Source organism: Pyrus communis, chromosome 12, assembly GCF_041283825.1.
Source record: "Pyrus communis isolate YQ-2024b chromosome 12, ASM4128382v1, whole genome shotgun sequence".
Classification (NCBI taxonomy): Eukaryota; Viridiplantae; Streptophyta; class Magnoliopsida; order Rosales; family Rosaceae; genus Pyrus; species Pyrus communis.
In genome coordinates, this window is record NC_142576.1 from 8620219 (window position 1) to 8687193 (window position 66975).

A 66975-nucleotide genomic window follows, 5' to 3' on the forward strand; every position below is an offset into this window, starting at 1 on the left:
TTATGGTTAGAAAGTGAAGCTAAGGGATATGTAAAATACCCTTAGTGTGGTGGAGGCTGCAAAACGCTTTGGTCTTGATGAGGATCCGGCATGCCGGTTAGGGGAGGGGAAGTATGGGAGAGAAATGGATCTGATATCCAATTTCTGATCGAAGTCGCAAATCCGAGCACAAGATGGGGGTGGGGATGGAATTACAAAGGGGGAAGGAGGAAGAAAAAATAAATAACATAAAGTAATAAAAGGAGGCGAAAAACGCTGGGTAAGTGACATTAAGCCCAAATCTGAGACAAGATTAGAGGTAATTGAGACCAAACACAAAGAAAATTGAGATAAAACTCATAGGAGAACCGAAATAAAAGAAGAAGGAAGAAGACTGTAAAAGGGGAAGGAAGAGAGGGTGGGATGCTGTGAGGGGGAAGGGAAAAAGGAGATGAGAGGGGAGGAAAAAAGGGTAAGGGCAGAGAAGAAGCGTGGGAAGGAGGAAAAGAGCAAGGGAGCAGTGGGTTGCTGCCTACCCCGAGCAAGAGCAAAAGGTGGTAACTGAAATTTCAATCTAGGTTGGGTTTTTGCAACAGCACAGAAAGGGTTTAGGTTCTTGTTATTTGTTCAATGTAGTATTCTAGTTATACGTTAATAATTGTTGTATTTAGAGAGAGATGGAAGAAAGAGATAAGAAGTTTGTGTAGGATCCACAAAATACTTTTGTTCGAGGTTAGCCCACTGAGTGGTACAAGTAATAAGTCTTGTTTTATTAGGATAAGGAGTTTACCTGAAACAAATAAGTCACGAATTATAACAATTTGAAGAAAGCTAAGGTTTCAATTTAAAATTAATTGATACTCAATTCTCATATGCGGGGTTCTTCACACGTCGCCATAATTATTTAATCCCAACGCGTGAGGCATATTAAGTTATGTGGGAGGACATTACTTGGTTGGGCTCAACATAAGGACAATATGCACACACAAAAAAATAGGCTTCACCTTGAAAATAATCAATAAGAACATCTCCAACAATATTAGTTAGTTTTTTTTTGTTATTGTAGCTAGCCAAATGACCAGAATGTTAATTTGGTTAACCACCACTCCCAAAACTGCTCATTATTTTAGGTTAAGTTAAAATATTTTAATATTATTTTTTCTAAACTTAACAACCCAAGCTCTTTTTTCTCTTGAAGCCACAAACAGTGCATTTTTATACTTTTTTTGTGAGAATTATTATTGACACTCCAAAAATCTTATTCTACACTCCAAACTTTCTATATTTGAAAAGAAAAATACACTTGTGAGAAATGTAAAATGAGATTTTTGGAATAAAGCTAGATTTTTCGATCAAATAACCAAAATATCTCATTTAATTTTTCGATCAAATTTAGCTTAAGCTAGCTAGAGCTTTATTTTCTAAATTTTTCGATCAAATAACCAAAATATCTCATTTAATTAAGTGACTCGACTCTTTAATCTTTAAAGTAATCAAAAGTTTGTGTCTATATAAAATTCAAACTCTTAACAAAATTATGAAGAAGCAATACAGCAAACTAATGGGGTCAGAAATCATTTTGTTACGTGAAATAAGAAATCGAAGTGCTGGCAAAGGGCCCCACTCCAGGCACGACACGCTTACAGACACCCCAACCCAACGTTGATTGCTGTACTTGACGCAGCCGTTGACTGCCCTCTCCTAGTCCATTACCATATCTTGTTCCTAACTTTCTAGATAACACTCTCACGCCGTGACAAGACGGTTTAGAAAACTTTCTGGATTCGAGGATCCAAAAACTGTTTTCCGTTTTCAAAAACAGCAATCTTGTTACTAGAAAATACCTCAAAGATTAGGAAAATAAAGAGCGTTTTAGCCACAAACGAAAACTCCTTTAAAACTGGCTAAAAAATATAGTTTAGGCCCGGGTGCCTCTATATAAATTGAAATTTAAAAAAGGGCTTGATCTATAATTTCAAGGCCCAAATAAAAACATTAATAAAAAAAAAAAAGTGTCCAAAACACTCCCAATAAACGACATGAGAACCCTTGCAGCAGAAACTTAGTCGACCTCCTCGATCTTGGGGCCTGGGCCGCTGGCACTGGGAGGAGCATCGTCGTCAACTGGACCGGCACCGTCCCCTCCAGCTCCCTGGTACATCTTCGCAATGATTGGGTTGCAGATGCTCTCCAACTCCTTCATCTTGTCTTCGAACTCATCCGCCTCCGCCAGCTGGTTGCTGTCCAACCACTGGATGGCAGTCTCGATCGAGTCCTCTATCTTCTTCTTGTCGGCCGGCGGCAGCTTGGCGCCAATCTTCTCGTCCTTGATGGTGTTCCTCATGTTGTAGGCGTAATTCTCCAAGGCGTTCTTGGCCTCCACCTTCTTCTTGTGCTCTTCGTCCTCCGACTTGTACTTCTCCGCCTCCTGAACCATCTTCTCAATCTCCTCCTTGGACAGCCTGCCCTTGTCGTTTGTGATTGTGATCTTGTTCTTCTGTCCGGTGGTCTTGTCCTCCGCAGAGACATTCAAGATACCATTAGCGTCAATGTCGAAGCAGACGGTGATCTGGGGTACTCCTCTGGGTGCAGGTGGGATTCCGGAGAGCTCGAATTTTCCGAGCAAGTTGTTGTCCCTGGTTCTGGTTCTCTCTCCTTCGTACACCTGGATCAAGACTCCGGGCTGGTTGTCGGAGTAGGTTGAGAAGACCTGTTCCTTCTTGGTGGGGATGGTGGTGTTTCTCGGGATCAAAACAGTCATGACACCTCCGGCGGTTTCCAATCCTTGGGAAAGAGGGGTGACATCCAACAGCAGAAGGTCCTGAACCTTCTCGTTGCCCTCTCCGCTGAGAATGGCAGCCTGGACGGCAGCACCATAGGCGACGGCCTCATCAGGGTTGATGCTCTTGCAGAGCTCCTTGCCATTGAAGAAGTCCTGGAGAAGCTGCTGCACCTTGGGAATACGGGTGGATCCTCCGACAAGCACAACATCATGGACGCTGCTCTTGTCCATCTTGGCATCCCTCAAACACTTCTCGACTGGCTCCATACACTTCCTGAAGAGATCCATGTTCAACTCCTCGAATCTGGCACGGGTGATGGTGGAGTAGAAATCAATACCCTCATAAAGGGAGTCGATTTCGATGGTGGTCTGCGCGGTGGAAGAAAGGGTTCTCTTCGCCCTTTCACAGGATGTCCTCAACCTCCTGAGTGCTCTGGGGTTGCCACTGATATCCTTCTTGTTCTTCCTCTTGAACTCCTGAACGAAGTGGTTCACCATTCTGTTGTCAAAATCTTCACCTCCCAAATGGGTGTCACCGGCTGTGGCCTTGACCTCGAAGATACCCTCCTCAATGGTGAGAAGAGACACATCGAAGGTACCACCTCCAAGATCGAAGATCAAGACATTCTTCTCACCAACGCTGGTGGCCTTCTTGTCAAGACCATAAGCAATGGCGGCAGCAGTGGGCTCATTGATGATACGGAGGACATTGATTCCGGCAATAACTCCGGCATCCTTGGTGGCCTGACGCTGGGAGTCGTTAAAGTAGGCAGGGACTGTGACAACGGCGTTCTTGATGGTGCTGCCAAGGTAGGCCTCGGCGATCTCACGCATCTTGATGAGGACCATGGAGGAGATTTCCTCAGCGGCGAAGAGCTTGTCTTCTCCCTTGTAGGAGACTCCAATCATGGGCTTCTCACCGGGGCCAGAGGTAACCTTGAATGGCCACAACTTCATGTCGCTCTGGACAGAGGCATCGGTAACTCTACGACCAATCAACCGCTTAGCATCTGCAATTTTAACAAATCAAAGATTAGCAAATCATATCAACCACAGAATACTTATTTCACAATCAACATACACATGTTATTTAAAAACAAATCACTGTAATCATACTATTAAAGCAATTATTCAAAAAGTTAATCCATACAATACTAATCCATGTTTTAACAGATCAATCATAGTAAAATGAAAATATTTGCACATAAACCCAATTTACATTAATCAAAACTAGCTCGAGCATCACAAAGAACTACAATTTTCAAATAAAATTCAAATTTTCGAGAAAATAATCATTGTAATCATACTTATACAGAACTAAGATGCTGTTTTACAAGATCTAACATGCAAATTACAAAACTTCCAATACACAGATCCAAATCGTTAGCTACAGATCCAGTCTAAATCAGCAACCATAAACCTCTCCATCACAAATCAATCTATGCATTTTACAAAGCCAATGAACGAAAAGGAATCCGATGACATCCACAGATCTAAATACTAGAAAAAAAAAATACAATACAGATCTGTAATCTACTGAAAGAGACAGAACAAGGAGCTCAGATCTTACCGAAGACGGTGTTAATGGGGTTCATGGCGACTTGATTCTTGGCGGCATCTCCGATCAACCGCTCGGTATCAGTGAAAGCGACGTACGACGGGGTGGTTCTATTACCCTGGTCGTTGGCAATGATCTCAACACGGTCGTGTTGCCAGACACCGACGCATGAGTAAGTGGTACCAAGATCGATTCCGATGGCCGGACCTTCTCCTTTGCCGGCCATTGTAGCTATCTAGGGTTTGTTTGGGTTGAAAAATGAAGAGAGCTAGAATAATGCGGCCCTTACGGTTTTGCAGTGTGAATGAGAGGAAGAGGAGTATCCGCAAGGTTTATATAGAGTTGGGGGGTTCGAATTCCAGAATGTTCTATAACCCTAGAGTTTTGGAGCCGTGGGATGTGAGGACGATGGACGGCTGGGATTGTTTTCCCGTTGAGATTGAAGACTCGTGGTCAAGTTTGATTGTGCTTGCGCTCCCCAATCCGGGTGGCTGCGGTGGGTTAGTCGGTTGCCTCTTATTGGGCTATTTGTGTTCCCACACTGCTCCAAGCCTCCAACCTTCGCCTTCACGTTTACGCGTAGGAGGGTCCCACTCTGATTTTTCTTAATCTATAAACAAAAAAATCCCAATGAATGAAAAATACCCAATACAATAACATCAAACTAGCCCAATAGAGTGGGATAGACGAAGTTCATCCAATAAAAAGGTAGAAAATAAAAAAGAAACCCTAATCCTCAACTCGAAAAGGCCAACTATCGCCGCCATCACCCCGCCAACAACTACAAGGGTAGCTGCTCGAAGAAAACTAACTCGAATTCGACAAAAGTATCACAACATAAAGCAATTCAACAAGCAACAAGAAAAAAACTGCAATCAAATTTTACCACCAAAACTACCACACCAAAGAAAAAGCCAAAAGATCTAAAGCACCAGGCAGAGCTAAACACAAAAAACAAACGAGAAGGGGATGTACTAATGGGGCATCTAAAACTCTGTCGCTTTGGACAAGCCACAACACGCTTGGCCCTACTCCACATTTGAACCTGATTAGCGGTGGTGATTAATTGCAACGGCACCAAATAATCTTTTAACCCTTGAATTATCGATTCTCCAATCACTTTTCTTAATTAAATGGTGTTTCCTTCTTTTAAGTCTCCCGCATCTAAAATAACATCAAATTTGCCCTTCCGTTATTCACCTCTTGTTGGAAAGAAATCAACCTCGAGTTCTTTTCGAATAGAAGTTCATCTTAAACAAACATTTTATCTTGTGTGCTATGGGCATAAACGTCACCATGGATGGACAAAAATAACTTGGACTTGAATTCTCTATGAATAAAAATTGATCACCCATGAAAACCAAATCGTATACCTTTGTGCTATGGAACCAAGAATCCTTGTATTTTGGTGGTATAATCAAGAATATAACTCCATAAATAAGTTTGGCATGAGCATCCTGGTACCTGTTTTCTAACTTGGTTGAACCTTCATGCCTTTGGAACTCGCTTTCTTCAATTACTATAGGATGTTGGTCCGTTTGATCTAACGCAGGCTACACTACCCTTCAATTTCCAAGCCACTACCTTCACTTGACGGGCTTCAGCGATCTCTGTGTTGGCAAAGAACTTTTCACACTCAGCAAACCAATCCAAGAAATCTTGAATGGACAAATTCTCATTGAAGTTGGAAATTGCAATTTTCTTGGTCTCGTCTTGTTCGTTTACGGGTGGATGGGGAACTTCTTCATCTTCGGAATCTGAATCTCGCCCATTAGGATTAAGACGATCTTCAGAGGCTGCACACTCTTATCTTCGAACCAACCTACATACACCAAGTTGAATAACTCGTCGCTCGCCTTGTACAACAGGCCAACGATCATCTGCTTGATTTCATCAACGGAAATCCTTAGCTTATAATGTACTGCTCCAATGGGTTATAATGTACTGCAATCTTCAGCTTATGTGATAATTATGTTTTACATTACATGTTATGCCTTTTGCATGCAAAAAGCCGTTCTATTAATTGAGTTCATGTCCCAACATCATGACGACTAGGTACTCAGAGCGAGACACTCACAGAGGGTCTTTTGTAGAGGGGTTAAAAGGTAACCAACCCTTCTCACTACTTCATATTTTTGATGAATCAGGCTTCTTGTTGCAATATCTCGTCCTGGATATCTTTTTTAAATTGTTTAAAGAAAATTATCTCCATAAGTGATCTCTATCAACTGTTTACAATAACATATCTCTTGCATCTGCACAACCTGGAATGCCCTTCTTAAGTTGAATTAGCGGAAAATGGTGGTTGTAAACTGATGAGCAGTAGATGGATTTCACCTAGTGTATGATCCATTCCGTATGCATAGTTGGGTAAATGTACTCCCTCATTTTCCTCACCCCCTCCAGCTCTCATCATGAAAATGAGATTGACATCAATGTCAAGGCTGAAGGCTGATACATAGGAGTTATTCTTGCAAGATTTAACTGCTTGATACCCGAGTACGCTGGAGGTGACTCTATTTAAACTAAAAACTTTTCTTACTTAGTCCCCTACTCTATTTCTTTCCTGCAAGTTTTTAACTTCCATTTACTCTTAAAAGGCCGATACACAAAAATGAGGGGAAAATTCTCTTTGCAACGTCTCTTCCACCTTAGCCTACGCCGGTGTGTTGGCCATGGTGGTCATTTTGAATGTTTAGCCTGTTGAAGTTTCAAAAGAAATTATGAAAACAAGAAAAGAAAGAGAGAATGAGGAGATAGATAAGTGGTTTCAAACAGAGAACTTAGGGGGTGCAAGCTCAACAGTTTTCTTTTGGTTTTACATTCAAATCTCCTTTCAAAATTAAATACATAGTTACATATGCATTGCTACAAACATTTAAATTATTCCTGGCCCTACATGCAGCTGATAACAAGGGACATTTTTTACTCAACACTGTTGCTGCATCCGAAAAATGCATTTCAAATGCTCAAGTTTCTCATGAGCAAGATCAATCAAAAGTACTGCTCAGAGTTTTATTGAATATACAAAGTAAATATAGAAGATGAGGGTCCACAAGCCCCTCGCTCATCCATACAAGAAGAGCATTCAGAATACAAGTCCCGCCTTAGTCCTCTTGGCACTCGGGCAACACTAGCTTTACTAGTATCAAGTAGTCACAAGCATATTGCTATCGGTGGGACTGAACTTTTCAAATCTTGTGATAGTGACAATATGTCTATTAAAGATACTAATGCTCATACGAATGAAACAAGACTTCAGATGCTAGAAAAACTAGTTCAGCGGTTCCGAGAGGTTTTGAAATTCGAAATAGTGATACTTAAAGGATGATATCTTCATAATCTCTCATGATTGTTTCCTATTTCATCATGATTTCCAGATTTCCCTGTATTATTAAAACATTCCCTTTATGTATTACTTGTATATTAATTATATTTGTAAATCAAGTCATTGTACACTATTTAAATCAATGATAATGCACCATCCAGATTATCGAGGGATTGAGCCAAATTACCTTCTCTTACTTTTGCTGCTTTATCTGCAATTCCTACTTTGGATTATCTTTTATGGTATCTCAGAGCCAGTGACTAACGTCTTTTTTTTTTTTTTCAAATCCTCCATACCCTTCTTCATGGATGCCTCATCCAATTTGACCACTTCTTCTTCTGACGTCTTCCCCTCTGTTTCTCATGCGATCTTCATCAAACTTAACTCTTCGAATTATTCTCTTTGCTTGGCTCAGTTGCTTCCTGTTCTTTGTAGTCGCCAATTGCTGGCTTTTGTTGATGGTACTTCCATCTGCCCTTCGCAGTTCTTGTCCGACAATACCAGCAAAGCTTCTACCAAACCCAACCCTGCGTATGCAGAATGGGTTCAGAATGACCATCTTGTTCTTTCCTGGATCAATGGCTCTCTTGGTCACCAGGCCATCGCCACCACTGCTTGTCATTCCACTGCCCGTGCTGTTTGGGTTGCTCTTCAGTAGCTTTTTGCTTTTACGAACCAAAGTCGCATTCTTTAGCTTCGTACTATTTTCTTCCAGACCAAGCGAGGTGATTCTTCAATTTCTGATTTTCTTGATAAGATCAATTGGCCATTGACGACACAATTGTTTCTGTCGATGACATGATGTCGGTTGTCATGTCTAATGTCGCCCCCAAATTTGAAAACACTGTTGCCGCTGCTCAGGCCCGTGACAAACCCATCTCCCTTCCTGATCTTGAGGCTCTTTTTCTCACTGCTGAACTCCGCCTGATCCTCCTGCTCCGCCCGACTCTAGTGTTTCAGTCCTTGTCGCCTCCCGCGACTCCTCTGCCTCTCGTGGCCGCTCCTCTTCTTATTATGGCAGTGATCGCGGCTCTGGCCGTTTATCCCGTGGACTTGGTCATCATCTACATGATGGGCCTCGCAACAATGGTGGTGGTGATTATCGTGGCTATCGCGGTGTTGGTGGTTTCCGCGATCGTGGTGGTGGTCGTCCTCAGCAAGATGGCTTTTAATTCCGTGGATCCAACAATGCTTCTGGGCTTCTTGGCTCAGCCCCATCTCATGGTTCCTCCCGACCTCGCTGCCAGATTTGCAATACTTTTGGCTATGGTACTGTGCTCAACACCTCAATTTGGCTTATGAAGGTCGTCATCCTTCTTCCCGTCTCACTACCTTGACGGCTCAGCACTCCCAGCCTTGGCTACTTGATTACTAATGACCTTAATAATTTATCTCAATCCCGTGACTATCGTCGTGCTGATTCCGTCGGTGGTGTCGTTGGCGGTACAGGTTTGCCCATTAACCATATTGGCTCTTCCACTCTCTCCCATGATAATAATTCTTTTAAGCTTCATGATGTTCTTCATAGTCCGGATGCTTCTACTTCTGTGTTGTCTGCTAATCGATTTATGTTGGATAACAATTGTTATATTACATTGTTTCCTACTTGTTTCGATATTCAGGATATGGAGACAGGGACGATCTTTTTTTCAGGCAAGAGTAGCAATGGCTTTTATCCCATTTCCTCTTCATCATCGTCTGCTCATGGTCGTGCTGCTTTCCTTGGTGTTCGTGTTGGTAGTGATGTTTGGCACTCTTGTTTAGGCCATCCATCTTATTTCATTTTGAAGTTGCTTTTCTCTAGGCATTCCAATAAGTTGCCTGTCTTTGGCAACCACAATCTAAATACTTTTATGTGTCATTCTTGTCCATTAGGCAAAAGTGTTAAGTTACCTTTTTCTGCATCTTTGTCTGTTACTCATGCTCCTCTTGAGCTTATTCACTTAGATGTTTGGAGTGCCTCTAATAAATCAGTTAGTGGTTTTCAATATTATGTTCTCTTTGTTGATAATTTTTCTCGTTATTCTTGAATTTATCAAATGAAATTAAAATCTGAAGTCTTTCGTATTTTTACTCACTTTAAGGCCTTGGTTGAAAATCAATTCTCCACTAAAATTAAGATGTTTCAGTATGATGGTGGGGGCGAATACACTAGTCAACAATTCAAGGATTTTTTCCTTCACCATGGTATTCATCATCGTCTCTCTTGCCTTCAACATCCCGAGCAAAATGATTTGGCGGAACGCAAACACCGTCATATTGTCGACACTAGGCTTACTTTAATGGCTCATGCGTCGATGCCTCCTGCCTATTGGGCTGAGGCCATGCACACCACGGTTTATCTTATCAATCGGCTTCCCTTTAAAGTCCTTGGTTTTACGTCTCCTTATCAAAAGTTGTTTCATAAAGAACCTGATTATAGTTTTTTAAAGACCTTTGGGTGTGCATGTTTTCCCTACCTTAGGCCCTATCATAATCATAAACTGCAATTTCGTTCTACTAAATGTATTTTTCTTGGTTACTCTCTCAATCATCAAGGTTATCGGTGCTTAGACATCTCTACCAATCGCATCTTTTTATCACGCCATGTTGTGTTTGATGAAGGTAATTTTCCTTTCGAGGATATCTCTGGCTTTCTTGTCCCATCCCCCCTCCCCGGCCTCGTTTCCTCCTCCTGTTTTAGAGATCATTGGGCCTCTCCCGAGTGCTCCCCGATTGTCTAGTAGCCAACCGGTGGTTGTGTCCCCCTCTTTGGAGACTCCTCAATCCGGCCCATCATCAAGTCCACTACAACCGTCCCTCAGGTCTACTCTCGTGACCCTCATAGGCGGGTTCTTTCTTTTGCACAGGCAGCAGCCGAATCTGCCACTCCCAGTCCTATGTCTGCCGCTGCCTCTACAGCCCAATCTGATGCGCCTCCCGAGGCCTCTTCTGATGCTGCCATACTTGTCGTGCCTTCCAATTCCCATGGTATGCTCACCAGGTCCAAAACGGCTTCTCTTAAGCCTCCTATGTATGCTTTTTTCTGTTGTTTTTCCCTTTTCTAACGGCCCTGTTGAGCCTACATGTTTTAGCTTGGCAAATAAATTCCCTTAATGGCATACTGCGATGGCCGATGAATTTAATGCACTTCAACGTGTTGGTACTTGAACTCTTGTTCCTCGTACTGTTTCGATGAATATTTTGCCAAACAAATGGGTGTTTCGTATTAAACAGCATTAGGATGGGTCTATTCAACGGTATAAGGCTCGTTGGGTAGCCAATGGCTTTCATCAGCAACCCGGCCTTGATTATGATGAACTTTTAGCCCTGTTGTCAATCACTCCACTATTCAGTTAATTTTGGCTCTTTCAGTTCAGTTTAAATGGCATGTTCGTTAATTGGATGTTCAAAATGCTTTCCTCCATGTTTCATTGTCTGAGGAGGTCTATATGCACCAACCTCGTGGCTTTGTTGATCCACAATTTCCTCATCATGTGTGCCACCTCCATCGTTCTTTATATGGGCTCAAGCAGGCGCCCCGTGTATGGTTCCAGTGTTTTTCCACTCATTTGGAAGATTTGGGTTTTACTCCATCTACAGCGGATCACTCGCTTTTTACCTATATTCATGGCCTTGCTCGTATTTATCTCTTAATTTATGTTGATGATATTTTGGTCACTGGGAATAATCCCTCTCATATTGATACACTCATTAAGAATTTAGGTTTACGCTTTTCTATGAAGAACCTTGGGCCGGTTCATTATTTTTTAGGCATGGAGGTGGTTCGCACTTCATCCGGTCTCTTTCTTTCCCAACATAAGTATACTACTGACCTTCTTCACCGCACCAAGATGCATGGTGTCAAGTTAATTCCTACTCCTGCCGTCAGTGGGCAACGGCTCAGCCTTCAAGATGGTGACCCTCTGCCGGATCCTACTGAATACCGTAGTGTTGTTGGCGCTCTTCAATACTTGACTTTCACTCGTCCCGACATCAACTTCGCCGTCAATCAAGTCTGCCAGTTTCTTCACCAGCCAACTTCTACTCATTGGGCTGCCGTCAAACGCATTCTTCATTACCTTGTTGGCACTCCTACTCACAGTCTTACCTACAAGCCTGGTTCATTTCGCCTTACGGCCTTTTCCGATGCCGATTATGCCGGAGATCTGGATGATGGGCGTTCAACCGGGGGCTATTGTTTGTATCTAGGGTCCAATTTTGTCTCCTGGAGTGCCAAGAAACAAACTGGGGTCTCTTGGTCAAGCACTGAAGCTGAGTATTGTCAACTTGCAATTACTACTTCCACCATTTCCTAGTTTCGTATACTGTTCCGTGATCTCCAGTTTCCTCTACATTGTCCTACTTTATTTTGCGACAATATCAGTGCTATCTCCCTTACTTACAACCCGATGTTTCATGCTTGCAATCAGCACGTTGAGGTGGATTACCATTATGTTCGTGAGAAGGTTGTTCACAAGGAGATTGATGTGTGCTATCTGTCTACTCATGAACAGATTGCTGACATCTTCACCAAGGGTCTTTCTCGTCCTCGTTTTCGACTTCTGGTTTCCAAGCTTCAGGTACTCGATTGTATAGTCAGCTTGCGGGGACGTAAAGGATGAAATCTTCATAATCTCGCAGGATTGTTTCCTGTTTCATCATGATTTCCAGATTTCCCTGTATTATTAAAACATTCCCTTTATGTATCACTTGTATATTAATTATACTTGTAAGTCAAGTCATTGTACACTATTTAAATCAATGATAATGCACCCTCTAGATTATCGAGGGATTAAGCCAAATTACCTTCTCTTACTTTTGCTGCCTTATCTGCAATTCCTGCTTTGGATTATCTTTTAATACTCACGTAAGAAATTCTGCCGAAGAGATTAAGCCAAGGGCCTCAAGCAGTGTAAGAAGGTTGACACGCTCTGGAATCCAACAAGGAAAAGACAAATTAACTGTGACAGTTGAACAAGGGTTGGAGAGAGCAAATCAGCTCATGCTGCAGTATCATTTTCTTCGGTAGGAAACGTCACCGTTCAGGAAAGCAATGCATTGAAAGAGAAGCATGATGCATAAAAAATAGAAGAAAGTAGTATTTTCGCCACTTCATGCCGAGGGTAACATCCTTATGGAAGAAAATGATAAATAGCTGATGTCTGGTGATGCTGGAGCCATTCAAGATACATGTGTTCCAGTGAAGACTTATGGTAAAGAGTCTAAACTCTAAAGGCACTAAGTCAGCGGTTACAACCAACACGAGCGGGTCAACTCGTTCCACACATTCTTCTGAAGAGAATGTAACGGTTCCTGAAAACAATGGAAAGGAAGAGAAAAGTGGTGGATCAAGAAAGAAAATAGCCGTCTCTCCTTCAGCTGACAAGGACAATAATGTGCCTGGTGAAGAAAGCAATAAAAAGCACATGTCTGGTGCTGTCACAAGATCTGGAAACACTTGAAAGATTGAAGGTTATATATGTTTATATTCACATGTGCAGGTATATATTTTCTGTCTGGTTATAATCATGTGTTATGTTACTCAGGTAGACCGTAGAAAACATATCTGGTTTGCCGAACTCAAACATTTAACTCAGTTTTGCATTCTGGTTTTCGGCATTGGGCAGTGTGTTAGAACTGACTTAAAGTGTGTATTTGTCGTCCCTGATTGAATTTCCATTTATTTAAACTTAGGTCAAATCTATTTGATCACCTTGATTTAAGCAAATCATGTCTACTCTACGGTTTTCCTTTTTCTTTCTTGTTGCACGCCACAGTTACTGTCTAATCCCCTTTTAATTTCAGCATTCCAAGCTTAGAAGTATTTATTGTGCAGGAAATGTTTCAGGAAGTGATGGTAAAAGCCAAGGCCAGAAGAGGAAGTCTACTTCCTACTGCAAGCAAGAGCTGCGATTTTCTCCACCATTGAAGTTTCTCTCTCGGATTCGCTCACAAAAGAAGTCTTCAACTATCTTTCTTCATCGGAATTACACAATCAAGTGACGCAGCCCTTGGGGACTGGAAAGAGGTAAAACTGTTCTGCCACTCTTCTGCCTTCTTTGCACAAGTTTTAAAGAGAGAATTCCCAACCCCCGGTGGGCGCAAAGCGGGGAACCTTGTTAGTTGGTGTCGTCCTTTTAATTCCATTTGAGCCCAACGAACCATGCTACGCTACAGTTGGGCAGTGTGAATGGTAACAAAATATGAATAAGTTCAAGATAATACGACAAGTGCTTGGTGGATCCACAGACAGTCCAATAAAGTTAGGAATAGGTTATGACTAAGATTGTAGGTTCTTTTTGTGTTAAACTGACATTATGCGCAGCGTGGAACAGCTCGTATTAGCCAGTTACGGAGGTTTTGATTTGATCTGGCTTAGGAGCTAATTCGTTTAATTTTTGGGTACATTGGTAATATATTGGTCCATATTTCGAGGGCAATTAGGCATTTTACTTGTTATAAGTTTGTTTTCTTCTTAATCGTATGAAGTCGCACGAAAGGGGACGAGTCACATCGAGTCGAATTTACACCAAATTTGACTCAGGCCTTATTGCCTCAGACTACTACCCATCTCTGATATTAACCCCATTGGGAATTCCAAGTTAGGAAGGTAATTTGCATGCATTGCTGAAACATGAATTTGTTTTATTAGACAAGATAAATGGAGTTCATGTATGCTTGCAGTTTGTACACTTTGTGAAAACTAGTCAAAGGCTGTTGATTAAGTGAAATTTTATTTGAATGCTGGATTATGATTCACAGCCTAACAACATACTAGGAGCTCTCACACTAGAAAAAGATGTCCTCATGTTAGGCATTCGTGTTGTAAAGTTGTCAATTACTAGATTTATGCCCAACTGCAAGGTGATAGTAACATAATATGTTAGACTGTCTAATAAAAAAAAATACACAAACGTATAAATAGGCAGCTGTCGTTTCTTAGTAATCGTTGTTGTGGTGATTAGCTCATGAGTTGAATTTCCCTCTCAAATCTTTACTTATTTATTTTCTTTTCCCAACTCTTTGTTTTTTTTTATATTTTATTGTCAATGGCTCTTTCTTTTTCTTAATACCACAAAAGAAAAGGGATGATGCGATTGAAATGAAGATTTAGTAAAAGCTTAGAATATTTCGACCATATAAATCCAAACAGTCATTATTTTCATTGGTTATATATGAGAGCCAAACATAAAACCCACCCTTCCGGTATGAGGTGATTGTTTGCTATGGACGGACGGTTTGCTTTGTTATTTTTGTAAATGTAGTTGTGTAACCTAATCCTTTTGAGTTTGAACAAGGAGAAAATTTATCTTGTAATCGGTACACATGATGAGACAAAATATATAGAAGAAGATATATAGTCAGGGACAACTAAGAACGCTTCCTTGACAAGACATGTTAGCTTAGATATTGCCATATTGATATGGACTATATGGTAGGGAAAATACTAGTCACAGTCATTCACAAGCGTCTTGGTGTTTAATAGCCGTTAATGCTTCTAGATTGTTTGTTTAGCTATTCATATTTGCAGAATTTATGCTTTCACATACATCAACAATTGGCCACCGTCATACATGATAATATATTTATTGGGAAGTAATTTTCGCACATTCGGTGCTTCTTTTTGACCTTTAGATTGAAGAAATTAAAAAGGAACTAAGAGACAGAAATAAACAAGGAAAGGAGAAAACAAGGTGCAGAAAATCATTTCCCTATCTATTTTGTCCCAATAATGGATTCTAAGAATCAACAAAAACCCAATTAAGATATGATCACAAACCTCCAAACAGTTACTTGGGAATGAAGCAGAACATGATACACATGCCCAAAATTGCAAGTTTGGTTATGACCCTAATCAACTAACCATTTTCTGTTAATAGACCTGTCATTAATGACTATGATCAGTCACTTAGGCCCCGCCTAATACGGTGATTAGTCACTTAATGACTATGGTTAACTTATTATAATCTACTTGCTGGTTTGTGGTTCACCCATTCCTTTCCTTTTTTACACAAAGCAGCTTCAACAGTACTCAAATATTTAACTTGTCCAGAAAAGGTACACAAGAACTGATTCCAGAGGCATAAAATCTGGTATTCTGGAGCCGACTGGCACAATAATTAATGGGTTTGGTAACAGATTTACGGTTGTGATGAAAAGTATTCTCATTCCTGGTAAAATTACTTTACTGGTATCAAATGTTCAAGTCACTTGTACTTAGTCGATTACCTGGTAACAGATTTAGTGATTTCTTCATCAACTTTCTGTGTCTCGGGTTTAAATCTTTTCTTCACCTAAATGTAAATTAAAGTAGTAATAATTTTTTGTATCAAAAAAAAAAAAAATTTCAATGTCACTTTCTTGGGATACAATTTAGGGTTATGTGCAGATAACTACCAAACTTTTAGTGGTAATTTCAAATTGGTCCTAACCTTTAAAATGCTCCAAATAACTATCTAAAGTTTTGAAAAATTGACATCTATTAAGTGCTTAGAGAGGATCCTCGTCGGATCCTCTTTGTGAGGATCTCGGGGATTCTCCAATCACATCTGTTCATCATGCATCGTGCGGCCAGTTTTCGTCAAGTACTGTTTATATTCAATTTTAAATAAAAAAAATTACAATGATTTTTTACTGCACGATATACTATGAACGGATGTGATTTGAGGATCCGGCGATGATCCTCACTCTTAAGGGATGACATGAACGGATATTAAGCGTGGTTTGACTCTCAAGTCACCTATAGAGATTTGTATCTCCAAATTGACGCCATGTAGCTAAGCAAATTTATGGTTTAACTTGGATAAAATGGGTCAATTTGGAGGATTAGAACTCCAAAGATGTCAATTAGTGAAAGCCAACTTTAGTATTTGTCCACCTCATCATTTAATGTTATCGATGTCACCACTTAATGTTGATAAAGTTCCTGGTAACTTATTAGTTGTCTAATTTTCAAAATGTTAGGTAGTTAATGTTTTGAAAGGTTGAGATTAATTTGGGATCACCCCAAAATGTTGAGTAGTTTTTGTACTTAACCCTATAATGTATAAACATATATTCATAAATTATTCATAACTAAAAAAATTAAAAAGAGTAAATCAAATTATTAAATAAGTAGTTCCTCAAATGTTGAGTTGTAGGAAAGGAACGATCACAAAGTCTCCATGGTCGATGCTTACGAAAACTGTAGGACAAATGGGCAGAAAAAAAAAAAAAATCCGAATTGACATATAAGATACTAGTAGCTTAAATATAGATGGCAGATTTATGCTGCAATTAACCAAATATAAGCTTTAAAATGACAAACAAACTACTCAAAGATATCACAAACTTCAATTTTGATTAGGAGATTTTAGTAGCTAATGATCTAGATTAAGCAAAATTTTAATATTTCTCACATGAAGGTAGGTATGTGAAACTTTATCTTTCTAATAAAAACTAAAATCTGTTTTCTCACTTTTCTGTCTTTGGTCTTTCTCCATTTTTTTATGGAACATATATTTACATTAAAGGAACGAGGATTATTTTTATTATAAACGATATTCTACACTAATTTACTTTAAGTTTTTTTTTTAGGGCGGGAAAAGGGGGGGGGGAAAGATGGTTTCAACCCGTGACGTAATAGGTTGAATAGAAAGAGCCAAACCACCAAAGCAATGTTTTATTTTAAACTAATCTAAATTGAAGGGAGGGGGATTCAAACCCAGTACACATGGAAGGAACACATTCGGTCTAGTGAATGTGGCTACTCCCCCTTTGCACATGGAAGAAACACATTCAATCCAGCGAATGTAGCTACTCCCACAAATGCTTCCCCATAGTTTTTTTGGTAATTTTAAGTAGAAAAGAAGAAAACACAAATTTATAAAAAGAGCCTTAATTAAGTTTTAAATTACTTTTCCAAGATTTTAAGGGCCAAATAGTGTGTTTTACTCACTTGGTCCTTTTGCCAACCCATCAGTTGAAACATGATGTCACTCTAATGGCCTATTTCCTTTCTTTTAATTTATTTCAAAACTCTTATTTTCTCCAGTAGCAAAAAGATAAAAAACAAAAAAAAAATTAAAAATGTATATGTGCCTGTGATTAAATGTTGAGTTAGGTCAAGCTTCTAGTATAAATATAATATACAAGTTGCTCCATGAGAGCATCTATAATGTGTGTATTCCTTCTCCAAACCAGCCTTTCCCCTCGACCCTTCATGTATGCTCGTCAGTAGGTTGTAAGCAAAACCAACAAGCTTCCCAACACTTGAAGGGCAAAAACCCTTCCATCTGAATTCACACCATTAATTCCTTGTTTCACCAAGTGTCCGTGAGCATAAATTGTCTGTCTCCACGACAATGGGGAATTACCAAACCCAATCGCTGTGGCGGATGCGCCTAGGCTCCGCCCTTCGCACGGCTTTGGCATGCACCATTGTCGACTGCACCGTCCTCTATGGACCTCCGCAACTTAAAAAGTACATAACCTACCCGTCCTTTTCGTACATGACCACAATCCTAATAGCCCCGGACGCAACGCTTGGGGACGTCATGAGAAGCTGTTGGCATGTGATCTTTGCCACGGCACAGGTACTTTTGTCTTCTGTGCTGACCCTTTGGCTGGTGGAGCCTAAAAACTTCACGGTGGAGGTAGCGGTGGTGGCAGTTGCTCTGAGTGCTTTTGTGGTGGCATTGCCGGAGTCCACGCACTTGATGTCGAAGAGAATTGCGTTTGGGCAGTTTGTGAGTGTTTATGTTGGCACTGTGATTCATGGGGCACAAACTGGAGTTGTCATGCATCCACTTGGCGTTGCATCAAGCACTGTCCTTGGAGCTTTCGCTTCTATTGTTGCTATGTTGTTTCCTTATCCTCGGCTATCTTACTATGAGGTAACTATCCTCTTTTTTTTTTTTTTTTTTGGAACTCTTTACAAGTGTATTTTACTAAGTAATATTTTCTTGTCATACTTACATTGCTAGCTAAATAGAGAGGGCCGGAGGTTGGGCGCCTAATTAATCTACTATATAGCCATCATTGTCTAACAGCTTCTATATATACTTATCAGTTAAAAACTACTAATTATTTGCATTTTATATGTCTAAACTGTAATAGTTTAGAGCTTTGACAACTGAACCAATCAGAATGAAGGAAATTATATTACATGCGTCCCGCTAATTTTGGAAACACGAAGTTTACTACAAAACAGCGTCGTACGGCAGATGGCAGGTTGTTATATGTCGAGACTGCCGGAATGGAAACAACAATAAAAGCCCTTTGGTCTTGTCTAATTGTCTCTTAAACCCTAAAGAACAAGAAAACGATCCATGTAAGCCATTCTGGTTAGTTCAAGTGGTGAGAACGTGTAAGAAAACATATTAAAATTAGGTTACGTCAAAACTTTATTTTCCTTCCTTATTGATAAAGAAAAAGCAAATCTATGTAGTATCTAGCATTTGCATGCATGCAACGGATGATTAAAATAGCGTGTATGCTATCTCTTCTATAAGTTATAGTAGTTTAGAATATCGTACTGTTAACATTTTTGTCGTAATTGATCATATCTCCCGCTTGATATGCTAAAAGATTTGTTTGGCTAAAGATGTACAATCGAATAAAACACCACACTGAAACAACAAGAACTACTTATTCTAGCTAGATCACATTCTAGCCATACTGCAAATAGTAGGATTGTGCCTGCAAGGGAATAAGCACATTGTGCAAATTATGTAAACTGAAACGGAAATAATGCATTCACAGGTCAGTAAATCGTGGCGCATGTATGCCGGAAATGCTTCTCAGAGGTTAGCTCGCTTCGTTGAGGCCATCTCTTCCCGGGACAAGAGCGGAGCACTCGAACTCCTCTCTCGAGGACAATCTCTCTCTAAAGAAGCAGCTAAACTTCTTCAAAGCATCAGTAATAATCTGGTAAGCTACTAATAACTCATAAAAGGACATTACTTTGCTTTTTCCTGTAAATTACAGTTTGACACAAATACAAAAATAGCTCATAAAAAGCACGAAACAAAAAAAATTTCTGCACGTTTCAAACTGTGATAGGCAATTAAGTTTGAGATTTGTGAATTAGCTCCGTAAGCAAATTAAAGGTTTTCGTTTCTTTGTAAGCAGGAAACGATGGTGTGGGAGAGACCACATATCAAATTTCTGAAACCAAATTATCTGGACTCAGGTGAAAGGTTGCAAGAAATTGAGGTTCCACTGAGGGGAATGGAAATAGCTTTATCTAGTTGCTCTTCACATCCTGTAAACCTAATTGATGAAGAGCTAAGACGCAATTTACAAAGTTCAGAAGTACAGGTTAGGCTAAGGCTTCTGCAAGCTAAGTACTCTTTGCCTTCCGATGCAACATTGGCTCCGGAGTCATACAGAGAAATCTTCGACAAGCCACTTTGGGCCGGAAAACCCACCACCAATAACCGTGAGAATCTTCCGGCTTTCTTCTTCTTGTACTGCATGGAACTCCTCCTAGAAAACCAACCCATTGCCCGGAATCCTGGAAACACTAGGAAACCTAACCAAGAACCGAGTGATTCGCAAAATCAACAGCGGTGGCACTTCAAAAATGTTTGGAGAAACATAATCCCAAGTACCAGGAGTATAATTTTTGCTCTCAAGTGCTCACTTGCATTAGGCCTTGCTGTGTTATTCGGCTTGTTGTATAACAAGGAAAACGGGTACTGGTCAGGCCTCACCATTGCCATCAGCTTTGTAACAGGACGGCAAGCAACATTCACAGTTACAAATGCTCGAGTTCAAGGAACGGCACTGGGATCAATCTACGGAATCATATGGTTATTTATTTTCCAAAGACTTGAGAAATTCAAGCTCGTACCACTCATACCTTGGATCTTTTTTTGCCATTTTCTTAGGCATAGCAGGATGTATGGCCAAGCTGGTGGGATCTCGGCAGCCATTGGAGCATTACTTATCTTGGGTAGGGAAAACTATGGTCCTCCAAGTGAATTTGCATTTACAAGAATGATAGAGGCATCCATTGGACTGCTTTGTTTCCTTTTAGTAGAGATTGTCTTTTATCCGATGAGAGCAGCGACCCTAGCAAAAAATAAGCTCTCACAAAGCATGGAGGCGCTTCGAGATTGTATCGGAGGAAATCTTTGTGTACCAGCTTCCACAGGATGGAGGGAAAAGCGGAGGAAGCTCAAGTCCCATATGAAAGAACTAGAAACATTCATCCAAGAAGCTGAAACAGAGCCTAATTGCTGGTTCTTGCCCTTCCAGGGTGCCGGTTACAATCGGGTGCTAGGATCTTTATCAAAAATCGCTGATCTTTTACTATTTGTGGCCTATAAGACGGAGTTTTTCGCACAAGTAGAGCAGAGCTTTGGAGGTGTTTGGGAGGAACTACGGCAACAAATGAATGCTGATCTAGAGCTGCTAAAGGGTTGCCTTGAGGAGGCGTCTTCGATCAAGCCCATGCCGGTATCCAAGACAATGTCGGAAAGTGATTACCACGACAGTGAATTGGGCAAACCACCAAGGGGATTTGCGACTTTGGGTTGTACTGATGATAAAGAGGTTGAGACTATTGTGAGTAGTTTTCTCCAACATTTGCAGGAAGTAGCTGACAAGGTACATACTAGTGACAGTGAAGAGAAACAGAAGAGCCAAATGATTCTTTGCTTGACTAGCCTGGGATTCTGCATTTCAAGCGTGATGAGAGAAGCAATGGAGATGAAGAAAGAATTGAAAAAACTAGTCAAATTGAATGCGCCTACATAGTGTTTAAGATTTTGGCTCGTCAGAGACTCACAATTAGTGTCCTATTTTGTTTATGTTTATAGTAAGAAAATTAAAGGTGTACCGATTATTTTAATAAAAGGACTAGGAAAGAATCAAAGTTTTCTTGTACAATTAGATTGGGAATCCTATAAGATAATTTGGAAAAGGAAAGAAAGTGTTCTTTAGAGTAGGAAACTAATCATAAAATAGCCACCCTTTACTTAAAAATAGGGTGTGGCAAGGCTTTGGAAAGTGTGTGAAGCTGGAGACAGCCGCGTGAAAGAGAGGGATTAGTTTTAGGGTTGCAAAAATACTGTAACTCTATTGTTAATCAAAGAAGCCGTGGTTTCTCTACTCAAGGAAATCACAACTGGATTTAGGCAAAAGTTCCGCCTAACCAGTATAATTCTTGTGTGGTTCTAGTTATTCTCCAATTTGCTAAGTTTAGTCTTTTGCGGGATACATCAAAGAGCAAGATCTAAAAGAGAGTCAGAATTATAACACATAGCTCCTATGAGAGATGGTTAACTTTAACAATACATCTAACTAATTGGCAGATGCTATTAGATTTGCCAATCTTCAATTGACCTCAGTACACATTGTCATTTGGTTAGATCATATACATAACCATGAATCCTAATCTTCCTGAACAATGCACCAAAAAGAATTTTCTTTTCGGTGAACCCTAAAAATATGCTTTTCACACTTTCTACGAACAATCGATCACTTGATTCACTACCACGGCCGATGGGAACTTTCAAAACACAATCCGAACACGGACAACACCCTTCATAATGCAAAGGTGTGGAAAATTAAATATGAAGCACAGATAAAACAGAGAAGAAAGTAATGTGTATAACAGAACATAGTCATATTGTATAACGTAAATCAAGCTGCATCCGTTCTGAAATAGTTCACGCTACAAATTAATAGGATATCTCCATTAGTCGCAAGAAAATTGCATCTCTATTGCGAATACATAAAAAAGAAACAGATCATTAGTTGCCTTCATATTTTGGGTCGGCCATCACATAATGATACGCTATTACCAGTACAAATATGAAGATGCCGAGAAAATTGGCAAAGAAGCCCAGGTCCTGATCATCCATCATCTGTAACATCAAAACGAAAGAACTAGAAAGTTCAGCAGAACAATTCAGTGTTCCTCAATATCATGTGAAATACTTGTTAAAATAGGCTTCCTACACACACTTGTCAGATGACGGAATAAGGGTGAAGGAAGGATGACGGAATAAATGTGAAAGGAATGTGTAGGGAATGACACAACAAATGAAAACTAAAACCCAAAAACTGTAAAAAAAAATTAAGTTGTTTTCACTTTCAAGTTTTTGTTTTCAGATAATCTCCTTTATTTCTCCATCATCGCTCCCATCACCTCCCTTCATCCTTCTCGCGCCTCATTTCTCCCACGTACTTTCCCTCTATCTAAAGCACAAAAAATGAAAACTAGAAGACCAAAAATGAAATGGTTATCAAAACGTGCACTAGTTGACCCTACAAAAAGATCACATCTAAATGAAGTTCAAACTCAAAAACTATCAACCAGAAAACAAGCAACATCGCAGAAACGATTGAAATCAACAAATAAAGCATACAGAGGAAATCGGGTTGTGTTTATAACTTGTATATTAATCGGAAACGTTAAGTGTTCTAATAAAACAGAAAATCATACCCAACTAAACCTTTCATGTATCCAACTCATATTACTACATCTATTCGTTCCCAACTGTTTTCCTTTGGCAACATTTCGTAGATCATAAAACACCCATTACACTTAAATTCTCGACGCAAATGTATACGTAGTGATTAAAAATTCTTATGCTTCCTTTGAGTTACCCTTCATTCCTCGCAATTACACTAGCAAAACAATGCTTGAATTTCGTATCCGTATTCAGCTAAGCATCCAATTTCAAAACCCAAATACATCAAAACTTGATTCTTTCAAAGAATTCAACTTTTCGACTTAATATACAAAACCCATAACCAAATTAATAATTAAAAATTTCCAAATGACTCGGTCCAGAATATAGATCTACAAAACGGATAAACAAACCCGCAATTGCGTAGCAAAACAAAGCAAAGAATTTGGAACTGGAATCATGAATTTCGAGATCTTACGGATCGAAGTGATCATAATCCGAAGAATTGAGAAACAGGACGAGAATCTTACAGTTTTTGGAGTCGATTACTCAGTCAATGACGAAGCTTGAGCCTTCTGAAACTAGCGAAAACTGTTTGTGCTGTGCGTCAAGGAGAGACACAAACTAATATATTACAGTGACGAAACGGCGTCGTATTGTGTGTCGGTATTGAAAAATAAAAGAGGGAAAATAAAAAGAAAGCAAGTGTGGCTGCTGGGATTCGAGCCCAGGTCTCCACGGCCACAACGTGGAATTCTTACCACTAAACTACAGCCACAAGTTGATAAGTTGTTTACAGATATTTATTTGTAGCTACACTAGAGGGGCTAATTTTTTTCCCTTTTCTTTTGGTCTAGAGCGTCAACACGCGTACTTTTGTTTTGTAATTTTCTTTCGTTATCACTACAAGACCACCTCGTCGAATCAGGTAATTTGGGTTTGTCATGTCAATCCTAGACTTGGCATTTTTCATCCGACCCGATCCTACTTGATAAAATTAGTATTCGAATGAATGATAAACGGATCAACTCGTTAATCACCTGTTAAATAACGGGTCATTTTGGATGAACCCACGAAACCCGGACTTTTGTGTAATTTCAACATTCCTATTAGAAAACCCTCAGGGCTCAGGTTCCTCATGTCTCTCTCTCGCACTATCGCACGTCTTTGCTATTTGAGACAGAGAGATCGCTCATCGGCCATCGTTGTGCTCCTTCCCTTCCGGCTCCACCACTCTATCTCTTTGGTAAGCTTCGATTCCCTTCCACAGTTCCACCTGTTCTTTCATGCGTAACAATATACATACTGAAATTTGTTCATGGGTTGTGCTCCTTCCCTTCCACCTTTGGTTTTTTTTTTTTTTGGTTGTGTTTGGGATAATGGGTTTTGCTTTTTGTTCATGGGTTTTGTGTAAAATTTGTTCATTTGTATATTCTCCGATTAAAATTTTCATTTTTGGGTAATTTGGAGCTATTAATTTACCTATTTCTTCACATCGATTAAAAGTAATGGATGACGAAAGAAGAAATGTTTTGCGATTCGTTAAGGCTCATGAAGTTAAAAGTATTGAGTTTGCGATTCGTTAATGCCGATGTGTGTAATTTGGATGACAAAAGAAGAAATGTTTTGTGATTCGTTAATGCCGAGGTGTATAATTCATTAAGGCTCATGTTTTGCGATTCCGAGGCTCATGAAGTTAAAAGTATTGAGTTTGCTTTGTTTTGGTTGGTTTTTGGATTGGAATTGGGTTGTTGTTGTTGTTTGGTTTTACTGAAATTGATATGAACAACATAAGTTACTGCTCAGTGCTCAGTAAGTTTCTATATCCTCCATGTGTAGGCATCCTGCTCTGCTGGTCATACTTATATATTTCCTTCTATTTTTCTCCTGGCCTTCGAAATGTTTCCCTTTTAGGTGCTTCTTATATTCATAGGTGCTTACTGCTTAGTAATTAATTTGATTGAGACTTGAGACTCTATTGTGAATTACCCAGACTTGAGACTCTGGATGTTTATTACATTGAACTTTAGTAATTAATTTGAAGTCATGCTTTATATTTTGCACTGTCTCTTGATTGTGGATCGAGAACTGGCAGTGGCAATGGCACTTATCCACACAGAGTACACACACTTACCTACACTTACACACACATTTTATATACATACACAGTACACGCACATGCAATGTCACACAAACACTGTCATGTACTTGGACACACACAACACATACAATATATACTCACACGCTTATGCCTTTTTTTATCACTTGGAAGATTTTGTTGTTTTTCCTTAGCAATACAATATACGCTTACACACTTATGCAGCACATGCACTCACACACATAGTACACACATTGTTGTTTTTCCTTATTTGATTATTGGGATGCCAAACTTTAAGAATTTGTGTTTAATTTGATTCTTTGGTATACTCAGTTAATTAAGGCTGTTCTTAACTTTCTGTTTCCTGATTGAATTTGTTTTGATTCAATTGGGTTTGTGAGCTAAATTGCAAAGAGAGGGGGGGTTTGGTTTCCGAATGGCTCTTATGTGTTGTGTATGAGGTTAGAGGATTTGAACTAAACCACGCAAGAAACATTCATAATAATGTGCAAGTAGGTATTGCATATATAAATTGCATATACACTTAATGGTTTGCATTGCTTGCTGTTTTTGCATAATGGTTTCATTATGTGCTTAGGTTGGTTTAAAACCCAGGTTCTGTGAGTTTAGCGGTTTAATTGGGGGAATGAAAAATTAAACTTGGCCTTTCATTGAAGATGGTTAAACAATTGGAGTTTGTTTAGCTTTAGAGAAAGAGGGTGCTGACTTGGAAGAACTCACCGAAGAAATTTTGGACATGCGCTTTAACGAAAACTCGAGACAATGCTCCAATAGTATTAGTCTTGATTAAGCATGGTATGTATTTTAGCTTGTTCTTTTAAAGATATTTTTCTGTGATGTTTAATGATTAGGATGGATTGTGCAAGATTAATGCTTTTCTTACTAATGGAAATTTCACTTGTCAAGGAAATTTCACTTAAGGTGAATGTTGAAGGCAAAAAAGAAGCAGAGGATGCAATGTAAGAAGAAGGTTGGCAAAAAAGCAGTAGAGAATGCAATCATGCAATGCAAGAAGAAATAGAGCCAATGTAGACTCTGTAGTGAGACATTGATTGAGACTTTAGAAAGAGAATTACTATGTTTTATTTAAACAATTTCCTGATCTATGTTAAGATTCGGAGACCCGTGTAATTGATCTGTGTTTTAATTTAATCAGTTGTTATCCATTTTAATTGGCCTATTAATCAACTTGATGTTCAAAATGTGTTTCCACATGGTTCTTTGAGTGAGGAAGTTTATATGCGGCAACCCCTTGGTTTATTGATCAGCAACGCTCGTTGCAACCATGGGTCGTGGTTGTAGTTGTTTCATTTAGTTCTTGAGGCAAAGTAAACATGACAGACATAAACATGTTTTGTGACATTCCCAATCTTGTATTCTTGTGCATCGTAATAAAGCTCCAAGTGTTCATCAAATCACTCCATAACTTGCATATGCACACAAACTGAATGAAGGAAGGAGGTAGCTAGCACAAGCACTAGGATGCTAAGAACAAGGGTAATTGATTTGGATGAAATGTGTGTAAAAAAAAAAAAAAAAAAAAAAAAAAAAAAAAAAAAAAAAAAAAAAAAAAAAAAAGGTTAACGGGTGAAACGGGTTGAAATGGGTGATCCGTTAGCTTAACGGGTTGGTTCGGGTGACCCGTTAGCTTAACGGGTCGGGTTCAACTCGACCCAAACCCAATAAACCCGACCACTTTACAGGTCTAGTCAATCTCATGATCGTCACGCTAAACTTTAACTTGTCAAAGTTATAATCACTTTTGATATTTGAGTTTTGACTTTTCTCTACTTATTCATGAGATTTTTTGGCTATATGGGAGAAGAAGAGAGACACCAAAAAATAACTAATTTAGCTCTAGCAATACCAAAACAATCATTCACCAAAGAAGAATCCACCTCCACAATCAGATGAGAAAAGTTTCTTGTTTTAACCATCTTCAAACCATAGTGCAAAGCAGAGAAATTCCTGAACCACTTTCATAAAACCAATAATCTAATTATCATGCCAATCCCTAGTTAACCTTTTACTTCCAATTAGCCCATTGGAATTAGACCTGACAATTTCTTGCACGGCTCATTAATTCGATACAAACGATATGAAAATGATGGGTTTTTTGTCAACACGTTAATTAGTCGGATCGTTATCAGGTCACCCATTAAGAATTGGTTAATAAAAAGTTCTTAATAGGTCTACTCGCAGATAACTTGTTAAGAAAAAATGTTAGTTTCGTAATTTTGAACCATTAAAAATACCTTCTACAGCCATCCTTGTCGTTGGATTTTTTTTTATACCCTCTCACTCTATAACTCTCTAGGCCAGAGTCCGGCCTCCCAATACCAAATTTGTTTGTATTCTCTCCGTCTAGACTCTCGATGCTCGCTTTCTCTCTCCGATGGCCATCTCTTTGTCTATGTTCAAGCCACTACAGCAACCACATGCGTATCTAATCTCGCAATCCAAGGCACCGCCGCACTAATGAATCATGACCACCGTCACCAACTCTGAATAATTGTGTATCATTCATACATTAATCTAATATCATTCTCGTACGAGAAAATTAAGTAACTATGCCTTTACTAATTGTGCTCGACCCTTAGTTAATATCAGGTAGATTAGTTGCTAGTCCTGTAGATTGACGAGAATGTACTTGAACCATGGCCCTTTTATTTATTTATTGACTAGGGTTAATGATTCAAACAATGAACCTTCTTCAACATTAGAAAGAGCTACTATTAGGTTATCTCCAATTTAAGATCTAAAATTTCAAAATTTAGTCCCGTATTTTCAATTATTCATCTATACATATGAGGTTAATAATTTAAAGGTAAGAAACCTGTAATTTTCATCCTCAATTTATAATTTATTAAACTTTTGTATTTATTGAAACTTTTTAGCTAATTTGGAATTAGTTTTTATACGATCTTTTTTGTTGACGATTGAATTATTATTTAAGCATTGATTAACGTGTTTATTTCTTATTTATGACACATCGTTTAGTTTACAAATTGTTCAAAACAAATTGTCCGACCTCAATCTCGAAAATTCAAATTTTCTGTTAAACCATTTTCAAACATCAATTGGAAGGATAATTTCATGTTTGTGCTAAGTGATTAGTTAATTAGTTCATTCACGACGCAAAAAAAAAGCTCAATCCGAGTCGCCCCGATTATGTAGACGTAGTTCACGCTTAAATCCAACGGTTCACAGTCATATCTGTCGAAAAAACACAAAACTCGCCACATCATCGATCCTCGTGAACCCAGAATCCGCACACCAGTCTTCTACTCCCCGCCAGTCGTCGATCCAAACACGATCCACGGTCGCCCCTCACCCAAACCCACGCACGGATCGCAACTCTCAACCGTCGATTGTGCCCAATCCGAACCCAAAATCTCACATAAACAAACACAAAACCCACGTTTCACTCCCAAACCTCTCTCTTTATAAACACCCCAGCTTCCCTCTCGTTCCCCGCAAACACCTGCACGCCGAATTTGAAAACCCGATCCCAAATCAAAACCCTAATTTCATATCGCAGCAATGACGGGACGCGGCAAGGGAGGCAAGGGGCTGGGAAAGGGAGGAGCCAAGAGGCACAGGAAGGTGCTGAGGGACAACATCCAGGGCATCACCAAGCCCGCTATCCGCCGTCTGGCTCGCCGTGGTGGCGTCAAGCGTATCAGTGGCCTCATCTACGAGGAGACCCGTGGAGTGCTCAAGATCTTCTTGGAGAATGTGATCCGTGACGCTGTGACCTACACTGAGCACGCCAGGAGGAAGACTGTGACGGCGATGGACGTCGTCTACGCCCTCAAGAGGCAGGGCAGGACTCTCTACGGGTTTGGGGGTTAGGTTATTAGGGTTTCGGATTGGGGATTTTGTAAATGGGTTGGTTGGTGGGTAGAATTAGGTATGGAAGTGCTTCAGTTTTATGTTTTGAATTTGGATTTGAATGGAAAATCTACTTGTTTTCACTTGATTTTGCTTGTTAATTATTATTCATCTTATATTTGTATTAATTGTGATCTATTTTGTTTTCGACTTAGAACAATTTTGTTCTAAGTTTATCAAATAATTTACGGAATTCAGATACACGAATGCCCCACTTTGTTAACAGGGTTAAGGTTATGGAATGGACTTGTCTCGGAAGTTAGTCGGGCTCCCTTTGAACCCTATTTGTCAATGCTATGTTAGAAGCATGTCTAGTGGGCTTGGTGAATTTTGGTCAAATGGGTACTACTTTTTTCTTTGTTAAATAATAGAAATGTTAAACTAGGGAGTGATGAAATTTGAATATGCTTTGTTAGATTAGATATTAAATTAGAAAGTCGATGGAATTCAAATTTGTTGTTAGATTAGATATTAAATTAGGAAGTTGATGGAATTCAAATTTGCAGATTAGATGTTAAATTAAATAATTGACGGAATTCAAATATGCAAGAGTAACACTCGTCCGTTAGAGGGCTATTTGCGCTAGGGGTGGAAAAAATTCCCAAAAATCCCGAACCGAACCGAAAAAATCCCGATCCCAAACCAAAAATTTCCCAAACCGAAATTCCCGAAATTTTTGGGATGCTATCCCGAACCGATCCCAAAATTTCGGTATGGGATTCGGGATTGGCTTCTCGATATTTCGGGAATCCCATACCAAACCGAAAATATATAATATTAATTATTATATATATTATTCTTTTATAATTGATGCTAGTAGTTTCTAATTCATGCTCTGCAACCTGGAATGCCCTACACCTTGCATATTTTTCATGTTTTGTTTGATATTCATGTGGATTTTATTATTGCTGCTGTCATGGCTGATGCTTTTAGAAGGCTTGATTAGTTTGTCTCTCAACATATTGCAAAAATGGTTTAATTAATTTGAATTTTGACTATGATAAAAACAGTCAGGCATGCCAATGTTCAATTAAATAGTAGTGTGAATGAAATGAAATTCCTAGTTCATGAATGTGTTCTTGAATTATATATTTGAAGAACAATTCATAATTTCATATTTCAATTTGGGATTCCCGATTTGTCCCAAAATCCCGAAAATATTTCGGGATTCCCGAAATTTGGGATTCCCGAAAATTTGGTTTGGGATTGATCTTCAAATTCCCGTCCCGAAAAATTTTGGTTTGGGATTCGGGATACTAGTTTCGGTATGGTATCCCATACCGAACCACCCCTAATTTGCGCAATGCATGTACAATTGAAGTCTAGTTTTCTGGAGAAACCGTTTGAGCAAACATCTACAATTAATGCTTTGTGAATTTCTTTTACGGTGCGACGCATTTGTATTTTCTTTCTTATAAATGGATCGATTCATTCTTGGCCTTGTCAGAAGTGTTTCTGTTCATTTTGCATCTACTTTGATGTTAGAGTAGTTTTAAAATGATGTAGATCAATGGCAGTCCAAGGCGCAAATCAAACTATAAGTGTGAGTTTGTTGCGTTGGACTATCTCGGACTGTATTAGTTTTGAAGACTAAACTCGATTGACTTAGACTAAATTAAGTTAGACTAACTTAGTGAAACATTTAGTGTAGTTTCAGATTAAGAACTAAAAACAATAACAAATTCTAATATTATATTATTTAATTCACTATATTATTAATTTAGATTTATTATTATTTTATTCATTTTTGTCTATATTTTTCCTCTCTAGAAACCTTGTAGTGCTTTCCTATTTCTTTTCTATTCATTTCCCTCACCCTTCATAAGTTTCTCCATCCTAATCCCTCTTTTTTCTTTGTCCCTCTCCCTTTTCATCTCCTCCTTTTTCTTCCTATTTTTCTTCGTTCATCTCCCTTGTTTCTTTTTCTAATTTTTCTAAGACGCAATTGACAAATCAGAACCCATATTAGAGTTTGAGTCATATGGATACTCATTGTTTTGCTTCTCCGGCGTCAATGACGAAGGTCTGCGATTAGAGAGTCTGGAGTGCATGTGTAATTAGAACAGCTCTTGTGCATGTGTGAATGGACGACTGCTGTGCTTTTCATACGCACATCGATTTTTTTTTTGTTTTTTTTGGGTATCGAATTTGGGTTTGGATTTGGTTTTGAGAATTGGAAAGAGTGCATATTTGGTTTTGAGGGATTTAGGTTTGAAAATGGTATATGAAAGGGGCGAAGTAGAGCAGTAGGTAAATGGGATTTGGGTTTCGAATTTTGCGAGGAACAAGTAGGAAGAGGATGGGGGGGCGAAGCAAGGAGTTGGTCTTAGTAATCCGGCCGATTTCGCGGGGTCTCGCTAAGACCCTTTAGCGAAGCCGTTAGTCTTGGTTAGTCAGGGCGAGTCTCATTAAAGCTTGTCCCGGCATGGAACAAACACTGCATTGCATTCCCACTTAATCTAATCCAGTCTAGTGAATGCTAGCGAGTGCAAACAAACGCACCCTAAGAGAAGAACAAAGTGTTCCAAATTTGAGTTCTAGTGTCCGTTTTGAGCCATGACCCAAAATTTCTACAAGAACAACGATACAATCGCTCAACCATGTTGTGGCATACAGGCATTAGTTTGTTATCTTTCATTTTTTTTTTTTTGCTCCAAAAACAACCAACCACTATCTAAAGAAAAACCTCGAGTATAACTAGGCGTAAGCATAATACCAGCCAGCCCGTTTAAAACTTATTGGTACAGTTATAGGTAACGTTTAAATAAATAAACGGATATGGATATAACTGTTTAACCGTAAAACTTAAATGGATGATTGTGTGGTTGCAAATGGTTACTCATTTAACCGTTTATTTTAACATTTATAAAATAAAAAACTATCTAACTTCTCTCCCAAACTCCGTATTTAACTATTTATTTTAGTATATGCTTGTAAGAAAAATTGAGACATTTGTATATATTTCAAAAGTTCAAATGAAGCGGCATGGTGCATGGCTTGTTTAAGATGTTATATTCAATTAGGATTTTGTGAGAGTTCCACATAATTTAAATCTATGGAATATGAGAGAGTTTGAGAAAGAAAAAAAAAAAAAAAGAATTCCCCACAGATTTTGAGTGAATTAATTACAACTTCAAGAAAATTCACATGAATTGTGAGAGAATTCTTTACATCGCTTAGAGAATTTCAGAGAATTTGATCAACAATTTCCTTCCCTTTACAAAGCCAAAATTAGTTTCATCCTACAGATACCAAATCGCAATACGAAGTTCACATGCAATGTTTTCAACTAGCTATCAAAGTGAAATTAAACGTTTGCATCCAAAATCTTGAAAGTTAAGGCTTACAAAATAAACTAGCTATCAAAGGTTTTCAAACACAAATTGCATACTCCAATCCGTAAAAACAATTAATTCTCTATTTCTCATCTTTGAGTGCTATCACTCACAACATATGTCCACATATTTGTAGCTATACTAGCTCTCCATGCATTAGCAATCTGTCGTTATTGCTCTTGAGTTCGATTACCTAGTTCATCATCATTTTCTTCATCTTCATGTTCGATTGGAAATTCATCAGCACGACACTCCTTGCGAAGAAAGTTGTGCAATCCTGCACAAGCTAACACTAACTCTGCTTGTGTTTTAATTGGAAATGAAGGTGCGGACTTAAAAATTGTGAATTGAGATTTAAATACACCAAATATCCTCTCCACTACGTTTCTCAAGGAAGCATGTTGAAGATTGAGCAACTCATTCACATTTACGGGGTCACAATCGTTACCAGCAAAATCTTGGAGATGATATCGAACATCTCAAAATGAAGCTAAAATTTAACAACGATTTGCAAATCCACAATCCACTAGAAAAAAAAAAATTACCTAAAATTAAAACACATAAAGTTATTACTTATGGTACGTCCTAGTGTAAATAAATAAATAAATGAATGAATATGAACAATCTGGCACTTTAAGTCTGTTCCTCCTTGATACAGCATCATATAACAGTTTGAAGTCATGAGCTGAACCCTCCCATCCGTTAAGAATATCTATGAATTCCAAATCAAAGTTACAAGCAACTAATACATTCTGTGATATTTTACCATGACAATTACGATAGCTAGCTACTTCGAGTCCTGATACCATTGCTGGTATATGTGTTCCATCAATAGCTCCAGCACAATCCTAAAATAATTATAAGAGTTGATACATAGCTAAGAATATGTTTATGAAACCAGTTTAATCAGAACATGGTTAAGATAAGTACAAATTACTAACCTTAAAATCAGGGTAAAATCTTGTACTTTCTCTTATTTTAGTTGGCATCGTGGATCCAGGTTAGATTATCAAATCTGGTGCAATTGTGTTCAAGGCCTTCAGAACGTTGTTGAAATTTTTGTTTGTTGTAAAATGTGACCGTTGAAATGTGTCTCGAGTTTGGCAATATCGAGAATTTTGACCAACAATGAGTAGAAATGTGGCAACCATTTCTTCAATACAAATAACTCTTGTACCCTTATTAACTACTATGAATCAGATGAAGAAAATGAAGAACTGTGTATGAAGATTTGTAGAGAAAGAAAGAGAGAGAGAAGAATGAAAGAAATGGTTGAGACTTTTCAAATTGCTTTTCATGAAAATGTAAAGGTTTACAATATATGCTATATATAGCATTTTACACTTTGACCGTTCATCTCTAACCACCTAACTAACTTTTAACAACTTAACTAACTACCAACAATTCTCAACTATATTTAGCTGACATGACACACACTCTATTCGCTAATGATACATGTCTACACTTATCAAGTACAACACTTTTAGTGACCAATTTTTTAATCAGTAGATAATCGCGCACACTCAATAAGAGAAGAGTCCCCTAATTAGCCACCACTGGAAGACGCGTCACCGATGCATGTCCTCTTATTAGTTCATGTTTGATGAAAACACAATTTTGAAAAGTGAGGGTCTATTAGACTATTATTCCAACCAAGGAACACAATTCAAGCGTGAAAAAACCGGCAAAGATCCTCAATTGGTTCAGATGCATATCACACTCAGCTTTTCTTAAAGGACAATAATCGTGTGTTTGATTTGTTCATATCGATAAACCTAATCGGAATACTTTCTAGTAAATTGTTTCATTTTCCTTCAAGATCACCATTATCCATTTCATTTTCAGTGGCCCTTTTTTTTTCAGAACAATAAGTGCATCCAAGAACAGTATATAAATTATATAATTATATATTTGGTTCAATGCGAAAGTAGAATGGATATATACATATACATATATATAGACACAAAATCTGGTGTAGAAAGGAGACGAACCAATATTTGCCAGTTGCCACGAATCTCATCAGAAATGAACCGTTAGGAGAAAAATTTCAATGTGTCTGGAGTACGAGTGGTAGCTCACATGTCATTATAAGTAGAGGAGAGCTTTATTTTTTAAGTTGTTAATTTTTAACACAAATATCTCACTATTTGTAATGACACGTGATATATCATCCCGTGTTCCGAACATCCTAAAAAATCTCTCCGTCGGTGGACCGACACTGATTAGTCATGACCCAAATCTGAAGACGTTTGGACTCATTAGACTAGTTGACAATTAACATTATTTGAGTTATTTTATGTTTGAGTTTCAAAAATGTGGTGAATTTATGTATTTAGTTGTCTTCTCCAGCGCAAAAATTCAAATCTTAAGACTCATTTTGAGTTTTAAGATTTGCATCTTTGCATTGAAGGAGAAATATTGAACTAAAAAAAATTGTATGCGAGTTTTAGCAATTTGGTTATAGCATTTGAGATGATTGAACTTAAATATCAATTTTTTTAATAAAATTTTTTCTACTTAGGATGGAATCTCATATTAAAACTCAAATTTGGGTCTCAACTTTTTAGAAACTTATATATGAATTTTAAGCCTCCGGTGGATTTAGAACCTTACAATCATATTTAGAATCAAATATCATATTTGAGTCCAAATTTTTCGTACATTGTATATACTCTTACATGTAAAGAGTCATTCATCTTTAGTTGTCAATTAATCACAGTTCGATAATTAAATTAAAAAAATCTCATTAACACTAAATTTGCAATCATATTAGAATTTAGCTTATCTTATAATGAGAAATGATTCTTTACATATAGAGCAGGCAAATGTATTACTTTCTTTTCACAAATTTGATGTAGATTGGGGAATAATTGAGAGATGGAATATGCAAATCAATAATTGATTTGGTATATCCTGGGCCACAAAATGCACGGTGATGGATCCTGGTAGCCTATTTCATCTGAAAGTGAACGAAAGGATGCACGTCATGTGAAGCTAGCCACTTATTTTTATACTTGTGGACATGAATCTCTAAAATTTCTCATCTGATTAACCACCCTAGGACCACTTTCAAACAAGGGAGCAAGAAAGTAACTTAGCACACCACAGCTAAAACAATAAAGTGCCAAACAAAAGGGGTTCCACTCACACTTAAAAAGAGAGTTTGTACTCTTTTGTTCTATGCAGAAGCTCCATATGTTTTTGTAAACACGCAAAATAATGAGGTTGTCTTGATCCTTTTATTCAATCTCAAAAGTATAATTTAATTAGGGTGGTGAATCCTTGATCTTGAATCGGGCTTGTTATTTCTTCAAGGCGTCAAAGCTTGATATTGCACAAATCGGGACCACGAGTAGTGTCATGCGGTAGGTGATTTTTGGCTTTGACAGTGGATGAATCGGCACATGTGCTTGTTGATTGTCCACGAATGGTGAAGAATGTAGAGAGCTTTATGAGTCTTTCGGGTTTGTAGGGTGTCTAAGTGTCAATTTCTTTGTCTTGATGGCTCGTATTTACAAGCCTCTCCATGATTCTTTGCATTGAGTCAATTCCTTTTCTAGGCCTTAATTTATGGAGTTTGTCTCCATGAATCGTCTTGATTAAAGTTTGATTTGATATAAATGTGAACCAAATCAAATAATTTGGTAATTTGACCAAAAAATTTAATTGATAAAACAACCAAAGCTTGATTTGAACCGAATCAGTTAATTTGAACCAAATCAGTTAATTTGGTAAACCGTCGAAGAACTTGAGTATAAGCTTGAACTTGATTGGTGTCCAATTTGATTTAATCAAATAATTTTGAATTAATTAAATGACTTGATTAATTCTACGGATGGAAGGATTTGATTGGAGTACAATTGTAACATCCCACATCGCCTAAGAGAGTGGATCCTGTAAGCCTTATATGTATATTCCCATCTCTACCTAGCACGAGGCTTTTTGGGAGCTCGTTGGCTTCAGATTCCGTAGGAACTTCGAAGTTAAGCAAGTTCGCGCAAGAGCAATCCCATGATGGGTGACCCACTGGGAAGTTATCGCGTGAGTTCCCAAAAGCAAAACCGTGAGGGCGTGGTCTGGGCCCAAAGCGGATAATATCGTGCTACAGTGGAGTCGAGTCCGGGATGTGGTGGGGGCCCGGGCCAGGATGTGACAGCAATAACCAATTTGATTTAATCAAATCATTTAACTAAGTAATTGTTTGGTAAATTAACCAAATAATTCTTTTTTGGTTCTATTTTTTTTTTTGTCGAGTTAACCAAATTGACATAATTTGTATATTTATATCAAAGTCAAGTTAAAAGATAATTCCCCAATGTCACTCTTGATGACTTGTCTATCTTAGATGAGTCATGCCGTGTGTGCAATTTGTGAGACCCAATGTTTGCGCCACGTAAGCCTTGGCAAGTCAAAACTTAGTATATATTTTGATGATTTCTTCTTCCAAACATAGGGTAAAAGAAATGATTAATTTCCATCACTCTACTCTTTGTTCCTCTCCTGCACTCTCTCTTAATTGTGTTTGTCCCTTGATTTTATCGCAATTTATTTAATTATGTGACTATAAATAAGAAAGGAAGTAAAAGAGGGTAAAAATCGATAGAGTGCAGAAAACGTTTCTCATTTTTAATACTAGAGTCGGATGAATATTGGCCCGTCTACTAATGTGCAAGTACCAATCTTTGACATTGTGGGGTAATATTAATGGAGAGGCACGCATTTGATCAGTACAATGGATTATTATTGTTTGGTATTAGTCGCATTATGTATGGCCCAAAGTTGATTGTGATCATTATTTAAGTGTACAGATGCCAAGGGTCAGGTTCAATGTGGAGTCGTGAACAAAAATCACAATCCTTTTTTGCAAGAATCTCGTGATATTCGCTTGATCAAACTTGAAAACAAAAAACATGAAGTGTTTGGAGTTTTGGGTTCACTTTGGTTGGTAACATGGAAAGAAGAATCGGCATATATGGAGACAAGTTAGTTATGATTCATCCTATTCTTTTTACAAAATCAAGTACTATATTCATTAAATGATTTTAACAGTATCGAAGATATGTATATACCAATGTTAACATATTGCATTAACAACAAATACAAGTAATATTGAAGAGTAGAGCATATAATAAAGGTCTTCGAGCATTTGAGTAAATAACTTTAATCATTTGATCTCAATTACTTGGGTTAACCAACTAGGTTTAAAATGAATGAAACTCACATGGTCCATAATACGTGAATGTCTAACTGGTTAATAAACAACTAAGTTTAAAGTACTAACTAACTATTAATTTACTGATATTAGATATATGTTTCTCTCTAATGCCGAAAGAGTCACAAGTTCAAATCATCCTCTTTATAATAAAAGAAGGGTAAATATCAGTTTACTACCTTTGTGTTTCATGGTTTTTAGTATTTAGTACATCAAGTTTTTTTCGTCCCAGAGTCATATCTAAAGTGTAAATTTTGGGACAGTCTCGTACATCCGTTAGTCAAACAGTTAAGTCTTTCGTTAATTGATGACGTGGCACCCACGTGGACAATGACTGGGCACCACGTGTCAATAAGGGTACCACGTGGATATTAAAAAAAATTAAAATTACAAAATTACAAAAAATTTTAAAAAGCTGTTCTTCCTCAACCCCGACCGTCCCTCCCTTCTCGGCCTCCACCCATATGTGCAAATTTGGACGTAAGGGGTTAGGGCTTTTGCCGTGACAAGCTTCAGAGGGCTTAGCTTGCGACAAGGGCGGAGCCAAGTACAAGGCTCCCCTAGGTTATAGCATAGGAAGAGTTTGGTTCTTCAAGCTTAAAAATATTAATTTTTAGGTTAGTTTATGATTTTAATTGTCATATTTCACATAAGAAATGAAATTTTTTATTAGTATGCCTGTTTTTAAGAATAATAAGAGCTAATAGATGTTAAATAAACTCATCACTTTAACCAATATTATATTTAATAGTAATAAATTAAAACTTCCATATCACAAATGGTTCCTTATTTTATTCACTTGAAAGCTTTGAAGATTAGAAACCTAAAAAACATAGCATAAAATTTTTGTTTCAAATTACTACATTCAAGTTTTTACTATTATATCACAAATGGTTCTACCCATCAGCTGAATTAAATTGGATATTTGAAGTTCATAGTCCTAGCATAATATTCAAGCATCCAAACTGTTGATTCAAATTATCAGAACCAAAAAACAGAGTCTGAATGTGGGGTTTTTTTTTTCAAAGAATGTTAAATTTCAAATCTTAATCTTGGATTATCTCAATTGGGATTATTATGTTGTACTTTTGTTTATGGTAAAAGTATTCATTGGACTTTAATGAAGTTCCTTGTATAATTTGGTGTTATTTTTTGTGATTTGATTTGGTGTTGTATTGAATTATTTCTTAGTTTCTGCTTTGATTTTAGATGTTGGGTCAGCTGGGATTTAGTAAAGATTCAAACTTACGATTTTTGTGATGGATGATTTTATAATTTGTCGAAGTTGATTTCAGGGTTGTTTCAATGGAGGATGCACAAGAAGTATCTGATATAATGTCAGACAAAGTGGAGATGGTGTGCGGAGGAGGGGAGAGAAGAGGGTTAGAGAGGGAAAGTGGAGAGGGTGTGCAGAGGAGGAGAGAGAGGAGGGTTAGAGAAGGAAGGGAGAAGAACATTTTTTTTTTTTTTTGTAATTTTGTAATTTTTTTTTTAATATCCATGTGGGACCCTTATTGACACGTGTCGTACAGTCATTGTCCACGTGGGCGCCACGTCATTAGTTAATGGAAGACTTAACAGTTTGACTAACGGATGTATATGATACTGTCATAAAAATTACTTTTTAAGTTTGACTCTGAGATGAAAAAAACTTGATATACTAAATGTTGTAAACCACGAAACATGAAGGTAATAAACTGATATTTACCCATAAAATAAAAACAATGGATCATCAAATGCCAAATTACACTTTTGTTGCCCTTCACTGTGTGACCTCACTTTAATTACCCTTACAACGACAAAAACCAAGACTCGCTCTCCCTCTCTATAAATTGCTTAGTTTTCCATGATATCCTATTATATACAGCTACTAGCTATTTGCATAACACACGATGGCTCTGGTGAATGTAACTTCAATCAAAACTGCATCAAGTGGATTATTGCAAGGTGACAATCCTCTAAACTTCGCCTTCCCACTCTTAATCGTCCAAACCACCTTAATCATCGTCGTCAGCCGCTTCCTCGCCTTCCTTCTCAAACCCCTCCGCCAACCCAAAGTCATCGGCGAGATTGCTGTAAGTCCTACTCCTAATTTATTCGAACTTGAGACACGTTCTAATTTGTATCGAGGTAACTATTTACATGTGTCTAATTCTTCATAATTAATTCTTATTTTATTTTTTCTCATTTATTTATTTGTATAGGGTGGAATATTGCTTGGGCCGTCAGCCTTTGGAAGAAACAAAGACTACCTACACAAAATATTTCCCTCATGGAGCACTCCAATACTCGAAACCGTGGCAAGCATTGGTCTTCTCTTTTTCTTGTTCCTCGTAGGCATTGAGCTCGATTTAAGCTCAATCCGACGTCGTAGTGGCCGAAGTTCATTTGGCATAGCCCTCGCTGGCATATCGGTGCCTTTCCTATGTGGCATCGGCGTTGCTGTGATCCTCCGGAGAACGATCGACGGGGCTGACAAAGTCGGCTTCAGTCAGTTCGTTGTGTTCATGGGAGTATCGCTTTCGATCACGGCCTTCCCTGTACTCGCCCGCATTTTAGCAGAGTTCAAGCTTTTAACTACTAGGGTTGGCGAAACTGCCATGGCTGCTGCCGCGTTGAATGACGTCGCTGCATGGATCTTGCTCGCTCTTGCGGTGGCCTTCGCCGGTGACGGCGTTGGTGGCCACAAGAAAAGTCCTATGGTATCAGTCTGGGTCCTCTTATCAGGTTTGTCTGGTCCAAAAGTTTCCACAATATGCTCGATTTTTTTTTTTTCATTTTTTTTTTCCTTTTCACAAGTTTCTTTTTATTTTCCATTTTTTTAAAATAAACAATTCGTGTAATTGTAGTCGTGACCTACTCCAGTAAATGAGAGATTGGGTACTACTTTACTAGTGTATTGAGGGCATAGTCATGTGCTATACTATTTCACTTAAGGTGTATTTAACTTTCATAGTTTTATTAATATATTTATCTTACAAGTGAAATATATACTAATTCAATCGTACGTTTGTATTAACGCATGAGATAATATATGACTCGTTTGGATGTGTTTTTGAAATTACTGAAAGCGTTTTTACAAAAAATGTTTTTGGGTTTCAAAAGCATTTGAAGTGCTATTCCAGAATTTACTTACATTTTTACTAAAGATAAGTTCTCCAGAATTTACTTACATTTTTACTAAAGATAGGTTCTAGAAACATTTTCACCAAAAGTGCTTTCAGTTATTTTAAAAGCACATCCAAACGAACTCATAATGGTCCGTGACAATTGTTTATAAAACACGTATAACTTATTTCTCCACTTAAAAGTAAATAAATTAATATGTTATCAAAACCTCCCTATGAATTGAGTTTTACATAAGTGGCTCACTGTTTTTTAGTACAACGATATATTTTACACTAAAAGAAGGGTGAGAACTAGTATACAACGTGATCACTTATCATTTATTTAATATCTATATTTTGTTTAATATTCTGTATTTTTAGACCTTGGTAACATTGGCATTTACTGCCTTGTGAATCTCAGGTGTTGCATTTGTTGCTTTCATGATGGTGGTGATCCGACCGGCCATGAACTGGGTGGCCCGCCGGAGCTCCCCAGAACAAGATGACGTAGACGAAGCCTATATATGCCTAACCCTAGCCGGAGTCATGGTATCCGGATTCATTACTGACCTAATTGGTATCCATTCTATATTTGGAGCCTTTGTCTTTGGTCTAACAATTCCCAAAGAAGGAGAGTTTGCAGACAGATTGATGGCGAAGACTGAGGACTTTGTGTCCGGCTTGTTGCTTCCACTTTACTTTGCATCAAGTGGGTTGAAGACCGATGTAGGAAAGATACACGGTGCAGAGGCTTGGGGGCTGTTGGTGCTCGTTATATCGATCGCTTGTGCCGGGAAGATTTTGGGGACGTTTGTGGTGGCAATGACGTTTATGATTCCGGCTAGAGAATCGTTGACGCTTGGTGTGCTCATGAACACCAAAGGGTTGGTGGAGCTCATTGTTCTCAACATTGGCAAGGAGAAAAAGGTCAGCTAATTATTATTGATTTAATTTTTACCACAAATTTCCATTATAAAAGCAAGTATGAAATTTACAAATTACTGTAATGGAAAATGAAAAGAAAAAACAAAAATTTAGATTGTACTAATAGCCAGAAAGAGTAATTAAAACTATGAATATTATCTTCGGGCTCGAAAGAGATAGTAACCATGGTTGTCACCAATTATTCCGCTTAAAAAAAAAAAAAAAAAAGTGTCATGAGATGTTAGGGAATCAATTGCAAAATCAAAATCATTTGAAAACAACAACTCAACTATATTATCTTCGGGCTCGGAAGAGATAGTAACCATGGTTTGTCACCAATTATTCCGCTAAAAAAAAAAATGTCATGAGATGTTAGGGAATCAATTGCAAAATCAAAATCATTTGAAAACAACAACTCAACTTTTCCCCTCGTCTCTTTGCTTTTTTGAAAGATTTCTTAAAAGCTTTTGCCAATCCATGAATCCTTTGGTGCGTTATGACAATTTCTCCCCCCGCATGATGACAGACTTCGAAAGTTAAATGTCGTTGAAAAGATTAAAAGCATGCATATCTGGCATGATTGTCTCGTCGGCCTTTGCTTTATTGTGAATCCATCCAAAAATAAAGTTGGGTGGTATATATATTCTATCAATTATTGCTATAAGAGCTAAACTTTTTTTGGTTAGGACTTTTGGGTTGTTCCGGTATAGGCTTTGACGAATCTCCAAATCCCTTAAAAGGATTTGGATCCTCTTCAGATCCTCTTCTTGGGGATCTCGGAGATCAAGGTATAAGAACCGTTCATCAAAGATCGTACGACCACAATTAAATGCTTTTTATATTTTTAAAAGTAAAGCAATCTCATTTTGCGTAAAAAATATTTAATTATGATCGTACGATCTTTGATGAACAGTCCTTGGATCTTGATCTCCAGGATCCCGGGGATCCGGAGAGGATCCAAATCCTACTTAAAAAATATTTGTAAGTAGTGGATTCGTCTTGTTGGACACGATCTTCCTCTTTAATCCACCTTTTGCCTTATTTAGTCTCCTCCGTAATTTAAATAAAGTTAGCATAAATTATCTTATCAGTTGTGTAAAAAAAGCCAAAAACTGTCTATTTGAGGAGGCTTTTTATATATAACTTTATAGGAATTGTCTGTAGCATGGTGTTGTCTTTAAGTATAATGGCAATGCTACTCCAACGCGTTGTTCTGGTCTGTGCATTCCCAGAAGATGAATGGATCAATCTAAAAGGTTGTCGTTTTTATGGGGAAGTATGATGGAACTCCAACGCGTTCGTTTGGTCATTATCCTTCAGTGACGACTCACGATTCGTCAAAACCATCAACTAATTAAGTAGAATTAGGAATTGTTCGTGTTCGAGGGAGACTTCAGCTTTCTACTTTATAGGAATTGTTTGTTAGCACAAACATAAAAAAAATAAACTAGCTAGCGAGCTTAAGAAAATCCATGTAGTGACATGATCATATTAATCTAAAGTGTTCGTATCATTAAAACACGCTGGAGCAATAACTTGGATCGTCATGTTCCAAAGACATCTTATATAGTTATTGTTAAATCCCTCTACGTGTGCTAGCAAGAGTTCTACCATTGGTTTCTACCTATTAGGTTACAATACCGAATACAAAGTATTATTTGTAACACGCGTAGCACCAAAATTGCTGACAACGTACATAACTTTTACAACTTTCTCTTTAATTTAATCTCAGGTGCTTAATGATGAGACATTTGCTATTCTGGTAATCATGGCACTCTTCACCACCTTTATCACTAGTCCATTAGTGATGGCCATTTACAAGCCCGCACGTGGCATCTCAGTTCGCGCTCACCGTAAGCTCTGTGATCTGTCAACCAGTGAATCCTTCAAGGACGAGCTTCGAGTCCTGGCGTGTGTTCATGGGCCTGCCAATGTGCCCTCACTCATTAGCCTCATTGAGTCCATCCGAAGTGACAAGAAAGCCCAACTCAAACTCTTCCTCATGCACCTTGTGGAGCTCACCGAGCGATCTTCTTCCATCATCATGGTCCAACGGGCCCGAAAGAATGGCTTTCCCTTCTTTAATCGATTGGGCCGCTGCCCATGGAGCCAGGGCGTTGTTTCCGCCTTCAAGGCCTATAGCCAATTGGGCCGAGTATCGGTCCGACCCACAACCGCAATTTCAACCCTGTCCACAATGCACGAGGATGTTTGCCATGTGGCGGACGACCGGAGGGTGACGATGATCATCTTGCCATTCCACAAACAATGGATGCGTGAGAGCGATAATCATGAAGCGACGGAGGTTGTTGGCCACGGCTGGCGAGGGGTCAACCAGAGGGTGCTTCAAACTGCGCCGTGCTCCGTTGCAGTGCTCATTGATCGGGGGTTTGGTAACACCAGAGCCCAAACTCCAAGGCCTAGCACCACTGTGACCCGACGAGTTTGCATTGTGTTTTTTGGTGGGCCTGATGATCGCGAGGCCTTGGAGTTTGGTGGTAGGATGGCCGAACACCCGACAGTTAAAGTGGTGGTTGTGAAATTTGTTGAGAAAGAGGGCATGGAGAGTAATGGGATCATGTTAAAGCCTTCGCCCTCCAAGTCTACCGAGAATAGCTATTGTTTTTCCACAGCTAAAATGGACCGAAAGAAAGAAAAGGTATGCATGATGTTCCAACATTTTGAAAATTATTTACCTCTCACGGTTCGATACTCTTTCTGGGACGTGAAGGGAAGATTTTCTCATCTATTTGATCATTCACAAATGCACCTTCGTCACACGGGTGTCATACCCTAAAAGATTAGTCTTTTTTCTTCTTTTTTTGAAAAGGAGATGAGCTGGTGGTTTCCCTATAGCAGTCCACCGTTACGAGGGCCGGAAAAACTCAGAGAGGGAAATCACACAAGTTTAGTATATACGTTTATCATTTTTAATTATGTCTTAATCTTTTGTAAATTTTGATCATCAGGAGCTGGATGAGGAAGCAGTGGCTGAGTTCAGAAGCAAGTGGGATGGGAAAGCAGAGTACATAGAGAAGGTGGCAGTCAATAACGTTGTGGAGGGGGTTTTGGAAATAGGAAGAAGTGGAGATCATGACCTGTTAATCGTAGGCAAAGGAAGATTCCCGTCACGCATGGTGGCAGAATTGGCCGACCGCCATGCAGAGCATGCAGAGTTAGGCCCCATTGGAGACATATTGGCTTCATCGAGCCAGGGTGTGGTCTCCTCAGTGCTTGTGATTCAACAACATGACGTAGCACATGCCGTGGAGGCTCCGGTGTCGAAGGTACTGCACGGTGATGACGAAAGGTTCGTCGCGGATGAGTCCTCCAGTTCTGTGCTTGAGATCTCTAAGGAATCTGTCTGACCCAATTCGCTAATTAACAAATACAAATTAAGTGTTTAAACGTAAGTCTCTGCATGTGTACGCTAGCTCATAATCACTTGGTCTAACGGCATTGGTCTCTACTTTGTTAGAGGATTTTAGTGCAAATCTTATAAATGACAGTTATTTGAACGAAAAGAAAAAAAGAAAAGAAAAAAAAAAGAAAAGAAAGTGAATGTTCATAGATGATGAATCTGAATAAATTCATCACTGAAATTGAGATTGGATATACATATATTGCCACTAAATAAAAAATAATAATAATAAAAAAATAAAAAATAAAAAAAAACACTACTTGCAAGGCAAAAATAATTCGTCTCCTAAATCAGACATTAGTCACCTAGGTTCCAAGGCAACAGATATCCATCGAGCAAAAGTCGTGGCGTAAAACTCATTGCACAACTTTTAACCGACGGAAATTATATTCTGTTGGACAACTTCACCTTTTTAGACGAACGTGCCAACGGAACTTCGTTGGGTAAGTCCGTGTTGACCTTAGAGATCCGATGAAAAATTTTGCTTTGCAGATTCTAAAACGACTAGATGTTTGCTATTTTGATCCTGATGGCAGTTTTTACCACCTTCATGACAACTCCAGCAGCGATGACCATTTACAATCCTCATGTAATGTCATTGCCTCTCAAAATCCCCGTCTCAGACAGGGACAATATTTCCGACCAAAACCTCCAAGAGACGAAAGGACCTTCAAATCCTTCATTGTAGGCACTTCAAGTTCGAACACAAGTTTGGTACAATGCGGCCCACAAGAATAAGTCATTCAACATCTTTGAATGTTGTAATGTTGTCGAAGGTTGCCCGAAATACAAAATTGTGACAAATGGTTTAGCAGCATGAACGACGGTCATTATAGAAAACATTGTAAGAACTCAAGATTTATGCACTATGAAGGCTTCAAAGAGATTTTAATTTTGGCGTGTGAGTTTAGGTTGGGTGTAAGGTTTATATATAAAAAAAAATGAAAGGATCGGATTGTAGATGATGCCACGTGGCACGCTATGATTGGTTGAAAATCTTATCAAAAATCGATAAAAAGAATTCTAAACATATAGTAAAACGTGACGCGATGTAATTGGTTAAAAATCTTATCAGAAGGCTATTCACAAAATCCAAACCCTATAGTTACAGTTTCGCCGGTTGTAGGAGAAATACTTCAAGACGTTATTAATCAAGGACATTCCGTATTACTGAATAAGGCGCCTAACCTACATAGATTGGGCATATAGGCGTTCCAACCCGTCTTACGAGCTCATGAAACGTGACATTACGAAATTGGTTAAAAATCTAATTAAAAATCAAACCACAAAAATTGTGATTTCGGATAATAACATGTGACGTGATGAAATTGGTTAAAAATCCTAACAAAAATTAGATATAAAATTATCTTTTATTATTATAAAAATAATTTTTTAATACCAATCCATCTACGAAGCGGAGCTGCAATCGGCCAATTATTATTCACTAATTCCCTTAGTGGAATGGACTTGCTCTAAATGGTTAAATAGAGCAGCATAAGAGAACGGAAAGAATGGAGCGGCGCAGGGATTTGAGAAGCCGAACATGGTCATACTATTCAGATGATTGCTAATGACTGATATTTGAAAGGGCTAGCACAAATCAGAACACGAATGAGGGATAACAAACAAGAACAAATGCAAATCATATGAAAATTTCATTCCTCAAATCCCACAAACAAATTCAAACTTTCAGTCCTCTTTTGAATCGGGCAATTAACCCTCCTTGTTGGTAGTTGTACATATATAAACAACTCTTGGAAAACGACGAATATCCCAATTAAGTTGCATAAAAATCTTTTCCAGATGAAAGAAAGAGAGAAGAAAACTTTACTGCAAATATACTAACCTCAACAAAAGTGTCTTTTCCATGGAAATGGATCTAAATTCCAACAAATCACCAACCAATCAGTCAGCACCAGCTGCTAACAATTCCGCCTCCATCAAATTCCATATCCATCACCTAGGTATCATCCTTGGCATCCATCCGTTTTGAGTTCTAATTTGTGTCCGCGACATATGGGTTAACCAGAAATTGCAGAGACCACGTTAGGTTCCTAGTTGGATATATAATGCAAAATAGGAATAAGAACTCCAAACTAAGTCCGCAACTATCGCAAGCCAAATTCAATTCAAGACAAATATCATTTCGAGAACCCACATAAGCATGGTAAAAAGGTAAGATATGGAAAAAGTTATAAATAACCAGAAAATTAGTTCCCTGTATTACACTAACCTTAGTTAAAGCCTCCCCCAGTCCACGCTGAATCAGATTTCCCATTGTGACCAGCCTTTGAAATAGATGTACTCTGGTAAGCATTATCATATCCATCATCTTTCCCATCATCCCAGCCAGCCCAACCATCATTGCTATTGGATCCCGTTACTTTAGTAGTCTCTTGCTTCCTTGTGTCTTTTTGGTCCCAATCATCCCAAGAACTAGAGCCATAAGAATTAAGATTCCCACTCGATGATTGCCCCCCTACGGAAGAAGAATTCCATTCTTTGTTCTCCTGTTTAAACTCTTGATAGTATCCATTCTGTTCACTATCATTTCGTTGCCAGTTATTCTCAGCTTTCCAGTTTGTTCCGTCTTTAGTGTACTCTTCAACCTTCTGTGATGCGATTGCCATGACCCCTTTCATAATCCCCCAAGTCCTTTGTCCTATCTCTGACGTCTTTGCTGTGACAACATTAACAGTTTCATTCACCTTGTAATCATAGCCGCCTTCTTTCACCTGTTATAAAAGTTCGATCATACAACTTCATTATCAAATTTCAGAAATGGGCTAACCTTTAGGTCTATATTAATTATTACTGGTGATTGAAGAAATATAGCTTTCAATTTATCTGTTTCTTGTAAAATAATGGACAATATTAATTTAATGTGAAAATATTGTGTACCACATCCACATAACCCAAATGCAACTAGAACAATTTCATGGAAACTTTGTATAAGATGTCTAAACGGAGCTTTTAAGTGATGTTTAGTGGTCGCTCTCTCTCACACAAACTCTCAGTCTCACACACACGGATTAGGACTGAAAACTCTCATACCCTTCTTGAAAATGTTAAAAAGAAAGTAAAGAAAGAGAAACAAAAATGCGTAAATCACCCAGATGTGTCTTCCTTCCGATATATGTTCTTTTTCCCTCCATTAATACATTTTTTAAATATTTTCAAACCTCAGGATATTTAGGTTAATTACAAAAGGAATGGGCACAGCCAATGGCTATCCATTTGGCCAACCTGGGTGTTTGCTATGTGTTAATTGAGGTGATATGTGATGAGTAGTGGTGGTGGTGGTGGCTTGCCGGTAATTGAGGCCATGTGAGAGATTTTATGTTTGTAATTGTTTGGGGTAGACCGTTTGGTAATTGTTTCTATGTCGATAGGAGATGTTGTGGTTGAAATGGTATTTTGGGATGCTATTTGTTGAAGTGGGGAGATCAAGGTGATGAGGTGTTTAATACAACCAATGAGCAAGTCATTAGTTCTGAGGAGTTTAACCCACTGTATGTGGAAATGGAGGGTTACAAAATAAAACTTGTGAAACAGTTTGAAAATTAAAAAGAGTTACTTGGTGAGGCAATAGAGAAATGACACAATATCGAGCCTGTTCACCTAATTTATCCGAATATTTAAAAGAACAATTAACAGGGAGGAAATCACCATATTTTTTAGAGTAAAGTTGCCTTCCAGCATACTAACCATCTTCTGATTGGAATGATCAGAAATGCTTTTTTACTGAGAACTAAATGTTAATTAAGCAGAAAAGTAAGAGACCACTTTGTTTTCATTTTCCTGTTTATTGCCCTTCGCTATTGCAGTTAAGCTAGAGTTTCCTAGCTCAAAAGTGATGCTTGCACAAATAAGATCACAGTTAAAACATCGCACCAAATGTCAGGCATATGAACCAAAAAGGTTATAAACCAAGAGTACCACTAAAAGCACACATTACAGTAAAAAATCATGAAGTTGTTCACTATTGAACTGACAAAGCACTTAACAGTGAGGATTTTGAACACAACTAATAGAACAAAGGGTGCCAAACATATACCACTATAGCCAAAAGAAATGCAGCAAGCATACCGCATACGTAGTGATGCCATTGACGGCATTCAAAGTAAGTCTTAAACATGCATTGTAGTGCATGGCATTTCAATCATATCCAAATATAAATGCCTGGCAGTTGCAGAGCAATCGTCCAGCATCTAACAAATTTAAGAATGGATAGAGAAATACCTTAGTAGTTATCTCTTTTGTGCCTGCCTGGACTACACTTGCAGCAGACTGAGCCGCTGATGCAGCAACCAAGGATAACTTTCCAAAACCCTATTCAAATTAAATAAACGGAAAACCAAAAACAGACAGGTAGTGTATATCAATATCAGCCATTTCCATCTACAATCACGAATCAAGAATTAACATAATAACAAAAGTGATGCAACCTGAGATACAGCAGACAACACATCGCCTTGCGCATTCACATTATGATTCTGAGAAGGGGCGGGGCTCGATCCGAACCCGACATACTTCCCACCCTGTGAGGGCGGTAGCCCGTCAGGCCGCGACTCATTCTCCGCCATTTTCCTGGCGAAAAAGCTCTCCTTGTTAGCCGCAGAAGCCTCGAATTGCGACCTCGTGATGTCCTCCGTGGACCTCGATCTGGCCGGCATGCCACCTCCATATCCATCACTACCACTACCACCGTGAGCACCGCCACCTCTAAAGTTACCGGTCGACTGATTCCTCCTCATATCGTTCGACGATCTGAAACCGTCGTCGTCCCAACTATCCCACCCCCCATTATTCCCAGAACCACCTCCCCTGCCGCTTCCACCGCCGCCGCCTTGGGCCAAAGGCGGCTTCTTTTTCCCAAACCCTAGGGCCTCCTTCACGACGGGTGGGTCCCTCCAGGGACGCCCCTCGGCTAGGGCTTGAATCCGATCCCGGTACACGCTGGCGGCGTTGGTGTTGTACTTGGTGACGATATCCGTCTCCTTAGGAACGCCGTAGCTGGCGAGGAAGGCGTTGAGCTGCTCGTTGCCGCCGGCCTCCATCTTCTTGATCTGGATCTCGGACCACGAGTCCATGGTCACGGATCGGACGAAGGAGATGTGGACGCCGAGCCCGCGGTGCTTGCCGGAGCACTCTAAGCACATGAAGACGCCGTACGAAACCGAAGCCCACTGCGGGTTCTTTTGGGAGCAGTCCACGCAGATCTTGTTCCCCGGCTGCGATTGCAGGTCCCGGAGCCGTCGAGATGCCGCCATTTTTTCTCTAAGTCCGATCCGGGTTCGATCTGAATCGGATTGTACGAAAAATCGGATCAAAATTTGGAAAAATTAAAATCGAAAATTAAAAAAAAGAAAAGAAAAGAAATTAATTGGGGAATGAATTGAGATGGGGAGGTGGGAGGAATGTGGGGGAGGAAGGGGAGGAGAATTATTTAGGGGGATCACCGACAGCGCCAAATTCGTCGAACTCGGTTTTATAATAAAAAGGGATGGATTAAAACCGATGGACTCCACTGCTCCTCCTGCATATCGCAAGGGTGGCACGTGCGGTGAATTTTGTTGTTTTTTATGAATTCAGAAGTAACGAACTTACCAAATTAGTTTTTATTTATTTATTTATATATATTTTTTTTTTACCACAAATGGTTATTCAGTTCACACGTTAATTCGATTCTTGCTCTCAAATTTTGTTGGAAGAACTAATTAATGTGCTAATGTAATACACGAGTAAATTAATAAACATTAAAATATAAAATAGAAATGTTTAAAATAAAATATTAATTAATTAATAAAAATTATAGACAAAAAGTCTCTCTCCCTTCTCTTCTTCCCTCTCCTTCAAGGCATCCCTCTCTGCTTTCTCATGATGGCGTCAACTTGTGGTTTGAATTTAAATTGGTTCAATTTGTGGTTTCTCGTTGTTGGTGGTGTTAGTGTTTGGTTTTATAAAGCATAAAGGAAGTGACGTAAGCACCATCACCATCAACAATAATCTCAAGTTTTTTCGTCGAGGTGAAGAAGGCGTAAAGCATGAGGACATTGACGATCATGATGAGGATTTTTGCATCAGAATTGGGTTGGGGTTTGGCGGTGGTTGCATGGGAGTTATGGATCGAAGAAAGAAGGAAAAAAGAGACTAGAGATTTTATTATCATTCATTTATTTATATATTTTATTTTTAATTAAATTATTTTCTATATTTATTAATAGTTGAATTTGTTTATCCACATGGCAATTAATACATAAAGTTTTGGTACTACATGTATGCCACATTAACACGCTAATAAATTTTTAAGGATTTATACGTTAAGGAACAAATTGAAATAAGGGAATAAACATGAAGGACCGAATTGATTGAATTGAAACATAAATGACGAAAACTATTGATTCATAAATCATAAGGGACCATTGATGATAAAATCCCTACCAAATTTGTCACATCCCAGCCCGGGCGGGACCACTTCCCGGGCTCGACTCTACCGTAGCACGATATTGTCCGCTTTGGGCCTCCAGCACACCCTCACGGTTTTGTTTCTGGAAACTCACACGAGAACTTCCCGATAGGTCACCCATCCTGGGAATGCTCTCGCGCGCTACTCGCTTAACTTTGGAGTTCCCATGGAACCCGAAGCCAGTGAGCTCCCAAAAAGCCTTGTGCTAGGTAGGGATGAGAATATGCATATAAGGATCACTCTCCTGGACGATGTGGAATGTCACAATCCACCCCCCTTAGGGGCCCAACGTCCTCGTCGGCACACATGCGATCAGGGTTAGGCTCTGATACCAAATTGTCACATCCCAGCCCGGACGGGACCACTTCCCGGGCTCGACTCTACCGTAGCACGATATTGTCCGCTTTGGGCCCCCAGCACACCCTCACGGTTTTGTTTTTGGGAACTCACACGAGAACTTCCCGATAGGTCACCCATCCTGGGAATGCTCTCGCGCGCTACTCGCTTAACTTCGGAATTCCCATGGAACCCGAAGTTAGTGAGCTCCCAAAAGACCTTGTGCTAGGTAGGGATGAGAATATACATATAAGGATTACTCCCCTGGGCGATGTGGGATGTCACAAAATTTGTTTGGAACAACAAGAGAAGAAATTAGTGAATTGGTTTTTTCTTTTGTCAAGTTACCTAATTAGTTTATTTACGTATTTTGTATGAGTTTGATTTCTCTTTCTTCACTTCAAGAACCTAGACGGTACAAAGAAGTTTTATTTATAAATTAACAGAAAGAAAAAACACAAAAGAATAATTACAATTAAACAGCTCTTCAAACAATTCTAAACAACTCTCGCTACTCACAGAAATCATGGCCAACCAGTGAATTTGATTTTTACCCAAGCTAAATAGATGAAATAGTCATCATCTTTTCCTTCAACGTTCAATGATTTTGTTGTCAAATAAATAAAACGTAGCATTATAGGTGCCTTATATGTATTTATGTTGATATTTTTATTTTAGAAAGAAAACAAATTTAAAAAAGTATAATGCTACGTTTTTGCTTTCTTTCTAAAATAATTCATTCTTTAATAAATATTCAATCGAAGAAGAAACAACAAAAACAAAGAGAAAATGTAATTGGAAAACAATGCAAAAAAAAAAAAAAAAAATACAATCGTTGTGATTTAGGGCTGCACAAGTCTTCACTGTTTCCTACTATTCACAAGTCCTCACCATTTCTTAGGTCTACAGTTTTTATTTTTTACTTTATTTGGATTTTAAATTTAAGGGTATTTATGTCTACTTAAATGAGATTTTTTTACATATTTAAATTTTTTATAAAAATTAATTTTTTGCTTTGATAAATACCCAGAACAAAGAGGCGAAGAGGAATTGATGCATATGGCGTCAGACATCTTCATCTTTTCCTATAATTCTTTTAATTTTTTTTAATATTATTTTTTTATATCCTAGTTAATGTTTATTAGTTATTTTTTTTTGTTTTTTTGGCAAAATTAGTTTGTTGTCCACTCCACGTGGCTCAAGTTTGGCCTACAGATTAACAGGGAGTGGACCCCACACCTGCCACATCTAAATATAAAAGAAAAATTAACAGAAAAATTAATGGAAGTCTGACATTGCAATATATTTGCAAAATTGATGTATGACATTGTAATTCTTAAAAGATGAGGTATAAAATTATTAAGCGACCTAAAATTAAGATGGTAAAATGTAACCCACAAATATATATACTTGATCTAGAACTTTTGCCGAAAACTTGACAAATCGGCTGGTTTCGTTCGTCATATAATCTGTAAATGCATGATTTTAATGGGTTTTGAATCTTGAATTAACTGAACCAAACCAAACGTTTCAAAATGTACCAACTACCTCAATGGTGTACTTTGAGAGTTGTTCCAAACCAATTGCCTCTCTTGTCAAATAGTAGTATAACTAGAAATTGATGTCCGCATGTTGATGCGGGATTAAAGAAACTATAAGTCATAGTTCTATCTCTACCTTTCCAAAAGCATTTAAATTGTTTTTTTATACAATCAGAAACAACACAATCGTAAACATAAAGTTAAGTTATCTAATGGTTAAAAACTATGTAAACTGCCAAGTAGCATCAAAAAATAAAAATTACATGAAAATCAAGGACTCACTTCAGCTTGGAGTTCACAGGATTAACTTAAGAAAATCTCCCCCTAAGATCCTTAGATATTATTTCTGCTATGTATACAGGTACCTGCTTATGAGAAAGAATTTAGTCATTAGGTATGTGTTCTATGGATATTTTATAAACTAATACAAAATTTGAAGAAGCAGCGGAGTTTGTTTGCAATTTGCAATTACCACATAGATAACAGAAGGCAGGCAGGAAAAGAAGAAGAGAGAAGCAGAAAACAATAAAAGAAAAACAACCATTTCAAGGAGAAAGAAATAGAATACAACAAAAGAAAAACAATCAAGGAAATGTTACTTTTCAATTCTTAATAATGTGATCCCATTGTTCAGTATAAAGATCAACTGAATTTGCCTGTTGAAAATTTCCAGAAAATTTGCTATAAAATGTTACCATACATTAGACTTCTTAATTGCATTCATCATATGTATATGGAGATGGGAAAGAGAAAAAAACCTTTGCAAATGCAATAGTGAATATTTCAGATAGCTACATTGTCTGTTTCAAGATACCAACATCGAAAAGAATGAAAAATACCTTAACAAATGCAGTGTATACTCAGAAATATGTAAAGTTCCGGAAAAAAGCATTATATTTTAGAAAATTGTGTTGAAATTTCAAAGTTGATATAACAAAGGCAGCACTAAAACACAATAATTTAGAACAGAAAAGGAAATGTACCTAAAAAAAGTTAACCGATGAAATTATGGAGAAACATGCACGAACCTTGGAAGTGAAAAATCGGCTGTATCTGGAAAGCCTTTTTGCTGAATTCTTTAACAATCTATGCGACTCAAACACTGAAGCTAAAAAGAAAGAAAAAACATTCATCAAGTATACTAAGTTTTAAACACAAACCAAATATAAAGTTGCATTTACACCATTGCAACGTGCTGTCACTCCGAAATTCTCATGTAAAACCATACAACACATAAAATAGAGTGAATGAACAGAAGAGAAACACTAATATAAACTAATAATGCCTAAATTACTTTTACAAACTCTCTATAATAGAGATATCCAGTCCAGTTTGTTAAATATTTTCGTCCCAAGGTATTGCACTATCTTTCATATGACTAATGAAAAATAAGCAAAATTGAAATGGTATGATAAGCAGAAAACAGAAGCCTGGATGGGAATGGGTACTCCTTTTATTGTTTGTTTGTTGAAGGGTTAATTACATTTACCATTTCACACATCATTCAATGTATCCATATGTAAATCTAACCCTCAATAATTTTAAAACGCAGTCACAGAAGGTGGAAAATGTTGTCCCAGCACAAACCTGCAAAACAAACAAACCAACACACAAAAAAAACCAAATGATCAACAATAAAATTTAGAAACCCTACCACATAAAATCGCAAGAACAACATGAAAATTACCAAAAAACACACATGGTCTGACAATAAACGCCTTAACACCAATGATGGCCTCAAACCCAAACAAAATTAGAAACTGAGGCCTATTTCCCCGAACTGGCTACCTACAAAATCTCCAACTTAAAAATACATGACATGATACAACAACCAACTTTCTAGGTGACACCATTTAAATGTTGCTAGTCCAAACGCAATAGTGTTATATTACGGAATAGAATATGATTTTAAAACGTTCAGTTTACCCACCAACCCATTGTCAGTCTTCCTTTTGCATATATGTCCTTCCCAAAGTTTCCCATATTATGTTCTCAAACTATTGCATCGGCGTATGGCTATCCTTCCAATTTGTAGACCATCTTCCAAATTCATGAAAAAAAAATAGATATATAAATAAAGACACTTAAAAGAGGGTAAGTAAACATTTTAATGAAGAGGAAATGTAGAAGTAGAATCAAATAAGCCACATTCCAACTTTCACAATTTAACATTAGAAAAATAATCATATAATCATGATTGGAAAGCTTAAATTTAGAAATGGTACGGAATTAACACTTCAAAAAATTCATTAAAGAAACTCAACAAAGGGTAGAATGTTTCTAATATTTATATTTTATACCAAAAATTAGTCTTCTGGAAAAACGAAAAAACACAAATCGGGACATGAAATATATAAAATTCGAACAATAGGTCAAACATAGAAAAGTCATTTAATGGTGATTGTTCGACCAAATTTTGTTAAGCAATCACATGGATTATGCGTGTGATAATAAGTATCATGTAGAGCAATGTCTGGCGCATAATTTCCTAGGACTATTCTAGTGAGTCTTCCTATAGTGAACAAAAAGATGAAACCTAAGCCAAAGCTAGATGATTGTAACAGTCAGATAATATACTCACTGGAATGTTGAGCTTCAATGACTCAACTATATACCAAATACTTAGACAAATACACACACACACACATACACTGAATACAAATATAGAAGGGCAAGTAAGAGAGTCCATGAATATCCATATTGTGTACCAAGTTAGTAAAAATATACTCCGACATGACCAGCTCAAAAGAAAGAGATTGCTTCACTCAATATTACAGATTTCAATTTATCCAGAAAAATGGTTCTTACACTGATTCATAACCTTAGATCGTCACTGTAAAGGACCAGTGCAAATTCGTTCCGTGTATTATGTGTGTAGATATAGAGACTAACCCAAAATTAAGACACTTTACCTGACCACCGACAAAACAAAAGGCTCGAAAATAGGATTTGAACTCGGATTTGAATGATGACTACTATCTCTCTCTGAGCTCAAAGCTGGCAATTAAAGAAGATACCATGAATTTTGAGACATGCAATTCAATTACAAAATAAAAGGCTAAACTTTTAAGACATGGAATCCGAAATTAAGCTTCACCATAGTAATATGGGATTGACTTAAGGCTTATTGAGGTTGCAGAGATAAATCAAAAATAATTTACCAAATAAATAAGCCATCAGTTGGACCATGATGTAATCATAGCATATATTATGCCCACATTAACTGAACATTGTTTGTAAACAAAATATGCAATGCGAACAAGCTTACACAAAAACCTTCTAAAAATAGCAAGATGTCATTTAATTGTGAAATAACAAAATTATAATACCATAAAAATAACTTATTGAAGACCCATATCCATTTATTTCACCCAAGATAATTAAAAAGAAAATTTATGTGCGAAAAAAAATCCCTAATCTAAAAAATTCAGCCCCTAATGTTACTGGCCAAAATTAATTGATGTGAAAAAAAACTGAAAACTGAGAATTGGGTTCGAGGATTTTACAGATGAAACATTAGAGTAGTGGACAAACTCCTATGCTTTTGGGGCCCAAACGATCAAACTCTGGAGCCCTTCATTTCTCAGTATTTTCTAGCAACCAAACAAACTTTAAAAAGAACCCGTAGAACCCAGAGCAAGCATAAAGAAAGTCAACAGTGCAGGACATAAACGTTTGCCAAAATAAAAAAGGAAATCTGTTTTCCTAGCTATATTTCAGGATATTATAAAAATGTCCCCCCTCTTGATATGAACAATATATAGTAATAGCTTGTCATTTGTTTAACAATCTATAGGTTTTAACAAACAATTAAAAGCAATCGTTTTTAGAGACGAAAGTAACGCTTCAATTGCATCTTTCTGTGTAATTGAAAGTAGAAAATGCGAAAAAGTTAGAATGTTTACTATTTAACCTGATTGGCAATGAAGATAAATTGCGGTATAAAGGCCTCATAAATTTCCCTACTTATGCTAAAAGATAATCAACAAAATCAACTTTCATCACATTTGAACCTAAATCATGGTTAACATATCATAGTTACCATTTCTTTCTATCATTACTGAGATTTGCAGATTATGAGACCAAATAAATAAAGAGACCAAGGAGAAATACCTTCGGCTTGCTTTCGGGTTTTACAACGGCTGAATGTACATTTCCCTTGACAACTTCATAAGTGCTACTTTGTATTTCCTTGTAGAAGTACAGGACTGGATAATTTCTGGCACTCGGTGCCGAATGCGGGCCTGCATTAGGATTCAAATCATCTGTAAATGGCACATGAATTGAAGTCCCCAATTCCCCATCCACAAATAATTGGAACAAAAATCCCATCTCTGATTATATGATCATCCTAAGTTTTATTAAATCTACTCTACTAACATCTGAACATTGACAATAAGACCTTACCAACTTTTGAGCAACTGACATTTGAAGAAAAAAATGAATTGAGAAACTAAGATATGTAATGCAAAACAAAAAATTCTGAAGGAAAAAGGTGGAACTAAGAAATCATGCCATCAAACAAATTTGAGAAAAAAAAAAAAAAAGGAACTAAATTTAAGTTGAAAAGAGATGACAGTTGCTTACCAAAAATCCAAACAAAATCCCCAAAAATTTACGCACCAGAAACCCTAGGAATCACCATGATTGATAATCAATGCGCCACTGGAATCATCAACATGCCGACGAACTCCGATCTTCATCTCCTCCCAAAGTCAAAACCCTTTTAAATTCGCGACCTGATAACAAAATCCACCCAGAAAATCTCAGGGATAGGCGAAAATTCCCAAGAAAATTTCAACTATTGGCCAAGATGATGTTTTTTTCGATTTAATGGAGGGCTTGATGGTTTTTGAATTTTGTTGGTTTTAGGATGAGATTAAGTGTGAAAGGAATTTGTAATAAATTAATAATCATCTTCATATTATATATTTAACCCTATTCTTAGTATATTTTGGTTATTATTTTGGAAGAATTTGGATACTTTGAATTGTATTTTCAATATAAGACTTTCAACTTCTTCTGGAGCAAAACATAATCCAATGGATAAATTTTGGAGTAAATATATTGCAGGACGATCGTGAGTCAGTTAGCTTGGTCATATCAAAATATCAGATTTTTCTACCAAGCAATGATTTTCTGGCAATAAAATAAAAGAACAATGCACGGTGCTAAAATAGTGACGTTTTGGGCTTGAATTGCATTTTTTGAGCCAAAGATGACTTTGGATGGTTTCGTAGCCTTCTGGAGATGTGTTTAGAACATCCTGATCTTTAAAACAAACTATCTTGGGCCGTATTTGGAGGACTTTTGAGGCTAAAATGTGGCTGGACAGTTTCTGTGCAGTTTATCCTAACTTAATTAGGACCTTATGTTTTAATATATTTTATTATTAGTTAGCTTCCTAGTGGAAATAAGAGACTTGGTTCTCAGGGATTGTGCGACTGGCTTTTAGGGAGATATTTAAGTTTTAGTCAGCCCTAGTTTGGGACTACGCTTTCTTTTATGCAACTTTGGAGACATAGAGTAATTGCTAGGGGTTTTGGAGATTTTATACTTTAAGGTGTTTTCAATCATTTTCTTAATAATATTTTCTATGATTTCAATTATGAATGTGTAACTAATTCATTTTGCTAGGGTGAAGTCTTGAGCCTTAGCATGAATATGTAATTTTTATTTAATTGCTTATGATTGATTGCATGCATACTTTGAATTATTAAACACTGTGATTTAAACTATCTAATTCTCTTAATACTTGATCACTATTAGGATCTTTAGAAAAATAGTTTGATTCAATTTTGGTCGGAAGGTTCCCTGAAATTGGCGCTGGCTTCTTGTGATTAATAATTGTAATTTCGCTTAAGATGAACACCACGTCTTAAGGGTTGCATGGTTTTTCAAGGGGTTTTCATAAAGCATAATGAGTCTCTCTCATGTCCAGTTTTGATCCGAACGTCTTGCATGTGTAGATCATAAGTAATTGGTAAAAGTTCATAGGATTGTTAGGTGATGGTGGATCCCTAGTGTTTTCTTTAATTTGATTTCTACAAAACTGTTTCCTTTTTCTTCATCTTTAATATTGCATATTAATTTCTTTTATTAATTAAATTCGTTTTATTAAATTAGGTCATAAAATTCAATCATCTCAACTTTTTGCTTTACAATAATTAATTGGAATTTGATTTGCTTCGATTTATTAATAATCCCTGTGGAGAACGACCTTGCGAGAACCATTTATACTACAATATCCTTGTCATTTTTGCAAGTATTATATGAGTTTTTAGCCCGTTTGCATGTGTGGTAAAATTCCCTATCAAATCGCTTTGTTGTTTGTGGTTTCTAAGAGAGAAGGACAGAAAGGTAAAGTGAAGAAAATCTAGTCGAAAGCTACTCGACCAAATGGAGTGAAAAACAACAGAAACATCAGGAAGCCACTCGATGCACAAAGAGAACTCGGTGATGGCAGACGCGTGGACACAAAGGGCATAACCATCCTTTTACTGTAAAGAGGCTGGTAGAAAACGCTGAGAAGGAATTTTTTGGAGGGCATTTTAGCCCTCGCACTACCCGTGAACAGTACACGTTGGTTTGGGTTTTAGTATAGAAAGAATATATAATAGTATAATATAATATTCGATAGCTTTTTGTGCTGTCAAATTCAATTGCATCTTTTAAAAGGTAGTGCTATCCACACACTCATTTTTAGTCCTCACTCACCCCTTTCAATTTTCAGCTGTTTGATCGAATAGATTGAAGAAGATCAAGAGACAAAAATCAAGAAGGGTGTGTAGGAGGTAAAAATAAGTGTAATGGCGATTTCCCTTCTAAAAAGCCACAATCTATTCTTGAAGCCCTAGCCACAAAAAACCAACATTTCCCTCATTTTTTTCCTTAGTGGCAAAACATCTTTTTCAATCTCCTATCCCTTTGTGAAACTAGAAATCACCACCACCTCAATCGACCACCATTGTGGATGCAATTTTGTAAAAAAAAACTCATTTGACGAAATTCCACTTGTAAGTTAACAAACACATGTTAGCCTAATTGACGAAAATCCTGAAAAAAGAGGGAAGGGGTGGGTCTACCAAAGTGCATTTGATGCCTAATGCAGAAAAGTAGTAGTGAAAAAAAAACTTGAGAGAGCTTTGAGTAGTAAGTGGTGATTACGGTTTCATTTGATTGACTGGGTTAGTTGTAGGGAAGGAACCTTAGCAGACAACTAAAAGGGGAGGCTACAGAGCATACTAGGCAGTCTTTGATGACGTAGGCCAATCTCTACAGTCCTGCCGGCTAGTAGTTCTAAAAGTTTTTGTTGGTAAGAACGCAGGTGCACCGAACACTCAAGGAAAAAGTTTGAGAGCCGGTGCCCTGCCACCATTAGATCGGGTATGGCCTGATGATAGGACGTATTATAGGCGGCCAAAAGATCCCTAATATGTGTCACGGATGACCTAGAGAGCCCATGGTCCGTTAGTAGCATAAAAGGTTAATTACCTTAGGGTATACTTCGTCTTATTCCCTTATTAGGGTAATTTTGTGGTCTACTCATAATGTTAAGAGTAAAAACCGTCATATTGAACATATAATCCACGTGTCATTTGCCTATTATGGTTAATTTAGGTCTACTCTATATATGCTGATGTTTAAGTGGGAAACAAAATTAAATCTTTGAATAGGCTTCCCAAATGAATAGGATTTTTCTTCCAAGACAAGGGTAGATTTGCTAGTCATGGAAGAAAAATGTTTTCTTTTCCCATAAGGATTTAGTATAAATAGTAGACAACCCTTGCTCGAATTCTCACAAATTCCTTATTTTTGAAATCCAAGATTTGTGTAGCGAATTCTTGAAGAAAAATCCCAAAGTATGAATTTCCCTATTCTTCTTTTTAAGTAGCTGGACTGAAAGCTGAGCCCAATTGGGCTTATCGATACTTGTTGTTGCATGTTGGTGGAGCCAACTGGTGCTAGAACCGTGAAGGCAGCTCAGTGCGGGTTGGACAAGCCCAGTTAAGCCATATCTAGCTGTAGATTTCTTTTTTTGTTTGAAATTTCAGCGTTCTTCCTAATTCAACCCATCTCCAGCATTGCTATCAATATAATCAATATTGGATCAAATTAAGGTCTTGTACGTAGTATTCTAAAATTTCTTCATTTATTTGGCAGGTAGAGTGCGATGTCGTCTTCAAAGAAGTTTAAGTTCTATTGTACAAGCAGGAGGAAACCTGCCCGTTAGAGGGAAATTTGCATGTTGTACAAGCATGCTTTCTTGACTTGGTTAGAAAACAACAACGTAGATTTCCCTACAAACGTGGGCGTGGAGTTGGTAGAGGATTACATCTGAAATTGGTACCAAGTGGAATAACTTACAATTTAAAATCTATATACATGCTTGTTTGACTAGTCAGCAACACTCATCAACTAAGATAAGATATGTTAGTTTACTCACAGCGGAAATAATCAAATTTAAGCCTAGTTTACTAAAATGTTCTTGGTTAACTAAGATCCATTTTAGTGCGCATTTGAACTCTGACAATCTTAGTTGCATGGACTTATCTATTTTCAAATAATGATGAACATATATCACAAGCAAAGGGAAAGATAAGTAAACTAGAAAAACAATAAATTGCACGGGATGTTTTTGGCCCACCTCTGGGTTAAAAAAACTGAGAACTCTCCACTGAGTCCAATCCACTAGTGAAATCAAGATTCTTACAAAGTAACCACACTAGATTAATTCCTAGATCTTTATCTACGGAGCAGCTTGTACCATTGTGCAACCTTGCCTTTCACGAGATGGACTCCTTCGGTCTTCATGAAGTGGCAGCTCCTCTTGAGCTCTTCACTTTATGGCACCGAAATCCAATCAACTTATGCAAATAATGTTATAACGAACTTGATGCAAATCTGAATCCAACGTCTAGTCAGTTTCACCAGTCAAACACTTGAAGGATGAAACCGACACGAATCCAACAAGAGGTTAGCTCAAAGATTTGAAACTAAAAAAGCTTGACCTAAAATAAGGATCAAAATCACAAGGACATTGTAGCCCTAATATGCAATGATATGGGTATTTAGTGAACGAATGTAATTTTATGGCTAGGATTTTCAAGTAAGAACAAAGGAGCAACTCCTAGCTGAAAACAATCATTCTTAGGAAATATCAATCTCCTAGCCAAGAGATAATGAAACTCTAAATGAAGCTTTTATAGTATGCTTTGTTTCAGACAAAGAAAGAGGATGGAAAGGCCACGTGTCATGTGCAAAAGCAATCAGAAAAGATCAAGGGCTGAAAAGCACTATCGGGAAAAAACTTGTCAGAAAGCCCATGTGGGTTGTCTTAAAGTGTGTGCCTAGCTTGTGTAACAGCAGCGAGAAGATTTGACTAGACAGAACCACTAGACATAATAAACTGGAAATAATGGCATGAAATGCATATATATGAACAAACCTTTGACAAGAGAATTTGAGCTATTGAAGTGATATTTCCAGCAGCATGATCCCAGAGAAGCAATTAAAACCTTAAAACTAACTAGAGCATGTGTGGTACAATTTACAACATTTGACAAGGAAACCAAACAATAAAACTAGATTTCACAACATCGATAGTTTGCCATGCAAATAAAAAAGGAAGATAAAATTTCATCCATTCTACATATCTTTAGGCTTCAAATTTCCAATCCTAGTATTGGTTAAAGAGGTGCTCTGCGCGATGAGATATGTGTCTACTCAGTGTTCTCCAAATGCGCATAAATACACGTTGAGTTTCTTGAATTTGAGCGAGCTCTTCGATCTCAAGCTGACTTTCTTGGAATTATTTTAGTTCTTTGAAATTAGGATATTCGAGAACGCGTAGTTGAAAGCTTCACATTATGAGGCCTCAGAAACTCCATGGCAATCCAAATTGCGAGGAGAATTTACTTTCTTTGCTCAGATCTCTAAGCATGAGTTAACTATAACTCAATTTTTGTATACAGTTGATTTGACAAAATTTCACCAATAAGAGAACAAACGCGGTTAGCCTGGATGACGAACACCCTGAAAAATATGAGAGAATATCCTCCAAAGGCTCTCTGATGCCTAAGTCATGAAATAGTAAAGAGAAAAGATAATTGAAAGAAATCTCAGTAGTGAGTGGCGATTACAGTTTTCTCTGATTGACTTGGCTATTTATAGGGAAGAAACCCTAACATGCAACTAGGAGGGGATGATGCAGAGCTTAATAGAAATATATTGTCCTTGACGATGCAAGCCAGTCTGCGCAGTCATTCCAACTACTAGTCTTGAAGGTCTATGTTGGTGAGAGCACAAGTGCACCAGACAACCAAGGGGAGATTCGGAGAATCGGTGCCTTGCCACCATTGGACAAATAATAGAGCAATGACCACATATTATACGTAGCCCGGAAAGCCCATGTCCCTTCGTGGCACAAAGCTCAATTACCTTAAAGCAGACATGTCTTATTCCTTTAAGGTAATTTTATGGTCTACTCAAGACGTTAAGGGTGAAACCCAAGGGCGGAAGGACCATAGGACCACAATAGTCCTAGGCCCACCCTGCTTTTGTTTATAAAAAAAAAAAAAAAAAAAAAAAAATTAGTACTACTTATTATTTTTTATCACTTTTCCATGACTTTTTCACTTAAACCATTCCAATTTCCTAGACAAAAGATCTAGCCCTCTTTAAATATTTTAAGGATATTTATGTAATCTAGTCTAGCTCTAAAGCCTACCTATTCCAACTTCCAACACTTCTATTCCTTTTCCCAATACTAAAAATTAGTATTTTATTATTCTCCAAGTTTCTAGCCGACTGCAGTCTGTCAATCTGGGTTAGGGTTGATATTTGTGTATTGCTTTTCGATCAGTCTTCAATTTCCATGATCCTTAAAGGTATGAACTTCGAATCTCCAAAGTTGTCATTTTCAATTTTTTTTTTTGCAATTAATTCATATATGTTGTCATCTACAATTGTAAATTAATTTAACAAATAATTGTTATTTTTTTTTTTTTTTGCAGATTAAAGAATTCCATTATTCCATCAAAGAAAAGACATTGCAGTTCAGTTAATTGGTCAACAACCCAAAGTTTGTATTTTACTCTCAATTCCTCTTACAATTTTTTGTTTATAAATTATGATTAAATTGATGTTTTGCAATTTCTCTTAACTATTGCCTAATTTGTTTTAGTTTGTAAAATTAGCATATATATACTATGCAATGGTTTCAAAATATGAAAACTCGTTAAGAACAATTATTTTAATTATTGGGAATATGTAATATTATCAATGCTATGTTATTTTGAATTTTGGTTACTTTTCATATATATACTATGATGTTTTGGTTAATAGTTTTGTAACTACTATCGATTTAATTTTTTTAAAAATATTTATGAGAGGTCCCTCCTAACCCGAAATCCTGACTCCGCCACTGGTAAAACCATCATATTGTGCATATGGTCCACATGTCATTCTTCCATTAAATCTGTCAATTTATGTCTCTGGAACCACTACCTTAGACCTGCTTAGCATGCCACTACCACTTCAAAGCCCCACCACCTCCTGTCGATTTGCTCCATCCGCCATAGATATGTCGTCAAAATTGTCAGAGCTTATCGCCTTAATGCCCGAACTGATAGAAAAATTGATAACTAACATGGTCATGGTCAGAGTTGGTGTCATTTTTGCCATTCCCTATAGTTCTTAGTCGTTGGTTTGAGGCGCTCAGTTTGGTTACCAAACTTAATCCAATGCTACTCTAACATATAGATTCTTAGAAGGAAACATTTTTATCCCGGCAACTTTCTTGCCGAGAAGAACTAGGCTATGTTTGGGTGAGGGAAGGAATTTAGGCTAGTGAAGAATAAATACACTACAAATCATTAAAAATGAGATATTAGAGAAACACTTCATGATAATGAACAAATATATGTTGGGGAAATTTACAAATGACATTTCTTGCTAACTTAAGCTCAATCTCGTAGAATTTGGAAACCCTCACTTAAACATAGCTTAGATGTTGATTGAACCTTTTTGTCCTTGAGAATTATTATTTACTTCCTCAAATTGGGCCAACTTTCACAAATTGGCTTTGGACTTTTAATGTTTTGGACTAACACATTACCCCTTGGCCCGAATCATTTTCCTTTCGGCTCCGGTCGAGGAAGGTTACGGTTCGAACAATTCATACTTTGGTTGATATCGATTAAAACTTGAGATTTTTGTTCAAATAGTTTCTTCCCAGTGTCTCCATCTTTTGCATCTTTATCTGTCCCAGTCGCGTTACCAAAGTAAAGCTTCAGGCTTTGGGGCTGCTCGTGAAGCACATAAGTGGGAGGAGAATGTGGCATTTTGTTAGTTTTAGTTGTTATGATATTTTACAAAAGGACAGAGCTTTCATACAAATAAGCAAGTATTAAGTACACTCGAAATGTTGCTACTTGATGTTATTATTCTAATTAAATTATAACACGTTTGTTTATCTTTTATTTGAGAGAAATTTAGAATTCTTCTTTGAATACAAATTGGTTAATTTTGTTTCTTGAATAAAAAAAAAATAATGTGGACCAATTGTCCATTTTGTAAATTTTTGTAAAAACATTCCATAAGTTTTTATGTCTACGTGGCACACAAGATCTTAATTACGTGTTTTAATAAGTAGATTACATAGTTGATATATCTCACTTTAGAGTACTAATTTTTTATTTTTTTTTTTAAATGTGACGTTATTTCACTTATTTTACCAAAAAAAAAAAAAGGTTATTCCACTATTACAATCTAGTTAATTCCAATTACCTATTTTACAGGTCATTTTCTGTTAACAAACCTTCTTCTTGAGAAAATGATGACTACTGCCTAAAACTATTGGTGTGGAAGGCAGAATTGTGAATCTCTCATCGCTTGCTCATACAGATACTTATGAAGGAGGGATTCGATTCAACAAAATCAATGATCCAGATTGGTAAGTAATGGTTTGAGTAATCCATCCTTTCCCATGTTTTGATTATTTATAAGCAGCTAGCTCTAGCTCATAGTTCTTTAACTCCATTTCTTGTGTCCTTCAGTTACTACTCCGCCATAAATGCATACTGGCAATCCAAATTAGCAAGCTTATTGCTTTCCAATGAGCTCTCTCGTCGATTTGCAGGTGATTCTTTTACCTATATTGTGTACATTACTCTCCTTTACATCCTAATTTCTATAGAAATGCCCCAACAATCGTTACACATATGCATCCCACACTAATTAAATCACGATCTATAGATTTTACTCCTTTATAAGATGGCTTATCACCACTGATATCGATTCTTTTGATTTAAGTACATATGCATATTATGATAAAACAACTTATATAAGGATGACAATCTAATTTTCTATTATTTAAAGCAACTTATATAAGGATGACAATCTAATTTTCTATTATTTATTGCTCAATCTAGTCATTGTAGTGCAAAAAAAAAAAAGAAAAAAAAAAAAAAAAAGGGTGACGGTCTTTGTGTTTCTAGGTGAATTCTTGACACTTCAATCTCTGGGCTCAGAAGTTGGTAACTTACGCCCAGAGGTCTAAACATGTGTGATCCCTACATGACT

General features: G+C 37.6%; 6 protein-coding genes, 3 long non-coding RNA genes, 1 other non-coding gene and 1 pseudogene across 35 annotated transcripts; 5 read left to right on the plus strand and 6 right to left on the minus strand.

The window, feature by feature from the left end:
- Positions 1–1849: 1849 nt before the first annotated feature.
- LOC137745715 (heat shock 70 kDa protein 1) lies at positions 1850–4856 on the minus strand. Its single transcript, XM_068485715.2, has 2 exons — positions 4332–4856; positions 1850–3771 (listed from the first exon to the last, which is right to left on the minus strand). Exons 1-2 carry the CDS (start codon positions 4543–4545, stop codon positions 2042–2044), a joined length of 1944 nt encoding a protein of 647 aa, XP_068341816.1. The 5' UTR covers positions 4546–4856; the 3' UTR covers positions 1850–2041.
- On the plus strand, positions 4596–13734 carry LOC148692282 (uncharacterized; annotated as a pseudogene).
- A 4038-nt stretch (positions 13735–17772) lies between these two features.
- Positions 17773–21778, plus strand: LOC137744337 (uncharacterized). Its single transcript, XM_068484175.2, has 3 exons — positions 17773–18503; positions 19372–19539; positions 19741–21778. The coding sequence occupies exons 1-3, from the start codon at positions 17973–17975 to the stop codon at positions 21370–21372; spliced, it is 2331 nt and encodes a 776-aa protein (XP_068340276.2). The 5' UTR covers positions 17773–17972; the 3' UTR covers positions 21373–21778.
- Positions 21779–22224: 446 nt separating this feature from the next.
- Positions 22225–22484, minus strand: LOC137745926 (dolichyl-diphosphooligosaccharide--protein glycosyltransferase subunit 4A). The gene has a single exon (XM_068485957.2). It carries the CDS (start codon positions 22482–22484, stop codon positions 22371–22373), a length of 114 nt encoding a protein of 37 aa, XP_068342058.1. The 3' UTR covers positions 22225–22370.
- Positions 22485–23739: 1255 nt separating this feature from the next.
- Positions 23740–23811, minus strand: TRNAH-GUG (transfer RNA histidin (anticodon GUG)). The gene has a single exon. It is a non-coding gene; the product is annotated as a tRNA-His (tRNA).
- A 290-nt stretch (positions 23812–24101) lies between these two features.
- LOC137745951 (uncharacterized) lies at positions 24102–26318 on the plus strand. The gene is made up of 3 exons (XR_011069756.2): positions 24102–24279; positions 25730–25947; positions 26059–26318. It is a non-coding gene; the product is annotated as an uncharacterized LOC137745951 (long non-coding RNA).
- A 2286-nt stretch (positions 26319–28604) lies between these two features.
- LOC137744776 (histone H4) lies at positions 28605–29134 on the plus strand. Its single transcript, XM_068484574.2, has one exon. It carries the CDS (start codon positions 28696–28698, stop codon positions 29005–29007), a length of 312 nt encoding a protein of 103 aa, XP_068340675.1. The 5' UTR covers positions 28605–28695; the 3' UTR covers positions 29008–29134.
- Positions 29135–32348: 3214 nt separating this feature from the next.
- LOC148692283 (uncharacterized) lies at positions 32349–33658 on the minus strand. The gene is made up of 2 exons (XR_015954514.1): positions 33323–33658; positions 32349–33229 (listed from the first exon to the last, which is right to left on the minus strand). It is a non-coding gene; the product is annotated as an uncharacterized LOC148692283 (long non-coding RNA).
- Positions 33659–39324: 5666 nt separating this feature from the next.
- Positions 39325–45118, plus strand: LOC137746271 (cation/H(+) antiporter 20). Its single transcript, XM_068486346.2, has 5 exons — positions 39325–39668; positions 39798–40320; positions 41122–41627; positions 43357–44283; positions 44594–45118. The coding sequence occupies exons 1-5, from the start codon at positions 39486–39488 to the stop codon at positions 44990–44992; spliced, it is 2538 nt and encodes an 845-aa protein (XP_068342447.1). The 5' UTR covers positions 39325–39485; the 3' UTR covers positions 44993–45118.
- A 1563-nt stretch (positions 45119–46681) lies between these two features.
- Positions 46682–50659, minus strand: LOC137745216 (putative ADP-ribosylation factor GTPase-activating protein AGD6). 2 transcript variants are annotated; one of them, XM_068485132.2, is made up of 4 exons: positions 49494–50659; positions 49288–49377; positions 47279–47780; positions 46682–47041 (listed from the first exon to the last, which is right to left on the minus strand). In XM_068485132.2, exons 1-3 carry the CDS (start codon positions 50316–50318, stop codon positions 47280–47282), a joined length of 1416 nt encoding a protein of 471 aa, XP_068341233.1. In that variant the 5' UTR covers positions 50319–50659; the 3' UTR covers positions 46682–47041; position 47279. The 2 variants fall into 2 exon arrangements, with proteins under 2 accessions (XP_068341233.1, XP_068341232.1); XM_068485131.2 differs by having other exon boundaries at positions 46682–47099; positions 49494–50601.
- A 2869-nt stretch (positions 50660–53528) lies between these two features.
- LOC137746168 (uncharacterized) lies at positions 53529–58298 on the minus strand. 25 transcript variants are annotated; one of them, XR_015954542.1, is made up of 7 exons: positions 57979–58287; positions 57505–57635; positions 56304–56388; positions 55079–55431; positions 54881–54978; positions 54420–54499; positions 53529–53756 (listed from the first exon to the last, which is right to left on the minus strand). It is a non-coding gene; the product is annotated as an uncharacterized LOC137746168 (long non-coding RNA). The 25 variants fall into 25 exon arrangements; XR_015954548.1 differs by lacking the exon at positions 54881–54978 and having other exon boundaries at positions 55322–55431; XR_015954541.1 differs by having other exon boundaries at positions 53529–54499; positions 54922–54978; positions 55322–55431.
- Positions 58299–66975: the final 8677 nt, after the last annotated feature.

Coding starts and splice junctions, on each gene's coding strand:
- LOC137745715 (XM_068485715.2), bottom strand. CDS start 4,545: ATGGCCGGCAAAGGAGAAGGTCCGGCCATCGGAATCGATCTTGGTACC. Junction 3,772..4,331: donor CCCCATTAACACCGTCTTCG/GTAAGATCTGAG, acceptor TTAAAATTGCAG/ATGCTAAGCGGTTGATTGGT.
- LOC137744337 (XM_068484175.2), top strand. CDS start 17,973: ATGGGGAATTACCAAACCCAATCGCTGTGGCGGATGCGCCTAGGCTCC. Junction 18,504..19,371: donor CTCGGCTATCTTACTATGAG/GTAACTATCCTC, acceptor ATGCATTCACAG/GTCAGTAAATCGTGGCGCAT. Junction 19,540..19,740: donor AAAGCATCAGTAATAATCTG/GTAAGCTACTAA, acceptor CTTTGTAAGCAG/GAAACGATGGTGTGGGAGAG.
- LOC137745926 (XM_068485957.2), bottom strand. CDS start 22,484: ATGATGGATGATCAGGACCTGGGCTTCTTTGCCAATTTTCTCGGCATC.
- LOC137744776 (XM_068484574.2), top strand. CDS start 28,696: ATGACGGGACGCGGCAAGGGAGGCAAGGGGCTGGGAAAGGGAGGAGCC.
- LOC137746271 (XM_068486346.2), top strand. CDS start 39,486: ATGGCTCTGGTGAATGTAACTTCAATCAAAACTGCATCAAGTGGATTA. Junction 39,669..39,797: donor AAGTCATCGGCGAGATTGCT/GTAAGTCCTACT, acceptor TTATTTGTATAG/GGTGGAATATTGCTTGGGCC. Junction 40,321..41,121: donor AGTCTGGGTCCTCTTATCAG/GTTTGTCTGGTC, acceptor TGTGAATCTCAG/GTGTTGCATTTGTTGCTTTC.
- LOC137745216 (XM_068485132.2), bottom strand. CDS start 50,318: ATGGCGGCATCTCGACGGCTCCGGGACCTGCAATCGCAGCCGGGGAAC. Junction 49,378..49,493: donor TGTTGTCTGCTGTATCTCAG/GTTGCATCACTT, acceptor TAATTTGAATAG/GGTTTTGGAAAGTTATCCTT. Junction 47,781..49,287: donor CAAAAGAGATAACTACTAAG/GTATTTCTCTAT, acceptor CTTTTATAACAG/GTGAAAGAAGGCGGCTATGA.